The 72,089-nt window shown below is 38.6% G+C and overlaps 1 protein-coding gene across 5 annotated transcripts; it reads right to left on the reverse strand.

Moving 5' to 3' along the window:
- Positions 1-5,158: 5,158 nt before the first annotated feature.
- Positions 5,159-34,317, reverse strand: b3galt2 (UDP-Gal:betaGlcNAc beta 1,3-galactosyltransferase, polypeptide 2). Of its 5 annotated transcripts, none has more exons than XM_028444992.1 (3): positions 33,924-34,317; positions 8,975-9,086; positions 5,159-7,414 (listed from the first exon to the last, which is right to left on the reverse strand). In XM_028444992.1, exon 3 carries the CDS (start codon positions 7,072-7,074, stop codon positions 5,770-5,772), a length of 1,305 nt encoding a protein of 434 aa, XP_028300793.1. In that variant the 5' UTR covers positions 7,075-7,414; positions 8,975-9,086; positions 33,924-34,317; the 3' UTR covers positions 5,159-5,769. The 5 variants fall into 5 exon arrangements, with proteins under 5 accessions (XP_028300793.1, XP_028300790.1, XP_028300791.1 ...); XM_028444989.1 differs by having other exon boundaries at positions 33,723-34,317; XM_028444990.1 differs by lacking the exon at positions 8,975-9,086 and adding an exon at positions 29,183-29,225 and having other exon boundaries at positions 33,723-34,317.
- Between the last annotated feature and the right edge of the window lie 37,772 nt (positions 34,318-72,089).

Here is a 72,089-nt window from a genome sequence, read left to right on the forward strand (position 1 = left end):
AGTGGTTAAAAGCAAAATGATTTGAAATGTTTAATGTTTGGCTGCTGGTTTTAGCTGTGAGTTAGCAATCAGCACCACTTTGACAGTGGTCGGGTCACCAGCAAAACTACGGAAGAGGATTAGGGACAGTTTTGATGGAGAAAATAATTTAGGGCAAATCAGGAATAAAGTTGAAAAACAAGATTAAAGTCGAAAAGACAAGATTAAAGTGGGAATTTCAAAAATTAAGTCAAAATACAATATCATGATGAAAGTCAAAGGCTAATAAAGTAAAATCTACGGAGGCTGACGAAGGACAATTCACCATATGACAACAAACAACAGATTGTGGCCGTCTACATACTGAACGCGTATCGATTAAAGCGTTAAACTACTTCAAAGTTGGGTTTAATAACAAAGAGATTCTTTCTCTTTTAGCTCACACACAAACTGTTGTAACCTCTTTAAGGAATCTCTGAGGTCAGATTGACCCCAAGGGTAAAATGTATCAGTCATTTTTGAGGATAACAAGAGGGTCAAGTTAAATATTTTTAATGATGCTGTGTGGGATGCAAATCGCACCAGTCATTAATGCTAGTTATGGAACATTCCTACTTGAACTTCCTACGCTTCCTGCATGAAGCGTGTTTGACGTGTTTATGTTTATTCGCCAAATAAGTAATACAACATGTATGCTTAATTCCTGTTATTTATTTATTCTATTTAGTGCACAGCAATCTCTAATATACCCACAGAAATTTAAAATGCATTAGAAAAAACATTAATAATTGAAAATTACAGTCTATGCCATCCCTTCCAAATACACATATTCAATTAAACTTTACAATATTTGCAGGGATCAGGGCTTATTTCACATGATGGCAATCATTTTAAATCTGAAATTGTTGAAAGAACAAAATCCTGAAATTATCCTCCAAATATTTCACAACTTATCCCCAAATTAAAAAAGAATTGATCACAAAATCAAGAAAAAGTACAGATCATTATATCTGTCATTATTGCGTAAACTTTTATATATTATTTAACTACAGTGTGCTTCATTTAACCTAATTTAACTATAAATCATTTAACTGTGGTGTGCCTCAGGGGTCAATCCTAGGACCAATTCAATTTTTTTTATATAAGCTTCACCAGAGACATGGTGTTTTTTTAATGATTATTCTGATGATATGCATTTGTATCTGCATTTAAGCCTCGTCAACCTGGTATGTTGAGTTCACTAATCGACTGTATCACTGACGTTAAAAACTGGATGTCCCTCCCAATACATTGTTTAGCCAGATTTAAAAAAAAAAAAAAAAAAAAATCAGAATTTCTTATCACACCACTAAACAGTACCAAACACTCCCTTACATTGGCCGGTTCACTTTTCAACCACATCAAACCTTTGGTTAAGAACCTTGGTGTCTGGTTCGACAGTAATCTGAGTTTGGAACATTACGCCACAAAGTTAGCACAGTCTGGTTTTTACAACCTGAAGAATATTTCTAGAATACGCTCTGTTTTAACTTTTAAAGACACAGAAACAATTGTACATGCTTTTATCTCTTCTCGTTTAGATTACTGTAACTGCCTTTTTACCTGCATGAACCAAAATTCCATAAACTGATTGCAAGTTGTCCAAAACTCAGCTGCCAGGTTTTTAACAAGAAACAAGAAAAGTGACCAAAATACCCATAAAACAATGTTTTAAGATGTTATTGATTGTTTTTAAGGCCTTAAATGGCCTTTCCCCAACTTACCTCATTTTAATATCTGGCCAAGACTCTACATATTTTATTTTCTAATGTATAGCTACCTTTGGAAAACACTTTTTTTTTAACGTGTTTTGATAAGTTCTCTATAAATAAAGTTTATTATTGTTATTATTATTTATACGTGGCAGTGCTGAAATGTTTAAATTGCCATTTTCACATGTTTCCCAATTTTCTCCTCAACCATAACATATCCTTTTTTATTCACTGCCTATTATACAATATCTCACCCACCACCAGAGGCCACGATGTGGAGGAAGTAACAGTTGCTGTCAGTGGGTCTAATCATCATAATGGTCACTGTCACTAATTGGAGAAATTATGTATTGTACAGTCTATATAAATCCACTGCTGTCAAAACCAGTTGAGTCATCATCTACCCAGTTATAGCGTCAAATAACTCCTAGTAATGGAACTAATGAATATTATCAGCAGCCAATCTTTTAAGCCCAGAGTGTAGAAAATCTAATGATGAATTAATTCCCTGTGCCAGTTTTAATAATATGTAAGCAGACATCGGTGAGATCACGTGGTGCGCTGAGCTGTGATTGTGCAGCAGTAATAAACGAGTAATAAATGCAGCTGTTGTCTCGTTGCCTGTGGCCCCAACATCCAATAATTCTTTACTGCGGTGCTGCTTTTATCTGAGATGAACATCTTGATATTCAATCCCTTTATTGTCCTTCACTGTTTCAGATTCATTCTCCCCGGAGACACTTCTGCTCCGTGATAACTGGCTTCAAATATACAACTGTGTCATCTCTACTTATTAACATCGCCCTCAACAGGATCACGCTTACAAATCGGTGAGTAAAGTGACAGCAAACTCACGGGAATGCTGTGGAGTCTGTATTAGTTTAATCAGACTAACTGAAACATATATGGGCTGTGTTGGAAATATCATACTAACATACAACAAACTCATTGAGTATATACTGTCTACTATATACTGTAAGTATGATTAGGATGTTGAGCGTTCCATCTGAAGTATACTTCCAATTTTCCCAAGATGCATTTGAAACCTACAACGACAAAAACCTGAATCACACTGAGACTAAACATCTCTGTTGATTCTCCACCTTTGAAAAATCTGAAAACATTTTAAGTGAGAAAGTGACCAAGTAGAATATCAACATGTGCTCATTTGATCCATAAAACTCACATATACAAGTTTCATTCTGACCCTCCATTGTGCTACTGACAAAACTTATGGTTAGCTTAAAAAAAGAGCCCTATTTACAAAAGCTTTAAAAAAAACTAACAGATAGATAGATAGCTTTATTTCAGACTTGGGGTCCATAAAGACCATACAAACAAACCAACAAACAACAATACAAACACGTTGTGTTTCTAAAGCAGCATTCATGGTGCATTTACAGCGGTTTAGTCCCAAATTGGTTCCGAATGGGTGGAGGACAGCTGATAATTTTATCACTGTGGTTTGGCTCGGTTTGCGTTCAGATCGCAATTTCTGATCTGCTCCAAACAGCCTCTGGTGCAGTTACATGAGATAACCACTTGAGGGGGACGTTCATGTAGAAGAGGCTTTAATCTAAGGCTGTGTTTGAAAAGGCATACTTTCTACTATGCACTACAAACTCAACGAGTGTATATTGTCTACTATATACTAGTATGTTAGGAGGATTAAAATGATGCATTTGAAATCTACAACGACATAAACCTGAATCACACTGAGGCTAAACAACTCTGTTGATTCTCCACCTTTGAAAGTTCTGAAAACATTTTAAGTGAGAAAATGACCAAGTAGAATATCAACATGTGCTCATTTGATCCATAAAACTCACAGAAAAACATTTAATGCCAACATTTCAGAGATTTTCAGAGACCCTCCATTGTGCTACTGAAAAAACTTCTGGTTAGCTTAAAAACAAAAGCCATTCAAAATGCCATACTAACATACTACTAATACTAAGTTTGACTTCAAAATGACTAGATAGTGCATTCACATTAGATAGTATGATAGTGTGCATACTATATAGTATGCACACTAGTCACACTCAACCGCCCCATGATGCATTGCGAGCGGAATGTAAAATGGTCCTGAATTAATAATCAAACACTTTCAAAACAAAAGCATCTCTTCTTGTCTTCTATTATGTGTTTTTGTGTTTGTATGGTCTTTATGGACCCTGAGTGTGAAGTAAAGCTATTGATTTATTAGTTTTTTTAAAGCTTTGGTAAATTTGTATATGTGAGTTTTATGGATCAAATGAGCACATGTTGATGTTCTACTCGGTCACTTTCTCACTTAAAATGTGTTCAGAACATTAGAACAGATATTTAGCCTCAGTGTGCTTCAGGTTTTTGTCGTTGTATCCAAATGCATCTTGGGAAACTTGGAAGTATACTTCAGTGGGAACGCTCATTATGCTAATCATACTCATAGTATATAGTAGACAGTATATACTCAATGATTTTGTAGTGCATAGTACGGAGTGTTACATTTCAAACAGTCTTGGTCTCAGATACTGTGATCTAAAACACAACACACACACACACACACCCCTGTGTAAGCTTAACATTCAGGAGAAAAATCTGCTCTCATTTCTAATCAACATTTATTTTATGCAGCGTCTCCTTCCTTCTCAGTCTCACTCCCAAAATAGCTGGTCTTCATATCACTGTCTATGTAATATTAAACATAGCAGGTACATTTTTTTGTTGTGTTTGTGTGTTAATCATGTTTACAACTTACCAACATGTCAATCTAAAAAAAAAGATAAAATAAATAATTAAGTCTGATGCACAGGAATGTGGATTTTACACCAGTTGAGGCTTGAAATCACAATTTCTGCCACAAGCGATGATGCCCTTTGTCACTGAGCTAATTATCAAGAGAAAATCTGATTCTAGCTCATTATAGGAATTGTTTAGCTGCAATAATTAATTAATAAAATAATAAGTCAAACACATCATTATCCACAACTATTTCATGATGAAATATCCTCTTTGACGCTGAGTTAATTAGGAGATGGAAATGTCACCTGTAGCTTCACTAATTGACTAAGCCAGCAACCTGTGTGCAAGACAGCAGCTGTTAGCATTTCAAGGCAGATAAAAAAAATATATATATCAAAAAATCAATTATTAAGGCAAAAATTCAAAAATACTCAAAGGGACCTTTGTGCAAAATTTGGCGATTGTTCACGTATGAAAAGAAGGATTTCCTTGAGAGAAGAAAAAGGAAAGCAGGATAAGAAAAATACATTATTTAAAACAATAAAAATAAATAAATCACACACGACCACATGTAGAAGGAGTTCATTACATTTAATTGTTATTTGATTCATTGCACATTTTCCCAAGTGCAGTCATACTCACTGTAAAGCTTTAAAAAATACAATCTGAGTCATATTTAATGTGATTCTGGGTGTTTTGTCATGTTTTTTTTTTTTTTTTAAATCCAACACAGCATTAAATGGAAAAACCTCTTATTTATAGTGTCCTTTAATCAATAAAGTAAACACTGAGAAATAGGGCAGCATCACTGGTCATTCATTCATTCAGTAGGTAGTGTAACTCCTTCACATATTACATGTACGGTACATTTCCCTTTGTCTGTGTAAACACATCTGTGTCTTAATATATATATATATATATATATATATATATATATCTTACTTTTGAGTGCAACCAAATCTATGCGTGACCGTGACGTACCACTTTCTAGTTGGCACGTGAAATAATTAAAAATAATAATATTTCCCATTCTAAAGCTGCAGTGTTTGTTGTGCAGGCACATCACATGGATACGTAAGTCCCTCACCCACTCTTTTAGAAATAGATCCATATGTTTACAATACAGAACATTTTTCAAAATTAAAAAAATAGCTTGGATCATTGATTGTACACGATAACAAAACAATGTGCTTTTTCCCCATATAGTGTATAGTGCTGAGTTCAATCTGTCCACCTATTGGCTGTAGTTACAGTGAGCCCATTATGTGTGTGTGTGTGTGTTTTTTCTTAAGGCGGCTTAGAGTCACAGTTGGGATCATGGAGGTCTTTCTCCGTGGAACTTTCTGTGTCTGTATCTGCCGTTCTTCTCCTTGGCCATGTTGATACAGGCATTGTGCTTGTTGCTCTGCAAGTGGTTCCAGTATTTGACCAGCTCGTTTGGGTGAAACTGATGGGATGTAATCAGGTGGCTGTACTTACAACTGGAGTACGACACCCGCCAATGGTTAAAGAGGAACTCGTTGGGTGGAGGAGTGGGGTCGATGCGCAGCTTGGCCAGGCAGATCCCCACGTAGACGTCCTCCAGGTGCAGCCTGCGGATGCTCAGCGAGGCCTGGTATATCAGCTCGGCCACGTCCCCTGAGAACACGTACCCCGTGCCTGAGCAGAAGATTGGGTAGCGCTCGCTCGGATACAGCTCTGGCGGCATGTACCACTTGCTGTCCTTGTTTCGGTTTGGTGAGTAGCCCCTCATCATGTACCCGGTGAAGTACCTCTGCTTCGGGGGGAGATCCGGTTTCAACAGCTTCTGAATGAGATACTCGGTATTCACGAACATGTCACTGTCCGTCTTCATCACGTATGAGACATGGGGGCAATAGGTTGCCACCCAGTTCATACCCATTAACGTCTTGATGGTTAGGTTGTAGTAAGTGTCCTGATAGTCCTGCTGAATGATATCATGATGAACACTGCTTTCCTCCTCTATGCTGCTCTGAAGCAAGGTGTCTGTGCTCTTTCCTGTTCCCAGCAGGAACAGACGGACAAAACTGAGTCCCAATGCCATGCTCTCGTTACCCCACGTCTGGCGGATGGCGTTACGGGCGTCCGCTTGTTTTGGCTCTGCAGCGATGAGAAGGATGAGGAAGGGCGTGCTGTCTCTGCACTTGAAGGGCTCGTTCAGGATGTATCGGTAGGGCAGACCGCTGAGCTTCTCCCCTACGTCCAGTTCCTTTTGTAAACTGTTGTTTGTGCTCAAGAAGTCGCCCGTTACACCCATCCTGGCCCCTACCACCGCTCCCCCCACTCCTCCATCTGCTTGCTGTGAGCTGAGGTTGAGGAGAGGCTTTGGCGCTACATTCGCTGCATCCCTCCACATGCTCCTCAGAGAGCTGCTCTGGTTGGCCTCTCCTTTAGGACTGCGGAAGCCTCTGACGGTGTAGGCCAGTGGGTTTTCGCGAGCCCCGCTGCGTCCTGACAGCCAGTCCTGGTGACTGAAGAACAGGAAAAGAGTGAAGAGTAGAGCCAGCGAGAGCAAGCCGGTAACGTGAGTCCGAAAGAGCGAACGCTTGACGGTCCAGGTCATGTTGATGGGACAGCAATGCCGTCGTCTCCAGTGCATGGTGCAGGCCTTGGTCGCAGGACGCTGCTGCTGCTGCTCGAGGAACGGCGACGGACACACACAGTCACCGCAAACATGTGGTTACCACCAATAAGAAAGGTTATCTGAGCTGGCAGTTGAGCCTCCTGGTGGAGTCAGGGGAACATTTTGGACCCCTAGTGCAGCTTGGAGTGAGGTTAAAAGGCCTCCTGATGGAGCTGGCAAAGCAGCAAATGTCTGGCCAGGGAGAGCCCTCTCTGGCTCTTTTTTAACACTGTAGACAAACAGAAGGTCATGCTCCGTGTCTTGTTTCCTTCAGGATATGATAAGGGTCACGTCCTCTGTGTTTGCTCTCCCAAATCTGAAAAGAAAAAAAAAAGAAAATTGAAAAAAACTTCTTGGAAGCCATGCAGAAAGCATCTCCATCTCCTATATACACTGGCACGGAGCCATGTGTCAATTGTTTGAATTGCAGATGTGTTCGTTATCCTAATTGTGGTGTAAGCAGAGCCTAAATCTTAATCATTTTATCCATGGTTTGTTTTCACAGCAAGTCTGATTTTTTTTTTTTTTTTCGTGCAGATGTAAAAAATACCCAATTAGAGCTTTGTGTGGATCCACTGCCTCAGTGGATAAATTACATTTTTTGAAGGCTGACTTAACATTTTAAAAAGGCAGGAGCTGCATCAGTATGAAAGCATTGTAGCTTATTCGATTGGACAGGAATGAAGAACACAGCAGGTTCTGGATGTTGCATTTATTGAGAGTGAAAAGTACTCTGAGCACATTAGTGGTGGATAAGAAGGCTATACTACAATAACAAGGCAATTAGATGGCTGCTGCAACACAGAATCACAAGCATTCCGAGCAAAAGTAAACATAACGAGATTAAATTCATTTCTCAGAGAAAACAAAAGTAAGGATGCACAAGCTGAATCCCTCGATGTCAGTATAACCCCTCAGAGTATTAAGTATTACAGTAAAAAGTATTAATAATACAGTCAAATGTAACAGTAGGGGGCAATGTTTTGACTTTGACTTAAAGTGAAGATCCTGTTGGGATTGATATCTGTCACTTATTGCTTGGATAACGTTGGTTTCTCACATGTTTTGTATTTTATGGATACGTAGAAGTGCAAACTACTGCACAATAATCTTGTAATTACTTGTTTTACCGCAGAAAATCTGTGGTTCACTTGAGACCAAACTGTTCCTTATTTGGCCCCTGAACTAAAATGAGTTTGACACCCCTGCTTTAGACTATTGCTTCTCCACGTGTCTTCCTTCTTTCGGTTTGCTTTGCTGTGCAAACGCCATGATGTGGACATTTCCTGTTGAAACAACTTTTGTCGAGCAGCCAATAGTAACGCCCAAAACAGCTCATGGAGCACTTTTTAAAAAGATCTCTGACTGGCTGTAAAAGACTGTCAAGCTCCTTATTTTCTAAAGCTTGAGTACAGAGCTAATAGAAGGAGCAGAGGTCCAGTGTCCTCTCAGAGCAGATAAATATTTACCAAATGTTTTATTTGGACATGTACATTCATCCAACCCAGATGTTTTTTGGATGCCTGAGGGGGAAATCATGAGTTGGCTGTACAGAAAAAGAGACTTTTACTTTTGACTGTTTTATTTGTAAAGCGTGGGGGAAAAAAGACAAGTTTTGTATCCAGTCTGAGAGGTTTTGTGCAGGACGTTAGTGGTTGGATACTCTTTGTCACTGTTTTTGTTTGTGAATCCGGCCTGTAGCCATCTGTTTGTTGTTTATTTTAGTTCAGTGTCTTGTAAGCCCATGTCAGCTGGGCACATACTGTATGTGCATGACACTTAAATAAAATAATTCAATCATATTGTGAATTTTTGACTAAATGATGCCAAACAAATCTTTCATACTGCAGCTTTAATCAATAACTGGTAAACTTACAAAAGCAGCAGAAGACAGTAGGAGTGTGCTTAGTATTCTTTACGTTGGGTTACCCTGGTTGGTCCTGTTGTGGCGGTTTGGACGAATGAGACGGGGTTACGTCCTCTTTTGTCTAGGAGCGAAGAAGTAACATAACACCGATGTAAAAGGGTAAGCCAAGACAATTTATTATACAGTTTTAACAAAGGGAGCCAAGACAAACTTAAAGCGTCACCTACAGAGAAGGAGTTTAACAAAGGGAGCAAGGACAAACTTGTACAGCTAACAAACAAAACAGAACCTAATTGAATCCTACAATGCAACAACCTAGTAATTCTAAAACACAACAGAACTGAATCCAACACAGTCTTCTAATCTAATCTAATGGCTAGCGAAAAAGGCAAATCACAAGCAGAGTCGAAGTGGGGCAACCTGCTAGTCAAATTCCCCCTGAGCCAATGTTCAAGCGATCCTTTTAGCTGTGGAGACTGATGAGGAGTGATTGCTGATTAGCTCCCTGTGCAGGTGGAGGAAGAAGAAGACCAATCCTGTTGAAGGAGCAGCACAGGAGGATTTGCATACGAGAAGACGAAGCCACCAATCGCAGACGAGTGCTGTCACAGTCTTTTTGCATTTTCCTCCCACACAGGAGCTGGGCCAACAGCAGGGTCGTAACAGACGGAGTCAAGCTTTAGGGTTGCTGGTCAGATGTGGACACAGGGTTTATTTGGTCAAAGGGTTTTGGGAACAAACTGGTCGGGGATTCGGAGACAAACAGTGAATCTGCTGCAGTTCTCCCAGGGTTATGTATGTTGCTGATAGCGATAGTCATAACATAGCGGAGCCTTGGTGAGTGCTATCAGTGTAAGTTGTCTGAGAGTTCTGTAATTACATAAAAGGTAAAATTGGACTAAATTTGGGGGAAGAGTTATTGCACAAAAATCTGGTTTATAATAATAATCTAAAGTACTCAGAAAACAATAGTAACAAACTAACATTTAAAACAGCATAGGTGTCTCAAACAAGGAGATAACTCTTGCTGGGAAGTTCCCCTTCATACAACTTCCTCTCTATGTGGGCGAGCACCACATTGAGCTGCACGAGCGAACAAGTGTCATCAACCCCCACATGGCGTCACGGGAAAAACAAGCATCTGTCTAAATGAGTTTCAGCGTCTAGCAGGCGGTGGCGCCAGTGCCGGAGCGATAGCTAAACGCGCACCAGCCGTTCACCTTCCACCTCCAGTTTATCAATGTATCCTGACGCGTAGGCGAGACGCGCCGTGCAGCACCAAATGGACACGCAAGAAAAGCACAACCAACAATGTGCACAAACATGTAACAAAGGGGGGGGGGGGGAAGAGAAAATGATTGCATCTGCTGCTCATTAAGGAGTGGAGCAAAGCAAGAAGCACAAAGGCAATCACAAATGCACACAAAGACTCTCTGAGCCACGAGGCAAACACCCATTTTTCACAGGCACAACATTTACAGTGCACTGCACATAATCACATGCACATTGTTGTTTCATTTTCTGTGTGTTTGTTCAGTGAAAATACAACACAGACCTCCCTTAATGATAATGAAAACATACACTAGCTTGTATTCCACACAGACAAAAAAAAGTGCACGCGGACATTACACATAATTATATCCCTGCAAGAAACATATATCATCATTTCTGTCACACGCAGGCAGGCCCGCAGACACCAGAGGAATAAAATGTGCCAGCAGAAACTTGGAGGCTGTACTTGACTCTAGTGAATATTAATGTAGCAGCAGAAGCGCAGCAGTGAAGAATCCATCCTCCCTCCTCGTGTGTTAATGCACCGTCTGCACTGCCCGTTTGGGTTCAGGGTTTGTCTTTGAAATGCTTTGCAGATATTGAACAATGGAGCATCATTTTTGTGCAAATACTGCATTCTGGCTATGGAGTGTGGTGAGAATGATTTTCCCTCTAACTTCCAGTTTTCATTTTTCTGCAATGTTTGCTCATTCATCACGACAACTGACAAGGAACACGATAACCTTTTCAGGAGGCGAGAGCGCTTACCCGGCGCAAGCAATTACAGCCGAATGAGAGGGGCCAGGGCCGGCTCTGTTTTAAAGGTTAACATACTTTACATCGAAGCAAATCCACCGCTCCAGAGATTTCTGCTGTCAATGTCAACCAAATGAACATATAGTTACATGGAGCTTTGATGAAGAGAACACACACACATACACATACAACTTATTTCTGGGGGTGCTGATATAAAGATGCCCACACAAAGGCCTTCATTTATCAACAGTTCATCATAAAATCATATTCCTTCCATGGAATACCGTATAATCCTTAACTTTGCTACTGAGTGCATAGGTTCACCCAGTGATCACCCATGGGACACAGGGCTGCTATGTTCTGTATTGGAGAATGAGGTTCTGTTTCCTCCGTACAGCACAGGGCTGTCAAATTCATTTTAGTTCAGATTTTATGTAAGAAAACAAGTAATTTCAACATTATGGTGCTCTATTTGGCACTGTTACGTATCCATAAAATACAAAATACGTGAGAAACCGACAATATCCAAGCAATAAGTGACAGATATCAGTCCCAACAGGGTCTTTACTTTACATTTTCCAGATTTGTGACCAATTTCTAATTAATTAAGTAACATGTTATGTAATAGTTTGAGGAAAAGTTTAAGATTTTGTAAGAATTTTTATTTGCCCCAGGGGCCAAATCCGGCCCTTTGGAGCATCTAATTCGGCCTGCGGGAAAAAGTATAAAAATTACATGAAAACATAAATTGTTATATAAATTAAATTCAACATTATTTGCAGGGGCTCACAGTTTTCCTGGTGCTTATAATCATATCACTGCAGTCATTTTTTATGTTAAACTGTTGAAAAAACACAAAATTCTTACAAAATCTTTTAATTTTCCTCAAATTATTACATAATATTTCCCTTAATTGAATATAACTTAGTCATAAAATCCTGTTGGGACTGATATCTGTCATTTATTGCTTGGATAATGTTGGTTTCTCACATGTTTTGTATTTTATGGACACTTAGAAGTGCAAACTACTGCACAATAATGTTGTAGTGACTTGTTTTCCCACATTAAATCTGTGGCCTTCTTGAGATCAAACTGCTCCATATTTAACCCCTGAACTAAAATCAGTTTGACGCCTCTGGTCTAGAGGATCTCTGTTGGGAAGTTGTTCACAGCGCACACAGGGGGGCGGATGTCATCTGCTTGGTAACTGATCCTCTTCCACAGAAATTAGCTTCTTTAATTCCAGTTTTCACACTGTCAAAAAGCACATCTTTGTTTTGCTCCACCTCAGATGTGAAGATGCCGATTTTCATCTTGGAAAATTTCTCTTCTTGTCTGACCTCAGTGGGCGGGGCCTCCGAAACAGGAGGGCATAACATGTTAATGATGATCAAATTCAGCCGCTGCATTTATCAACACCTGACCATTTGTATGCTGTGATTGGTCAGATATGAATATCTCATAAAACACACGTGAGTTGAATGTGACGGTATCAAATAATGAGCCGTTGCGCCAAAAAAACACGTTTTGGGTTGGCTGTACCAGACCTTCTTACAGTAAACTACAAGTACCATGATGCTTTGGGGCGTCATCATTTGCTACAGGCGGTTGAGCCAATGGCGTGCAATAGTGCAAGGTCAAATGGGAAATGAAACATGGTGGATGGTGACTGCCAGCAGAGCGACGTAGAAACGGAGGAGTTTGTAGAACGAGTGCATGATGCAGCGGCTACAAGTCAGAGGTGCGGAAACGTTTTGGTGCCACCGCATCAAGAAATCGTAAGTGAGAAAAGGTAGACAATACGCAAACACTGCAAGTGCACCGTGCTCTACTCTTCTGCAAATACGAGCACCATGAGAAGCCACTAAAACAACTCAGCATTCTGAAAAGTTCAAGGATTGTGTCAAACAAAGAGTCTGGTTAAAAAAACTCTAAAGGAAGCATTTACAACCAAGCTCCCTCAGAGCAGCACAAGAGGGCTTTAAAAGATTAGTGGATACTTTAAATGCCCAGAGATTACTCCTAACCATAAATGTTGACTTGTTTAATCTTCTCTGGAAAAAAAACTAAAATGATTCTAAACACAGAATGAGGCAGTTTGCACTACTTTGAATTTCTTGGCGTTTTTTTTAAATTATTAGTTATTGTATTGTTACTCGAGTGTTTCTATACCTGTGTGGAGTTTAGGAGTGTCCCTGACTCAATTAGAATTATTACACTTTAGCTAAAGAATCTGTATCTGTTGGTAGGCAGTATTCACTTTCTGTCATAAATCTAAAAGTATGACAATAAATACTGCTGTCAAAACAGTGAACAGACAATTTCTCACAGGTCATCTTTCTTGTTATTGTTAGCATTGTTAGCATTGCTGCAAACTGTCTGACTTCCTGTAAAAACGTGAGCTTTTCCCACAATATTGCAATAATTATCATACCATGAGGTTACTACCGTGATTATAGCAAACCGAGAGATTTAGATATCGTTACTAGTAACGTACGACCCAATGTGAACTCAGATGTGCACCTGGTTTTACGCAAGGTTGCTAAATGAGGGCCAAAGACTGCACTGCGTGACTGTGAGTGACGTTGTTTGTTGGATTTTTGACCAGCATTGATTTCCCAGTGTGATTTCATCTTCCAAAGCTCGCAGCCATGAATACATATTCTATCCCCCATCAATGTCACTTCTATGAAAGCCAGTTAGTTACACCATCACTAATTAGAGCCCCAGCGATTCTGCAGCAGTCAATAATCAGTATGAAGGCTCATTGAGGGAGCGGTGCAGTGTTGACTTACTGAGCATTTTAAGGATCCGTCTCTGTCACTGTGTCAGCCTGGAAGCTGAAGGAAAAGAGAACTACCAAACCCTTATCTAACCACCATAGTTTCATGGTGTTACAGTACAGTACGTTGATCTTGATGCAGCAAAAGAAAAGATTAGTCGATGTTGTTGATAAGCATGTGATAAACATGTGACCTCCATTGCATAAAGAAACCAACAACAAGGTTTGTATTTCTGAAACACAGCACACATTTATTATCTGCTCACGGTTGCCGCTCGCTAACATCACCCGAGGTTAAATCTGCTTTATTCAATTATATATGAATTATGATGTGACTCACGTTTTATCTCCCCTGAAGCAAACCTCAATCATTGGGATTTATCTCAATGTTAGGCCATAATAGATTTAAGGCTCGAGGTCCTCTTTTTATTTTTATTTTTGAAGGGGGTAGAAAGGATTCTGCAAGGTAATTATTTCTGTCAAGAAGGTCATATTTTCACCAGTGTTTACTCATTTCTTTGTTTAAAAAAAGAGTTAAATATACATACTGTATTTACTAAATATGAAACAAATAGATATAGGGTGCAGAATGTAAAAACTGTCCCTTTTACATAGCCGACATAATTTGAACACATAAATTACAAAATAAATCTCCAGTAAATGTGAATATTAAATGTAAATCTAAATGTTAAATCTAAATCGAAATGGCAAATGTACAGAGGCGCTGACCAGCCCACTTTGTATAATTTTGAAACATTTAGCTTTACACTTGGAGACCGATTTAGATTTAACATTTAGATTTAATGTTTACATTTAGATTTAACATTTACATTAAGATTTAACATTTACATTTAGATTTAACATTTACATTTAGATTTAACATTTACATTTAGATGTATGTTTCATGTTAACACATTTTTAACAATGATATCCTGTATAACATGCTGTTTTACATGAATTTGTCTCAAATAAAAGAACAATGAGATAATTGCTCAAAATATGTCGGCTATGAACATTGACCAAGTTTACATTAAGCACCTCATAAATATAGGCTACTGAGGTCGAGGGTAATATAGCTCAGACTTCACTGAATTCAATTATTCTTTTGTGTTAAATGTGAAAGAAACACTGGATGATTACAAACTAAATACTGTAATAACTCCCAAGAGCAGTGGAGTTAACAAGGAGCCTGGCAGGAAGGACAGATAATAAAGTATTTTGTAGTCACAGATGAACATAACCCATATTCTGTCCTTGGTTTTAACACGAAAAATCAAAGAAAAATATTACTAAAACACCTAAAAGTCAACAATTTGGTGATACATCAACCTTGGTTATTAAAAAAGATCAGATCGGGATCAGCGATACTGGCCCCGTGTCACGGACTGAGTTTACCTCTCAGTACGTGACTGCTACGTGCTGAGATGTACCCATGCTGGAATTGCCATGCATAATGTCGTAAAGAAATCAACATCAATAAAAAAATCCACCAATGAAAAAATAACATGACTGTCATGATCAGATTGCTAATTTATATGAATACAATGGCTTATTATTGTAAAGTTACATTAGGGTAACTGTTATTCATTGCAATGTATATTATAATGATGTTTTTTTGGAGAATAAACTATTTCTATTTGTATTGAGATTGCTGCATGAGACACTATGACTTACTCAAGTTGTTGACTGAGATTGTCACACACTCAACATGGCGGAAGTAGCAAAAATCACAGCAGAACTAGCAAAAATTAATTTTCCGGTAGTGCGCATGCTGGTATTTACTTGGTATCGGATCGATACCAAATCTTGAGGTATCGCCCACTTCTAGCCAGGAGGTATTTACGGATTTTGACAAATTTTTTAACCAAAAATAATCTTACACGATGGAATATTCCATTGCATTTTGTCCGGATCCATACATGGATTCTGGATCAGTTTGAAAAATAGAAAAATCCCTATCATTGGTGGAAAAAAAAAGTCAAATCTTGGCTTGTAATTGGCGGATCATTATGAAATTAGGCTTAGTTATGTCAGGTTGGATTCTCAATTACCCCACCAAGTATTTGCAAATTTCATCACATTTTTTTCTTATTTCTATGGGGGTGCCCATACATTTGAACCTACTGTATGGTTATTAAAGGGGATAGAAATGTCTTTAGGTCTTTAAAGTTTGAAGGATCATGGTACTATGATCAGGATCACTGATCCAGAAAACTGACAAAATCTGGAAAAGATGAGATTTGAAGCTTGGAGGAGGTTTACGCTCTCTGAAATATATCAAACATGTCTGAAAAACCTCTTCATGAAAGTGTAAAAACTTTTTAGCATTTTACCAAGATCCAGGTGTTTCTGTTTTCTGTTTTTTGCAATATTTGGAAGTTTTAGGCCTACATAACTATAAATTTAATGCCAAACAAAGCAGGAGGAAAGTGGGAATTAATACTATAATCACTGAGTCACACATCAGTTCTTAACATTTATAGATCGAACAACCTGAAGACGAGTTTTGCTCTTCTTTTTTCCACTGTTGAGAAAAAAAAAGGAATAAAACAGTTTTTGTTGCCACTGTTGTGGTTTCAGAATCAGCTTTTGTTCTCAGACGTGACCAGTCAAGCAGATCCTACAGGGAACACGCTTGGAAATTCAATGGTGGCGCTCTGCTCAGAGAGGCAGTCCATCGTTTTCCTTTCAACAACACAGACGCCTCATCTTAATCTCTCCGTGATGGGCCACACTCTTTGATTGCAGAGACTATATGGTGAGAGCAGGACTTTCTCTCTTTACTCTTTACTTGAGCAGCTGGTGCTGTCAGTCTAAGTCAATGTTTACCTACGTGAGCGACTGAATATAAAATCAAATGTTACGTCGAAATAATACAATTAGTTAAAGACTAAAGCAATTAAGTGATGACTCAGCTTTTAAAAAACAAAAAAAGCACGTTGTGTTGGGATTTTGATGAATTATTCAACTGTCAATCATTTAATTAACTTTGACTCAACTACTTCAATGTGTTTGTTTTGGTTTTTTTTTCTGCTGTGATGTGTAGCACGAAGTCACTCTTTAAATAACAAGCCTTAAAGCAGTGGTTCCCAACCCTTTTTTTTGGGTCGTGACCCCATTTTGATATCATTCATTTCTGGTGACATTTTTTTTTTTTTTTAGAAATATTTTTTGAAAATGAGCAGCTCAGATATTTTTATACTGTATTTTTTTTTAACTACAATTATATTTGAGAAAGTTAAAGAATAGAATACGGCTACATAATGTCCCAGAGCCTCCATGTCTGACCTAGAGGTGATAAGATATTTTTGATCAGACATTTCAGGCGACATGAAAGCCACCAGAAGAGTTTCAACACATAGAGGGAAGTTTTTTTACAATTTTACCACAAAACACACCATACTGGCATGAAATGTCAATAGTTGGACTAGAATCAATCAACAACATTACTTTATATCCAAATAAAAATTTTTTCAGCAGAATATTTTTCTGGGGGGGTTTAGTTAGTCTTTAGTTACCTTAGTCTTTAGTTACCGTAGTCCTTTTTTTTATTAAGTTTGTTTAATATTATATTCATTTGTAATTGTTTTTAATCATTGTAAAGCACAAACTTTTTCGTGTAAACTTTCAAGACGTGACCGTGCACATCGACAACGTCAATGGAAAAAATATTCTCAAAAACAGGAGGAAAAAAACGTGTTCTTAAGTGATCTTTTTTTAATGAGTTCTTATTAGTTCTTCCTGCGCTTGAACTCATAAAGACACATGAAAGCGATCAGTAGATGCTTTGATGCTTTCCTTAGAAGGACATCAAAGCAATCCCTAGATGCCTCTGAGGAAGACTCACAGGAGATGAAATTTCCTGAAAACAGTCGTCCGAATAAATGAAACCTTAACGTCCGTGTAAAATGTGCAAAAATCAATCTGTGTTGTGAGTTTGTCACACCACAGAAACATGTCATTGACCAGTGCTCTGAAATGCTGGGGGCGTGTTAGTTAGAGGCGCTAGAACCATGCCCACGAGCGGGAAGGGCCCCGCCTCCATGTAATGTGTCTATGGGAGAGAGCAGTGTGAAAGTGGCTCCAGTGTTGATAGTGCTTCTCCCATTGATTTTCCAAAAGTGCTCGGATCGGGCCAAACGAGGTGTTAGCGGAAAGGTCTGCTCCGCCCGAGTCCAAATATGTGCTCAATAGAGGCGAAACACACAATTGCAGTGCAAAAAAGGGCTAATTTCATGGAAAATGTGGCACCAGCGAACACATTTTATTCCCCCGAGTCCGAATATGTGGTTTGTTTTTGGCTAGGGGCCGAATTGTGCCGGCTGGAGGCCGCGGATATTTGGTGTGCGTCAGCAGCAGGGTCGGGTTTATGCTAATGATGGCATCGTTACGTAACGCGGCTATGATTTCTGACCCGCCCATTGAATCCTGAACATGGAAATTTGAAACACACTTTGTGAAGCCGAGCTCCACAATTACATTCTAAATGGTTGAATGTTTTATGGAATACATTTATGACCTATTTAATGTGTTTAAAAGAAAATGGCTGAATTTGCTTTACACAGACTTGAGTAACTTGCTGGAATTACTACGCAAGGGTGCAATAATTTCCCAAACCTACAGACCATTCACATCAAATTCCATTTCAGTCGATACTAGTGCTTCAGTTTAATTTGCGGAAATGTCAGAAATCATTAATGAATGGTTCACAGCAACAAAAAAAGAAAAAAAAATAATTTTGTAATTATGACCTGACCTATACAAACTATTTCATGAACTTTGAAATAGTTTGTGTAGAAAACTTTCCCAACACTGGCCACACCCATCCCAAGCTTTCACTCTTTCCATCTCCCAAAACTCAGACAAACTTCAATTCATTGTCTACTCTAAGGCTGTAAACAAAGGGACTTTCTAGAAAGTTTTTTAGTGTTTTTCTGACTCAACTAGGATAAGACCGCAGGGACGACGGTACGCGTTTCCCACCAAGCGTAGTGTGAGTGACGTTACAGAGCCAGCTGTGTATCTTTTATATGCCGCATCATTAGAAGCCGGTCAGATCTGGGCCAGGCCACTCGGGGCCACTCGGGGGCCCCAACATCATACACAATGCACTCTCTGATTCAACATCACAAAAGCATCGAGCCAGAAAAAAAACATCCGTCTCTGACACCCGTTTATCCAGTTCAGCATGAAAGGATGCTACAATGTATCACAGCAGAGTATGGATAGGATAGTATGGATAGGTCGCACACTACCACTCACATGGCCTTTAAACAGAGCTAACTTCCCTAACTTCTGGCGTCTATTGTTACTATTGACTCTAATTCCTTGAGAGTTTTGACTTTTACATTTTTAAAAATCCAAATCCAATAATAATGTGATACAAAACACAGATACTTTTCTATTTTCTTTACCCGTTATCTTATATTGTATTGTGGTGGCTTTTGGGCAAAAACAAAAAACTGACACTGATTGATAACAAGCAAAGGGAAATATTCACTATATTACATTTATTTCATAAAAAGATGAAGATCATAAACAATTAACAAAAGTAAATGAAGTAAATAAATACAATCAGATTCAATAATAATAAAAAACAAACAAACAAACATATATGGGGTGCCGATTGTACAGTTATTTGTTTAAAAAACATTTTTTAAATGTTACTTTTGACCAGATTTACAGCAATATTTGTGATATTTTTATTCTCATAAAAATATAATGTCAACGTTAAATCTAAATCTTAATCTAAATCAAAATGTTAAATATTAAATCTAAATGTTAAATCTAAATGCTGATTGTTAAATCTAAATCTAAACAGATAATTTGCATATTAGCTACATATTATGTTTCACCCGTGACATTTAGATTTAAAATGTAACATTTAGATTTCACATTAAAACAAATAAAAAAAATCCCCTTCAAAAAAAAAGCACAGTATATTGTTTCTCATTTTGATTTGATCCACACATTGAGATGTAGCACAATATTTTCACCCGTACAAAGGCAACATAAGACAACAGCAGCAGTCTTTGAAATCCAGGCTGAAAAACACAAGAGACCCCTGGGAAATAAAGCTTTGGCAGCTGTGAGTCACTGTATCTACAGTTTACATTATATGGCAATGTCCACCCCCCACACACACATACACACACACACACACACACACCCCAGTAGAGCGAGACTGACTCCTTCCTGATGTCCTGAATTCAAACCTGCAAACCCGCACGTTTTCTGGATACATCTTGGCAGAATTCTGCAGGAAGTCGTTTCCGACGCCGCGCTAATAAATTATGAGGTGCTTTGAAAATTAGGCCTTATTAAAGTTTCATAGTCTGGTGGTCAGAATGAACACCCAGATGGTGAGGTCAGCTACTTTTTTACATTTCTTTTTAAATGTTCATCTCAGCGTTTAGCAGACATCTCTTAAAGCACAGCCAGTTTCCACAGCTTCAGCAACAGCTCGATGACATGAAGGAGATAAAAAGCCACGTTAAGTGAATCCGATCAATGCATTCTCCTCTGTCCTCCCTTTCCTCCCCCCGCATGTCTACAGAGGACTTTCCTAAACTTGATTTTATGCAAGCCGATACCATTTGTATTACTGACCTCAATTTGATGACACGTTGGAAGCCGACATCATAAAGGAAACAAGCGCTGTGAGCAGCGAAGAATGATAGCTTTTATCTAAACTGTACCATATTAAACATACAAAAACACAACTTTAACCATCTTAAAGGGATCCTCCACTGATTTTACAAATGTGGCCTAAAACCTATGAAATGTCCTTATTAGAAGATCTATGCCTAACGAAACGCATCAATTTGCACCATATTTGTTTTATTAACTTTTAAAAATGGGACAACTTTACTGTTTTAGAGCCTGTGTTCCTCCATCTTGAAATCACATAATTGATGATGTCACACGGCCCCATTTGCCTGTAAACATCCCATTGTTTTCTAATGGACTGAAGCGTTCAGCCTGCTTTTTAGATCATTTAGAAGCTTTTTCGGTCAAAATCCCAATTTGCGCTGTTTTTGGTTGTTCTAAATAATCAGGAAAAGTTAAAGATGACAATGTAACCCTCTTTTGTTTACCTAAAGAGGATAAAAACAGTTGTGACCCGGTAAATAATCTATGGCAGCAGGGGGCGACAGTTCCAACTCTGTAATCTTGACAATTACAGCAGCTGGTGGAGTATTTGTACTTTCAAAAAAGACTCCCACAAACTATTTCAGAAGAGCTCAAAAAAACTAAAACTCTAACAGACTTTTTGACGGAGCTTGAACCAAAAGAAACAACATGTACCCTTTGCCCAGGATCAGTACGGCTTGGAAATTCCTCCAAAATCACCAAAAAGGCAAAGATTATCACAATGATTGGGACAATTGACAGTAAGTCATTGATTTGTCTCACTTTTGACAGAAATTGTGTTTATATATTACAGTTTTATTTACTTTCCCCCTCCAGATGTCTCAACATACTTTGAGGCACTCACTGGCCATGATTATTCGTTCTTGTGTCTGTTGTCGCTACAACCCTTCAGTAGTTGTGGTGGATCTCCACAAGAAAGGAGTATTCAATTTACCAGGTGAGCTTGGCATTTATTGTTGTTTGAAAATATTATTGTGCACTATGAAAATACTATCACATTTTTTTTTTTTTTAATAGTGACTGAACTTCAAAAACCTCCAGAGGACTACTGTGGCGAAGTTGATGTAGAAAAAATTTGGGACATTGTTCAGCAGGAGATGATTGCACAAAGATTTTTCCCAAGTATTACATTTTTCTTCATATTGTTAATCTACAGTTTTTGTATATATAACACAAGTTACATTAAAAAAAAAATGTGAACTGTTTTTTTTATCTTGTTTTGTTCTGTTCTTTTCCCCCAGGTCTTGCAAAAAATGTCCTTTCTGTAAAACCCAGGTTTGATCTCTGGGCCCCATGGATTGGGAAAGAAACCCGCAAGTCCGTGCTTGTGTTAAACACAGAGTTTGAGAAAGTTTCGCTGGCTAAGTCACCCGCTGAAGCAGAACTTAGCATGTTTTCAGAAGATCGGCTGGTCGATGAGCTCGCAAAGCAGAAGGTAGAGTTGGATATCTTTAAATGTAATATTTCAGGTTACAGATTTCAATTTTTTTCAAAAGTGCACGTGTTTCTGTATCATAGGTTGAATGTTTGTCACTTTTTTTTGTCTTTTTTTAAAAAATGTTCTATGCACGTGTCAAAAACAAATCTATTCCACTATTTATTTTCTGAAAATCTTTTTAGCTCAACATAAAGTTTTTTTTTCTGGAAAAAAAGATACATGTAGACATACCCTTTATGATTTTATCCTTTCTTTAACAGGTGTCCACTGTGCGCAAGCTCTGTAAGGCCTGCAACATTGACTCAAAGGGATCCAGAATGGATCTTGTTATAAGGTTGAGGGAAGAAATGAAAACGAGACACTCATATGACAAGATATTCCAGAATTTTTAGTGAAAGACTCTGGAGTGCCGCCTTGCGAAAGGGTGATGCAACCACAGCTCGTTCCTGCGGTGCCCCTCTGCTGCAACAAATGCTTCCCACAGACCCTACTTCGAACAATGGTGGGTAGTAGGCCCAGACCAACAAATGTCAATGGATTAATTCCTTATTTCCTACTTTCACTTTTTTTTTCTTCTCTTAATAGAATACAATCCATGTGGACCACATTGTGACTCCATCACAAATGTTGACCAAGTTGGGGCATCTTGGGCACTCTCAACTCATCCTGCTCAGGAACGGCTGGTAATTATTCTGTTTTACCCTAATAGAGAGCCCCATTCATGTCCTCTTAATGCAGCAAACAATGATTGACCAGGGGATATTTTTTGGACCTTTTCAGTTGGATTATATTCTGGATACTGAGGGGCCTGAAACGGAGTTAACTGTGAGAACACAAAAGGCCTGCCTGACTCGCGATGACTTTTGGACCCTTGGCCAGAATAAAGAAATGGAATCTAACGTGAGTTAAACACTTGGTATATAAAAAATTGTTATGACTTAAATTGTGAATTTGAATTTGTGCAATTCTTATCGGTTTTTCAGATAGGAAATGCTTGTTTCGAGCTCATTGAGCAGATAGCTCAGTCCAAGGTAAAATGGGGGGTGGGAGGATCAGATGTCACTTATTTTCTGTCATTTTTGGTATATTGGAAATGTATTATTGAAATTGTTTTTCAGAAAAAGAACATCTATATTGCTGTGCTCTATGTTGTTTCAACTTGGAGACGTCCAACATTGTGTGACCCCCTCTCAAGTTTACCTGTAAGTATCTGACCCCAATGGTCACAACATACAGGAACTGAATATAATTTCAAAAATAGTAAGAAATACATTTGTTATGCTTTTTTTATTGTTATATTTTAACATTTTGATTTTGACCTTTGAATTATTTATTTTAGGTTCTGTTGTTATTCCGATTTGGAAACCGGGCCATTATCTGCTGACTGTGAGTTTTATATCTAAATGTATTTACTGACATTAATTTGGCCCCAAGTCCCACTGAAACCAGCGATCTCCTTTCCAGGGAGAGCTGACCAAGGATATTAAATGCTATGTTGCTTGACAATCATAATTATCTTTACTTGCTTACTGAAGGGCTCAAAATTTAACTTTTTGATGCATGTTGTAACTGAAACTTTGTAGCTTGTAGCCTCACGTCATTAAAAAAAATTAGTAGTTTTTTTAATTGAAATTGGTGTTTATTGTTTTGGTGTTGTGGAGTCTTGTTGTGTTTTCTTGTCATTTTACATAATAAATATTTAATTAACTGCAATTGTAGGTTGTGATGCCACCCCAGAGAGAAATTTTCTTTCTGGACTCCAAATGTGGACATTTTGGATTTGGTGATCAGGAAATGAGAAAACTGTTGAGGTCACTTTTGTAATGGTTGTTTATGGTGCTGCATGGTGTGCTATTGTTGGTGATGGTAGGTCTGGAAATTTAATCCTAAGACCATAGAAAGTTTATCAAACAGTTATACAATGATACTATAAAATGCATGCTAAAATGCAGAAATGCTCTGTGTGCCTGTGTTGAGTTTGTTGAAAAAAACTCTTGTTATGGTGTGCTGTGACTTCTGCATGGTGTTCTTTTTCACTGCAATCTACTTAGCTCTGAAACTAGCTTTTTGTTTCTTAAACTCTAGAAACCTCTGTCAGTCTGTGGACCCAGGAACTTGGAGAGAAACGACTGGTTTGGACATAAAGGTAATTATATACAGCTATTTCATAATATGCCAATGCAAACTACAGTAGAACCACGAATGAATTTGCTTTTTTTATACTCAATGACTTTCCCAGACAACCATATGGGGTTGATTGTGGAATCTTAATTCTGATGGTGGGTTGCATTTAATTTATGTAGCCCATTCACTGTGTAATTGTTGACTATAAAATATATTTTCATATACAGTACACCCTGTACACGGTACTGGAAGCCCCATATGACTTCACAGTGGTAAGTTCATTTGCTCTTTCAAAGTTTTCAATAGATGAAAAGTTAAACAATTGACTACAGTTAAACTTAATTTTATATATATATATATATATATATATATATATATATAGGCTGATATGCCGGCTTTGAGAAAATGGTGGTGTGTGATGTTGATTGAGAATTTTGACCTTGGAAGGTAAGGTTAAAGAAAACCTCATTTATTTGACAACAAAATTGATTTACTTGAGCGTCATAGTGTCATTATTTCTGTCCCTTTTTTTTTTTTCCTCTGGCCTGTCACATTAGCCATGGAAAAAGGTTTGCTCACTGGATGGAGCAATCAAAAGCACTCCTTTCGGGTCAGCTGAAACCAGTTTTCAGACTGAAAAAGAGGAGAAGCCAGCGCTGAGGTTTGTCATTTACATGTATATATTTTGTACATCTCTGTAAATATGTGTATCTATTACCTACATCTATGTGTGTTTGTATTAGATACATCTGTTTTTGTGAGAAATATACTGTGTTCAAGAAATTGTTCTGTTGCTCTGAAATAAATGGGAAAGAATACGAAAAATTTAAATTGATTATGGATCTGAAGCATTGACCAAGATTTCCAACATTGACCAAGTGTTCCAACATTATTTGGAACAGAAAGAACAACAAGACGCTCTTCAACATCATGCTGAGGAACCGGTTACCGAGGAGGTAGAATTAAAACTCTGTTAAGCTCCTTGGAGTGCTAAGATGAATTGAAGTGTGTATTTTTGTTCAATTAAAGGCTTATTCCCTTTGTTAACATAGATGACTTCACAGCAAAGGTATGTGGCAGACGGCAGAAACGTTGCACAGTAGGTTGTGGATAATAAACACTTGTTTGCAGCACAGGTGGAGGTACCAGCGGCCCTAAAGAATGAGGAAGAGGAGCTGGCATATACTCTCCAGCAGTTTGGCCGACTTATAAATGACTACTGATGAGGAAATGGACGACGACGAAAAAGAGTTGATTTTGGAGCCATTCGAATTTCTTTTTTATAACACGGAGGACATGGAGCAATTTCTTGAAGAAATTGTGGACAAGAGGCAAAACCTGGTATTTTGTGAAAGAATAGATGGTTGACAATAAAAGTTTGTATTAAAAAAGTTAGATTTTTTTTTCTTCTTCTCCCCACTGTAACTGATGCTTGTTTATGCGGAATTGTTTTCTTCTTAATTTTATATTTCGTTGTGAGCACTATGATTCTTTTAGTTGGCTTTTTATTCTCCATGTTACTTGATTATTACTTCAATAATACTGATGTGATACTTTGGAACAAAATTGTCCTCAAGGATCTTTGTAACATTTACTGTTAGTGCTCATCAAGGTAAGTTTTAGTGGCTCAAATGTATTTGCATCTGGCATTGTATAATTAATAGCTTAGTAACAGTGCGCCTAAGCACAATTGTAACACAATGTAAATTTCATATTTTACTGATATCCTCAATATTAGGTTTATGATATATGTCACGGTAACTATATTCCTTGAGGTCTACTTGTATGCGATCTGTGCTTTTACTTAAAAACAATATTTGATAATCAAGCCATGTGATTCTGCATATGGGAAATCATTTCGTGCGTAGTTTAAAAGCAGATGTTTAAAAATTATGAGCACATGAGACACCATCCCAGTAAAACCTTAAAATTGCAATTAAAAAAAAAAAAAAAACATTAACACAAATCATCTCATGTAAAACCACGTCTTGAACGTTTTGATATTATTTCATAAAACAATTAAATATATGACAGTTATCATACCTAATGAAATATTTTACCTTCATGCGTTGTACTTAAAGTTTTAAGGTAATAACAATGCTGTGAATCTTTAAACATTGAATTTATCCTACATTTATCCTGTTTTAAGGTTAAAACAAAAAGGTTGTGATAGGACTGCAGCACAAATAAAACGATTTTGTCTATAGAGGAAATCCAAACAATCGACATCATTCACGGAAATGCTGATCAAGTTATATGTTGTTGATGAGGTGCATTATACTTTGTTTTTTCAATGTAACACTGCTGAGAAATCCGGTTAACAAAGTTATTAAAGTGCAGATAAACCTTCCGTAAATGCCTAGCCAACATGGCTATGCTATCGGTTTTATTTTGTATTTTTTTTTCTTAATTTCCTGATGTCACTTCCGGAGCTGAGCGCGTCATTTCATGATGTCACTTCTGGGCCGGGGCATGGAGGACCGGAGCATGGATGTCTGCAGCTGGACCCTCTTGCTGTACTTTGCTAGTAAACAATGAAGCAGAGAAGAAGAGCTCTCCTAAGGGAGCTTTACTCTACCTTAAACAGTGCATGGCGAGTAAATCACGGACTGTTGAAGGACTTCCACCCAAAAGGACTTCTATCCTCAGGGTTTGTGTGTCTTCAACAGTCTGGATATGTTATTATGCGTCTGTGCACTACTTCCTGTCCCGCACAAGCTTATCTTTGCTGAATTTATGTAGCACAGCTCCTTGCATCCGGCAAAAATAGAAGGTCTGCTAATCTGCTGCAGAGGGCTTCGGCATGACGGAGCAGTGACGAAGCGCATACGTATTTGCTCCGTTACTGTTATGCAGCATTCCAGGGGAAATTGGGGGTTAGTGTCCATTTAAACTTGTGTTGACAGTGAGGACTCAAAACTATATACCATTTTTTAAATGACCTTGATGATAGTTTTGATGGGTTAAAAACGATACACTTTGTTTTTTGTTGTGTTCGGTGCAAAAAGAAACAGTAAAGACGGACCGTTCTGCCTTCTCTAGCAAAACAAAAGTATTTGCAAGTGAAAAAATACACCTCCTTCCTATTCGTGGAAAAACATCAATCAGAAATTAAATGGCAACTCATGACATGTGGTTGATTTTTAGGCTTTGTTAAATGTTTTCTGTTGCCTTAATCTATGATGTCACTGATCATAAATGTGAAAAAACAAGGCTGACTATTCACTCTGAGTATGACACTGTATACACAGCCTAAATTAGCATCGCTGTAGCTTTCAAAGCAACACCAACCAATCATAAGAATGCACTGAAGCTGAATAATAAAACTTTGTTACTAATTCATGTAAGAAAAAGTCCTTTAGATCAATTTTTAGCCTCAAACACACTTAATAACCCTTTACAAGTGGGCGTCGCCATTTTGGATATTTCAGCCAATCAGCTTCATAGTTGCTATACTGTCATCCTGGGATGGATTTTGATGCTGCACTTACCAGGAAAGGAGTAATTATTGGAATCTTACTCCACATAAACATATTCCTTCACACTGAACAAGGAAGACACTCTAAAACGAGAAGGTCTCAGCTACCATGGCAACCATTGAACGCTTTTTAACCTTTTCAAAGCAGTGTGAGTTACGCGAATGGAACACTTCTTTGAGTATACGTCACAGTTTGTCAAACACGACGACCTCCACAAGCGTGAGTTTAAAGTGCTTTTTTATTTGCATCTGCAGCTTCTATAAATGGCCTCTGATTCCAACTAGTAAAGGTTGAACATAAGACTTTTAGTTGAGCTGTCTGTCATTTGGATCAAGGATCCTTTTAAGGTCAATACATTGAGATGGTTTCTTATAAGAGTGCATGAAGTAAGCTTGTTGTAACTGCACTTTAAAGCAACGGTTCTCTAACTTTTCTGATTCAAGGCAGAGGAGAACATTTTCAAGAAAAGCTCTAAGTCTAAAATACCAGAAAACTCTCCAATAACACAACAAAAAGTCTCTAAGAGCTCCACAGTTGTGCGTGTTCACAAGGATGCTGATAAGAGACAAAACAGGGAGGGGAGGGGGGAGCGTGGTTGATTCCATACATGTCTCAAAATTCTACAAACTGCAGCTTTAAACGCAATTCACTGCCATCTGTAGCCCTCACTGCCATAGGAATGATCTGATCTTTGAATGTTTCAACTTAACTCTCCTATTATCCCCAAATATTACAAACACATTTTACTTGACAGCAAAAACAGCTTGGGGTCAAATTGACCCAAGAGGAACACTACTGCGTGTTCAGCACATAAAAAAAAAAAAAAAAATCATCATAATAATTTTATGTTTAATCAAATCAGGAAAAGTCGTGAAATAAAAAGTAAAAAAAAGTAAACTTTTTTTTTTTTTTAATGATAAACATTGAATAAGGGTCAAAATGCCCCCACGGATAATAGGAGGGTTAAACATTTAAAATATTTGCAATAGAAATGAACTTAGAGTACCTGTACTAGTCTTGTGCATAAATTAATAATAAAAAAAATGTTTAATCCATCACCCATAAACAAAATATCTACACAGTCAGTATCCGTCTCCTCATTGTTTTAATGGTTTAAAAAATATTCATAATAATTCACAGACTTCCAAACTACGGCTCGTCCTCAGACCAAAGTTTGAAAACAACACAATTTGTACATTCAGATATGAGCGTACGACGTGCGTTCAACCATTTTCACAAAAGCTTTGGTACAGCGCATCACTGCGGGCTGTACGAAGGAAATAGGACCTGATTCATGCTTTTAAAGTTAAATATTTCCTTAAACCTTTACACATGCAGTGCAGTAATCGGTAATATGATCAATTATACAGTAGGTGAAAGTTATTGCCTAAAGTGGGCAGATTGAGGTGATAAAAATGTCATATTCATGTGTGTCTAGAACACGTGTCAAAGTCATGGCCTGGAGACCAAATCTGTCCCTTTGGTGCATCCAATGTGGCCCGCGGGAGAAAGTACGAATGACAGCGAAAACATGAATTATTACAAAAAACTTTACTTTTCCTCAAATAATTATGTAATATTTTCATTTTATGGATACGTAGAAGTGCATACGTAATGTTGAAATTACTCGTTTTACCTGCATAAAATCTGTGGCCCTGGTGAGATCAAACTGCTCTGTATTTGGCCCCTGAAATAAAAACAGTTTGACGCACCTGGTCTAGAGCTGTGTTTTTCAAATGGGGGTACACGATGGAACTACAGGGGGAAAGAGAGAAAGGGAGAGACAGAGAGAGAGAGAGAGAGAGAGAGAGAGAGAGAGAGAGAGAGAGAGGACAATAAAAATAAATTGTCAGTCCCACCCCAGACATGAGATGAATGAAAATTATGAAAACTATAGAAATAAATCTATTCAGGAGCCACTAAATCAGTGCCTTTCAACCTTGGGGTCGGGACCTCATGTGGGGTCACCTTGAGTTTAAATGGGGTCGCCTGAAAATGTGAGTAGATTTTTGACATTTTTGAAATCATAAACAACTGTATTTCTATACTTTCACTTTGTGAAATATAAATCTATTTCAACTAAAATACAGTACAAAAAAAGTATCTGAGCTCAAATAGGATCAAAAACTTGTCTTTGGGGTCTCCAGAAATTCTTGATATGAAAATGGGATCACGATCCAAAAAAGGTTGGGAACCACTGCAGACTTATTTCCAAAATGAGATTCTTTAAAATGTGTGTTATCACTCGCTCATTCCATCATTATGCTCTATAGTTTTAAAAAGTTTTCTAAGCAGAATGTTGGACAAAGGGGGTACGTGGATTTAAATTTAAGAGGAAGTAGGTATTTGAGAGCAAAGAAAAAGTTTGAGAACCACTGCTCTAGAAGATCTCTGTTGTGAAGTTGTTCTCAGTGCACACAGGGGGGCAGACGTCACCTGCTTAGTAGCTGATCCTCTTCCACACAGCGTTCAAATTAGCTTCTTTAATTCTCGTTCAAAAAGCACATCTTTGCTTTGCTCCACAGACCCCACAGAGCCTTTACATAATGGACATCAGCCTGATGCTGCACTGACATTGCACCTTTCTCTGACCTCATCATGGGTTCACACACACGTGCTTCACTTTTAATGGACGCTGACCCCAAAACCTGCAGGTTTGGAGGTGCTCCCATAGCCAAATGTCTATAGTCTTGATATTAGTGCTGTCAAAAGATGGTGTAAATAATTAATTATGCTCTGTAATTAATCAATCTAATTAATCTATTATTTTAATCGTAGCTAAAAATGGCAGAGAAATGCCCTCAACTTGAGGTATTTTCATTTAAATCACATTATTGTGGCTTTTTAACAGACTTGAACAGATGCAAGCGTAACATTTACATTCCGCTGTATTTACTAGTCTCAAGGGCTACGTGTCATATTGATGTATACTTTAGTCAATCTCCAAATAATAGAAAATACAAATGAAATAAAACATCAGGACTTAATCAGTTTGGCTCTGAACCCTGTCATCTTATCTAGTTTTGGCAACACGGCGTGCTCGGAGCATGTAGCAGTTAGCACTGTACGAGTGTCTGTGCTAGCTGTCCGTGCTAGCTGCTACATGTTTAGCGTTGAGGTGGTAGCGGAGGCGGCAAAGATCCGGTGTTCGGCAAACTCTTTCTTGCCCGATTTGCAAACAACTGGATTTTCAATTCGGTGTTTCTATAAGACAAAATTAACGCAAATGAAGTTGAGAAGCTCGGTAGTCTGAGGGAAGTTTCCTGTTTTGTATTGTAGTCTGTGCTTCAGTATTATGGGTTTACTGGGAACTCTTGAAATAAGAAAAGTTCCGAACCGTTTGGAGTGTTAAAAAAAAAAAATTGATTACCGGCGTTTTATTTTTTTTAGCGGATTATTTTTTCCTCTAATTAATTAATCGCAATTAACTAGTTATAGACCAATACTTCAGTTGGCCAATATTGTCGGCCAATTTTTGCGTTTTTTTACGTGTATCGGCATCAACCGATGCGGGCTGCTGCATTCGCCCATCTGTATTACAGAGAGCAGAAATATTTTTTTACTTGTTCTTGTTCTCCATCAGCTGTTTTTAATATTTGTTAAAAATTTTTTTACTTGTCGTTCTACCTCACCTTTGTTAATTTCAATATTTGTTCCTTTTTTAAAAAATTAGACTCGTACCATTTGTTATCATCATTATTGTGTAATTTTTATGAAGTAAATTGAGGGAGCAAAAGTATTATCGGCTCCAAATATCGGCGTAAGAAAAAAATCGGCAGTCCGTATCGGTCATCGGCTAAGGCTGATGGAAAAAAAAACCGGTCTCGATATCGGCCCTAAAAAATCAATTAACGCACTAAAATGACAACCATGTGTGATATATGTATTTTCTAACAGTCTGGTGCTTGTCGATTATTTGGGCTTCTAACCCTGACCTTTAGAGCGTTCCGTCATGTATGTGCATGGGTTAGCCCTCAGTCAGCACAAACAGTCACCCCATTTGTCCAGCGACCGCAGATACATTTATTTTTTTGAGAATTCGTTTTTGATCATGTTTATTAAAGTGTGTTACAAATACCGAGTAGTGCAAAGTACGCCACCTCAGATAATTTTATACTGCATTTTATTTGAACTAGATTTATATTTGAGAAAGTTTTAATATTGGATACAGTTTGTTAGCCCCGACGAAGACCATGCTAGCTGGCTTGTTAATGATTTGACCATTGTAATAAAGACTTTTTAGATCTATTCCTCATTTTGATTTGAGAGCATGGTTGCCCCATTTTTTAACACATAGGATACAGTTATTTGATATTTATTGTGTGTGATGTATATTTGAAATATAATAATAACTAAAAAAAAATATAATTTAAATATAATTGTTAATCTGTTTTTACCATCTTTTTTTTAAAAAAAACATCAACAATGCAATCTTAATACAAGCGTGCACGTTAGGAAACAAGCAATAAGTGATACATATTAGTATTCACTTTACATTTCCTAGATTTGTGACCAATTTCTGTTTAATTATGGAAAACATTATATAATGATTTGAGGAAAATTTAAAGATGTTGTCAGAATTTTGAGGGGGGGGGGGGGGGGGGGGGGGGTTCAACAGTTTAATATTAAAAAGAAGTGCCGTCATGCAATATAAGCATAAAAACCTCTGCAAATATGGTTGAGTTTTGTTTACTCAGATATTCAGATATCAACAAATGGAATAATTGGTAATTTACACAATAATTCATGTTTTCTGTCATTTTTTTTTTCCTGCGGGCCAAATTGGATGCTCCAAATGGCCAGATTTGCCCCCTGGGCCTTAAGTTTGACATGTGGTATAAAACGCATCATTCAATCAATCAGTAAAAGTTGCAGTCTTAACTAAGGCTGGGCGATATATCGAGATTCAAGATATATCAAGTTTTCTATTTTGCCGGTATAAAAAATTACATTACAATATCACCGATATTATTATATATCTTCTATAGCTTATTTTGTATTACAATACTTGTTTAAGGAGTCACTACTTTCACTACTTCTCTGAACAGCATAAAAAGCACAGTTTGATGGATTTCTGAGTGCGTTCTAACCCAGACTTTCCCCTAAACGAGCCACACTACAGAACTCACTTACAGTAGCAAGAGCCAAAAGTGGCTCATATTGTGCAGCTGATTTTCAATAAATGTGCGTGTGTGGCTATTTTCATCAGCAAATTTTACTGAGAATTGTCTTTCTGGTAAGACTTTATTGAGTTAAAAATGTCGAGATTTATATTGTATATCGCTATTTTGAGAAAAATATTGAGATATGTTTTGGGCCATATCACACAGCTCAAGAGGGCACGCTGCACGTCAACTAAGAACCAGAAATGTCACAATGCAGCCATGCATATTTTCTAGATAAACACTTGGCAAAGTGGTTTTTAGTTCTGTTCTCAATAAGGGAAATATAAACATTGACTGCACCTGACAGGAGGAGAACCTGCATGTCTCACACAGCAGGAACCTGTGGACCAGGGGTGTCCAACTCATTTCAGTTCAGGGGCCAAAAATGGAGTAATTTCAACATGATTGTGCCATAGTTTGCACTTCTACGTATTATACAGAAAACACGAAATATGTAAGAAACCAACCATATCCACGCAATAAGTGATTGATATATCAGTCCCAACAGGATCTTCACTTTAAATTTCCTAGATTTTGTGACCAATTTCTTTTAAATTAAGGACAATTTTACGTCATAATTTGATGAAAATTGAAGGAAAGCTTTTTTTTTTCTTCTTTTACATTTTAACTGACTGCAATCATGCAATATAAGCACCAGGAGTGTTGAATTTTATTTACACAATGATTCATTTTTACTTTCTCCTACGGGCCAAATTGGATGCTCCAAAGGGCCATGAATTGGACACAAGTGGTGTAAAATGTAACATCCAAACAGTGTGAAGTATTTAACATTGACTGCACCTGACAGGAGGAGAACCTGCATGTCACACACACACACACACACACACACACACACACACACACACACACACACACACACACACACACCACCCACACACACACACACACACAGCACAGCAGGAGGCTGTGGATGAAGTAATGGAGAGGACAGGGTCTGTGGACTGATTGATAGACACATAGATCCGAGTCAAGGCGGCTGGTGAAAGGTGGAAGTAATGGAGGGGAAGAAAAGGGCGGGGATGGCTAAATGAATAATGAGGATGTGGATGTGGAGGAGCCTACCCACCCAGGTGGTGTATGCAAGAAGCTGCGGCTGCAAGAAGAAGAACCGGCGGCGGCGGCGGCGCCTTCTTCAATCCCCATCCCGGCCTCTAGTCTCCGGACTGGAAACCCAGCATCCCCCCTCCCCTATCTCTGTCCGGCTCCCAGTGTCACACTTATTTCTTATCCACGCTGTTGTTATCTCACTTATCTTATCCAAGTTTACCTGGTGGTCCTGTTTATTGTAGCCTCAGCATCTGTTAAACCTCCGCTCCAAAGATGCGAGAGCAGCGGCCACACAGTCACAGGAGTCCGGCTAGAGACTCACAGATCCGGGCAGCGCTGACGTCCAAGACCCGCAGTCAAATGATTTTAAAAAACTGTCAAAAAAATGATGACTCTCGTCCCGAATCACTGCAATAACATTGTCCGAGGGAGAAATAACGCACACTCCTCCCTTCCATCAATATTCAGCTTTGGTTTTCTTTGCTGCCTCCGGAACTTCTTCCACACAGAGACCGATCCGTGCCGGATGCGGTGCCGGCCAAAGGATGCCCTGCTCCGGGTACTCTCCCGGTACTCTCTGCCTGTCAGACCTCGGTACTGACGGAGCTCGCTCACGTCACGGCATTCTTTAGTGGAGCGACCCACGTGACACAGATGCTTGCATGCGGTGCGTTCACGGGGCGTAGGATATAATATTTTATTACTATATTATCATAAATTATAAACAGAGTCAAATCCTTTCTGCAAACATTGAAAGCTTAAGCGTGAGAAGGTTTAAACATTGAGTTATAAAATTGTGTTCAGTGAAACGTACAAAACAAAAACATTATTACACTTTTTGTTGGTTGCGTTTCTTTTTTTTGTACAAATGTTTTTTGTTTGTTTGACTCAATTAAAAAATGATCATCTAATTATTTACACACTTCGTAATTAATTAGTCTCAAACAATCTAAATTAATCTCATCACAATATTTGACACGAGAAGTAACATTTTAAATGGATGTTGGTATATGACTGCATCAATGAAAACAATAAATTAGCTTAAACCACAAAAATTGTTTATTATTTTCATCAGTGAGTGCTAACATTTTTTAATTATTTTTTTTTGAAACTAAAATGAAGTCGCACGAGAGCACAACGACTACTGCTCAGGTTATACTGTAGCCGGTGCATCAATATTGAAGAATACCCAATACGTTTCAGTGTGTTATTTTTCTGTAATGAATTAATCACAATTATTGCGTTAAAATCCCAGCCCTAGGAAAAACACAAGTAGAGTTGCCAAGCAAGTGTAGGCTACTCTTGTTTTGAAGTGAAATCAATGCATTAAATCAACAGCTATCAACCAGACAGTGCACATGTACTACATAAATGGACAGTTAATTCACATAAGTACGTACCTGAAATAGCATTTAATTGCAAATGCCGTGTTTTAGATTGCATGTGTTTAGCATTATGGCGGAACTAATTAATAGTTGGAGTTGTTTACTGTTGCAGGAAAACATGCAAATGCATGTTAGAAATATAGGGTCTATGTTACGAAGCGAGAATACCTCTTATCGCGCTAACTTCCAGGATTGAATCAGTGTGTGCTGGACTACGAAGCTCGCTAACATCTTATGGCGCTAAATCACCATGGTAACTTAGGCTGAACGACTAGCCTGGTCGGGAGCAGGTTTTGCTCTGGCTAAGATCTGAGTGAGTGCTAAAGTCCCGCCTCCTGACCAATCAGTTCTCTTAGAAAGCGAGCTGTCCAATAAAAGGTGACGCGTGAACACGTCACTGTGTGGATCTGATCTGACGCCGACAGGAGAGAGAATATTTTGACATCAATGCAATCCTTTCATTTACTGATGACATCCTGTAGGAAAGATATAGATTTATATCTGATGGACTGATCTATAGTCAGCTGATGAAGGCTGTGTCTTTGTATGCGTAAACGGGTAAAGTCATTAATTAATTCATTCATTCATTCATACGCTATAGTGAGACTGACAGCATCAGCAGGAACATACAAACCGTGAAACAATGTGCTCTCATCCCAGTGTGTGTGATACATAGATCTACTCGAATAGAAAATTGTGTGTGAAGCGAAATTGAGCGCTGTCCCTTTATCATCCAATGAATTAATACCATAAATATTCTCAGTGTCAGCAGATTCCTGCCTGTGTTCTCTTATTCCTGCCTTTTCTGTAACAACAGTGTTGTTTTTGGTCTGAATTATGGATTTTAATTATTCACCATTTTAAACTTAAGCAACACTTAACCTGGTTGGGACCAAGTTATGAAGTGGATCAGATCTGAGCGAGTATAAAAGCTCCGCCTCCTAGTGTGCTTTGCACTAACAGCGTTGCTCCTTGCTGTCATCATGGACTTAAATTCATTATATTTGTTTCAACATCATAAGCTGTTCCTCCTTGTAAGACGCTCGCTCTGTTAGATTCTACAGTGATTGTATGGTATATTAACTGTGTTATAGTATAATCATTTAATGCTATATACTCTTTTTAACTAAACCTGATTGTTGGTTTATTCCCATACATGCACAATGCTTTTACACTTAAGAACAAGTAATCTCTGTCGTAAGTGTGATATACTGTCTGGAAACGTCAAGGGTGTTGTTGTCCCAGACATGTTCTTCCTCCAGAAACAGCTGCTTGCTATAAAAATGTACGTTTTGCCACCTACAGTCCACATGAAACAGTTGTTTCTTCTTTTTTTTTTGGGTGAAAAGCTGAAGCTTAATTTAGACGCCATATGTTGGTTTCAGGTTTCTCTTCAGATCATATATGCGTTCCTTTTTCCTGTTTCAGGCAGAGTAAGCATTGGCCATGTATCTCTTCAGACGAGCCATGGTTGTCTGTATACTGACCCTGTTTTTACATGGTAATAAATGTTATATTTATATCATATCAGCGGAGAATCTTGCAACATCAACATCATCACAGCTACAATTAGATAAAGGGAAATCCAAAACAAATGGTCAGACGCTGCTGCAATCTCCACCCCTTTTACGTGAACTGCTGAAAACACTTGGCTATAATTAGCGTGTTGTTATCGACCTTCAAAATTGCCTTCTCTCTGACAGGGGAATGTTTGGTTACATATAATTATTTAGATATAGCATAGGTGTCATGGTGTGGTGTAGGTGTGGACCCAAATGCAGGGGGAGATGGAGGAAGTAGGCAGGTGTAGCGCTGGTAGTAGTCCATTGTTTTAATAATGGAACCAAAAATCTAAAAGACACAAGAAGGTACAGGGAGCAGGGAACAAAACGCAGCAGAACACGATGAGCGTAGACAATACACAAAGATCCAGCAGCCATACTGTGTCAAAGCAACAAAATAAACAATGACACAGATTAACTGAAAGGCCACAAAAGCTAAACCTGACAATAGGCCCATAGTGACAAGACATTTACTAAGTTTTAACAAATTTGCTTCAGATCAATCCATATACTTTCATTATTAGCAGTGATTTAAGCTAATTACAATAATTCATTATTAGTCTGAATATAGACAGTGTATTACTTTATTTATAACCTTTACTTATACAGGTGAGTCCCATTGAGACAACAACCCGAAAAAGGTTGGGAACCTCTGCCCTAAAGTTTACACTTTTTACCCAAAGCTGACTTTGGTTTCCTTACAGGAGCTCTTTTGTCCAATTCTCTCACGACTTCCTGAACGCACCATTTCTCTTTCTCTCCTCCACATCCAGATCCAACTTCACTCCCCCAGTGGGTGGAAAAAAGAGGATTTTAGTCAGAAAGAGTGTGGTGGTGGCGAGAGGTTGTCTGGATGTGCCTCCATTGTACTCTTTGTTTAAAAGGCTCTCTCAGAAATCTACTGCGCTCTAAAAAAAAAAAAACCATGAGGTTTTATTTGCCTTGTTTGCTACAGTTTGAATGCATCATTATGCACACATGATTACCAACTATATTTAGCCTCATTTCATGTCAAGAATGATGAACCATAGATAACAGTGTAAGCAATGTTTGGTTTTCTGTGTGAGCGCTGACTCAATGAAACCCTACCTATCTCATTAAAGACAATAGAGTCCATTGGCCATGTTAACACATGAGGGATAAGGAATGGTGGTAGAAGTGGAGCAGATAGAACTCTGAAGCCATGGACAGTAGGAGTTGTAAATATTGTAAGGTGGCACCGCAGTGTTAGAGAACAGGTGAGTGAATAATTAATAGAAGCTGAGTCTTGACAGAAATACTTTGGAGGCCATTAGCTCAGCTACCTGGCCAGCGAGAGCATATTTGTCAAAAGGAAAGGGAGGTGATGCTACGGTGGGGTGATTGATTCTCCAAGGCTAGCAGGTTAGCGGCAGCGCGCCTTTGTGCATTAATATCATGTCGCATCTATTAGATAGGTGCCGCCGATGACTTGTTGGGGCTCAGCAAAGGGCGGCATCACAAAATGCTAATTTTTCCATCATGTCTCCGTGATGTTGTTGGAGCTCTGCAGTAGCTTTTCATCCACACACACACACATGCACACACACACACATGCACACACACACACATGCACACACACACACTGTACTTCACCACAGTGTTTTATTGCAATTTAGTTTTATTTCCATTGCACAGCCACAGTTTTTACAAAACAACATCAAATATATTCCTTTGTTTCCTCAAGCTATTAATAAGGTGAATGGAAGCGTGTGTGTGTGTGTATGTGTGTGTGTGTGTGTGTGTGTGTTTGCACAAACTGAGATGTTTTTATTTTTTATACACACCAAAAAGGAGCACAGTGTTCTTTTCTAAAAGCTGAAAGTACTGCTGTGATTCATTTTCAATTATTATTACTTTTTTACAAGGGGTGTGCCATCTGAGGGAGGGGTTCTCAACCTTGGGGTCACAAGACACTGATAAGGGGGTCACTAGATGCCTCCAAGAACTAAGACTATATGTATTTTTCACAATTTGATCCCATTTTTGTGTATGTTTCCCCTTTTTCTGCAACTACACCAAACTTGCCATATTTTAAACCTATTTTCATCACTTTTTCATGCCAGATTTTTTCTCCTTTTAATACATTTTTGCATTTTCATTTCTGCCAATTCATCATCAAATTTGAATGACTTTTCTCACATTTTTTCCACTCTCAAGATATTTTTCCACAATTATAAACCCCTTTTTCACCACTTTTCTAACCTAATGTCACATATGTTGACCTATTGTTGTCACTTTTACCCTCCTTTTCACCATATTTCATGACATTGTCATTGAGTTATTATGAATAACAATCATATTTGGACATTTCTGAATTGTTATTGAATCGGTCAACATGTCAAATCTTGATTAATCTAACAATTGATGTATTAGCACGCTTCTACTTTTCACTGTCCATTTACTTACTTGAGTACATTGTTTTCTCCTTCTTGTTGTTGTTTTGAAAGTGTAATTTATTCCAGTTGTTTATTGTTTGTCCTCTCTCCAATGTTGTTAGGGGAAGAACGGGTCGGTTATATCCATGCTGCGCCTTTTAAAAATCCACTCTCAGATGAAATGTGAGCCATTATTGCTTCTCCTAAAGAGAGCAACTGTAATATCCTGTGGCAGATCTTCCACGGATGTCTTCGTTATTATCTTTGCTTCCAGTCCTCTTAAAAACACTGATACTGTGAGGATTTTTCAGGGATCTCAATAGGAACATTTCAACTAGTAAACATGTTTTTCTCATTTACAACAAACCGGCGGAGTCAAACTTATCTTCATACAAGGGCCACATACAAACCAGTTTGATCAGGCTGTGAAGGAAAAAAAAATACAAATTGACCAATCGTTTGATTAAAAATCTTTGCATTTGCAACTAATTTTCTGTGCAATTTGCCAGAATTCTGTAGGGATTATTTCCAATAATTTTCCTTCCCATTTAGTTGAAATGAATTTGTCAATTTGGAGGGAGTGACATATCTACAACGTATATGGTGATTTACAGAGAGTCGTGTTTTTTTGGTTATTTTTTTAACTTTTGGACAAAATCTTCCTATGGGCCAGACTGGATGCTCTGGTGGGCCAAACTTGGCCCTTGGCCTTGAATTTTACACGTTTTAGACCTTTTAGCACTTGGTTAAAATCAAAACAGTGACCTTAAAGCTGATATGCAGAGTTTCTGAGAAATCTGTTTATGTATTTCAATTCAATTCAACTTTATTTGTATAGAGCAAATTTACAAGCATGAAAAAACAAGCATGTATGATTTTTTTGAAATTCAAAAAAATACCTAACTAGTCTTTTACTATGGTCTACTGCCGGTGGTCATTCATATATATTAATGTATATAAGTCCCTCCTTAGTACTATAGACCCCTATACAAATGGAAACGATCGCCAAAGTGAATGTGTAATTGTACACGGAAACAAGGCTGCACGCAACAGCAAACAGGTAAATATGATTTTGGCTCTTGTCTGACCCACAGACATATATCGATGCAACCTTGTTATGTTCTGTGATGTGCGTGCAGAAAAGTTGAGGCGTGGCTTCTGGTAGATTACAGAAGCAGTAGGAGAAAGTGAGGCTGTTGTGGGCGGGGCATCAAGACCTTTCTCAGAAACTCCGGATATCAATCAGATGTGTAGATTTGCTTGTTTTGTAACATGTACTTTACTGTATACAATACTTATTAAAACAAGCATTTAAAACAACTCTGACTAGCATTTAATGACATTTTCCCTTCTGTTCGTTTCTTGCACTTTGTTGGTCGATAAAAGTTTCCCTTTTGGATGATTCTTCATGTCTGTATTCCCATCCTTAGGTTATGATGGATTTTGCATGAATCACACACACACGTAGCACCATCGACGTGTGACGAATGCATTTGACCACATTAAAGCCAGTATGAAAATGCAAAAGTGTGTCAGATCCATGTGCAAATGCATTTTCCCAGCAGATCCAATCAAAGAATTCTTACCATTCAAACATTTGGCAGTCAGGCTGGAAAGCTGCATGCCTGTCAATGCACATCATCTGGGAGTCTCGCAGAAAGGTCATAAAAATAGAAGCAGCAACCATCGACACATGGAGCCACAACAACATAAGCTTTTATAGAAGCAGGAGGAAGAAAAGACCTGAATCAGGTTTTGTATTTTCATTTTAACCAGCTTAGCGTGGTGATCTCCACAGAATTCAGAAAGCATGTGAACATCAAATGCTTTTCTCTCTCTGAAACACATGTCGACACCCTATTCAACTTAGTCACACAACTTAATCTCTACACTAGGACAGTCAAACTCATTTTTAGCTCAGTAGCCAAATACAAAGCAGTTTATTAAAAGTGGACTGGAAATTTTAAGCAGGAAAATTAGGAATTTAATCATTATTTGGTTGTAGTTTGCACTTCCATGCATAAATAAATGATCAAATATGTATGGCACAAATAGTACCAAAGCAATGAGTGATATTATCAATTATTTGTCAGTCCAATTTGAGAAATGACACCAAAAACATGCAAAACAACAACAAAAGACACAAAATGAGAGAAAACGCAAACACCAAAAATACACAAAAACATAACAAAAATGCACAAAACGAGAAAAAAAACACACACAAAAGAAAACCAAAAACATACAAAATGAGAGAAAATATACTAAATGATCCCATAAACATGCAAAACTACAACAAAAAACAGACAAAATGAAAAAAAAAAATGAACAAAAGGACAACAGAAAACACACAAAATGAGACAAAGACACACAATATAAAAAGTAAAAACACACAAACGAGAACAAAAACACACAATGAGCAATAAATATTCCAAATTACACCAAAATCATGCAAAACGACAACAAAAAACACTCAAAATGAGATAAAATATACAAAATGATGCCAAGAACCCACAAACAACACTAAAAATACACAAAAACACACAAAACGAGAGAAAAAGAAAAAAAAAACACACACAAAAGGACACCAAAAACAAACAAATTTAAACAAAGACGCACAGTATGAAAGTAAAAACACACAAACGAGAACAAAAACACACAATGAGAGATAAATATACTAAATGACACCATAAACATGCAAAACTACAAACTAAAAACACACAAAATGACAGAAAAATATACTAATGGTCACTAAGAACACACAAACAACACCAAAAACACTGAAATGAAAGGGATGACACACAAAATGAAATAAAAAACGCACAAAGCGATAACAGAAATATAAGGTCCCCACTGTGATCAAAGTGGTCCACGTCTGCAACAGAAGAATTAGCTTCAAATTGGTGAGGAGTTAGGAATGTGCAGGCAGTCATGAAAACTTTTCCACATAACGGCCTGAATAAATGAAAGATAGGGTAGATCATTTTCTCCAGATACACTTTTTAAGATGATTCATTTTTTTTTTAAACAATCACGTCTCCCTGCTCGTTCTCGAGCCCACACAAAAAGCGCGTCACTGGTGACAGAGTTAAAACAGAGTTTTTGGTCATGTTTATGTATATACTGTATATATGATGAAATAGTTTAGTGTTTACTTTAAGCTAGTTTCTACACAATACAAGCGATGAGCTTAAGTCTGCTATTGGAGCACCGGTCCTAGTGCATGTGAGTTAGGGGCGTGGCTTGAGAGGGAGCACTGCTTTTAATGTTTATTTTGAAAATGACAAAAAGAATGATTTAAATGATTCATTAGGGGACGGATCTGGATAAGCATAATGCTTTTTTTCCGTCGCCCTTTCCGGCATGCAAAAGCTCTGAATGTCAAATGAATTTCTATGAATGCAACCATGTCGGAAATGAACTGAATAAAAATAAATAAATAAAAAAATTATATGCACAGTCTGCAGGTAAACACCATTCTGAATGCCAACAAAAAAAGAGATTTAAAAACCTCAAGTCCTGTTTTTAAACTGTGTCATACCTGCAATTATGTCAACAATTTTTTTCCTTAGTTTACAGTGAATTAATGTTGAGAAAATAACATTTCTAGTAACATTACAGCAGTAGTTTACCATCCAAAGCTGATTTGCTGCTCGACAAACTAAAGAATATCCCGTACTTGTAAAGATGCTTGACTGGCTCATAGACGCCACTAATTATCCCATCCATCTCATAATGAATGGCTCAGATTTTGATATGGGCTCTACCATTATCAAATTAGTTGTACATTAATAAGCTGTAAAGAGACGAGGAGCGTAGGAGGAAAGCAAAGAAGCAAAGTGGTTGCAGAGGTGAGGCTAAAGAGGTTGTACATCATTCATTGTCAAGGTTCTGTGTGGGCTGGCACTCGTGCATGAGATAGAGAGACTGCAGACTAGAGACTGGCTGCTTCTGAAATGTCATACCTTCCTTTAATAAGTGCCTTGATATTCATAGGTCACTTTTAAACAGGACAGCAAAGGAAAAAGCTAAGCTCGTGGCAAGGTAGCAACTTAGCGTCTGAATAGTCCCTCCTATCTCCTTTCCTATCCACCTTTCCTTAACCCCGTCACAGGGATAAGGAAAGGTGTTAGGAGACTTCCTAAAGGAGTTAGGGAAAGGCCATCACGTTTTTGGGTTCAATTAAATTTTTCAGCTACAATTACGTTTTCAATTACCCATGTTCATTTACATCCATCCGTCCATCCATCCATTTTCTTCCGCTTTATCCGGGGCCGGGTCACGGAGGCAGCAATCAATTCAATTACAATGAAAAACAATTACAGAGCCTGAAATAAATAACCTAATATTAGTTAACCTTCCTCTTGTGTTAGTGTTCTGTTAGCATCAGGTCCTAAATCAGCTGTAAAATACACAACAAACACTTATCTAATTCCTTTCCTATTGGTTACCTTGGCTTCAATGAAAATACAGGTTTTAATATTTTTTCAATTTAAATTCTTTTTAAATGGTAAAATGTAGTATGAAACATATTTTAACAATTGTTAACTACATATGTGTAGAACTGTACATAGAACTGTAACATGGTTCTCGAGTTTTGCATTAAATCATAAATGACCATTATCTGAACTCAGTTACAATTTAATTTCAATTATGACAGGAACACATTTTTTAAATTACAATTATAATTTCATCATAATTGTAATTAATTATCGATTACGCAATTGGCTACGTGCACAATATGGCGTCCAATAACTTCCTGTCACAGTTTGTGAGGGCGCTGACCTCCGGTCCATTATTGTTGTTCCGAAGGCAGCGAGCGGAGGGAAAAATGAGCGTGTTCAGTGTCCAAAAAAGGCGATTGGTCTATCAAAGGGTCAGAGGCTCAACATTACACTGTTGTGTACTTAGATCTACCTTTTCTTCACGGTATAATGCCTGTATAAACCTTTTCACACTCTGGAAGTGTGCCTGCATGACCTGCGGGGGTCATAGGTCAAGAGGTTTAGAAATGTAAACACACCGCTGTTTGTGCTATGCGCTGGGATTTTCACTGTTTAGGGTCGACTTATTAAAACAAGTAAAAACAGAATTACAGTAGTCAATACGTGATGACATAAATGCGTGTATGACCAGTTCGAGATCTGATTTTGATAATAGATGCCTCACTTTAGAGATATTTCTCAGGTGGTAAAAACAGTTTTTAGTCAATTGTCCCTCCAAAGACATGGACTGATCAAAAACAACCCCAAGGTTTATGAACTTCTGAAATCCTGAAGCGGCTTTGCAGAAAGTCTGCAAACGAGCCTCTCAGCTGTGTTTGAGCTGGGACACATGGTGGACCACCGTCCCTCGATGACCGTGTTTGGACACCCCTGTATTATTGTCTTTGTCAAACCTTTTACAGGATGCATTATATGTCACATATTACATGAAGCAGGTTTGTCCCTTGAGATTAACTGTCTTATTTGCAAGAAAGACCTGTTTTCCTATCAATTATAAACAGTACAAATACAAAAGTTTCACTAATACAACATGAAATAGCCAATTACATCACACTTAAGACTCTCTCATTGTTATTTGTGCAATTTCAGGAAGGAGGACCTCATGCAAAAACTGTGAACATTTGCTAACAAGTTCCTGTACAAAATGGTCTTTGTATTGAATGGTTTGCACATGGATCCCTTTGTTTGTAAAAAACCACAAAGTCACAAAAACTCTGCCACTGAATTTGTGTATGGTGTCTGTGGTTGTCCTTTAATGCTAGGGATCCCTGACTCAGATAAAAGTTAGTGTCAAATTGAGCTGCTTCTTCACAACTTTGATCTGTGTGAGCACTTGACCTCCAGTAAGCCTTCACCATGACACGAACAGAACCTCACACCATCAGGTGAGGCAGCAAATATTGGACATGTGTCATCCACAAACATCCAACAGTCCCTTAACACAAAGTTTTTGTGGATTCCACACATCAGCTTATTGTATTCATGTTTTGCTTTTTTTGATTGGACACACCATACTGTATTGAAGCCAGCCCTGAAATGTTATTTTCCACATCTTTAAATGTGACAGTTAGCTGGGCTGGTTTTTTTTCCTTAGAGTTTTGATGTCGATGTCATGGGCCACTGTGGAGGTCATTCGGCCAACCCGATGTTGCCTCCACAAAGCGCAGTCAGCCTGCCCTTTTGTTGAAGCCTCCAAGTTGGCGACCTGTTCAACAGTGACATCTTTTAGGACAAGCTGACATTGGGCATCTGCTCTGCCTCCGTGACAAGAGGCTTTGGCATGTGGTCCTTCCTCATAATCACCTGCAAAATAATTGTATTTGAAATGAGAAATGCTTTGCTTTGTAAGATGTTTTATAATATGACAATAACATGATGTCTAATAGAAGCTAAAATAGAGGAAATTTTAACTATACATACCGGAGACATATAGTCATCTTCTGAAGCCGTGTCGGTGTCAGTATCCTCCTTGGCCATGATGCCTACATCAGGACAGATGCGCTTCATCTCCCTGAGAGCAGCAACTTCTTTATCAGGATCTCGTTGGACAGTAGGTGTTGTCTTTCTAGGTCCTGCCTTTATCGCTTTGCCTTTTTTTGACTTTCTGAAGTTCATGTCTGACACACGTATGGGTGCAACCTGTGAAAGTATTGAGACTTTATAACAACTCTGGTTTATTTAACACATTTGTTATCTTGGTATTCCAAATAGCATGTTGCAAATATGTCACACAAGTGAAATTATGTTTTTTACCTTATCTTTGTAGCAGCGGTTCCAAAGACATGCTGCGCTTGTTTTGGACTGATGGATGAGTCCTAGCTTTACTGCTGCCTCAACTCTGAACATCACCGCAGCAATGTGGCTCCAAGCCTCCCTGAGCCTGCATTTAGATACAGTAGTCAATGCATTGCATGACAAAGACTGTAATTCATCTGTCACAACTAGTAAAGTTACAAATAAAACAGAAGACTAAAATAAGAATACAACATAGCCATGTAATTTATCCAGGAAGATCCACATCTGATGCCTCCCTTTTATTGTTGTTATCTTCTGTGATGGCATCACGGCGCACTTCAGTAAACACAGTCTTCATTGTTTCATTACTGTGGTACTTGATCTGCCCCACATGCTCAGACAGAAAAAAGTTATAGCCACCAAGTGGCTTGTATGCCTTCATTGTTTCTGCTGTGTAAAGACCTGGTGTGTTAATCAAATAGTTGTAAATGTCTCCATACTGAATGAGGGGCCATTTGTGAGGACTGTCTATCCACAGATTATCAGGTGTTTTCGAGCTGTACGGTCCTCTGCGCAAAGATGCTGTAAATTTGACAAATTTTTTGGCTTCATTTTATTAGATTATCTGTCCCAGATGACAGCTCAATCCTCCCAAAAAACGTAGGATGTTTTCAAAATGACAAGAAGAATATTAGCTAGGTTTTGTTGACTGAATGCGCGTCGTTTCGATATCATACGAACACTTGCCCTTGCGCGGGATCGTCCGACGTAAACAACAACACTAAACGTGTGTATAGCCGACAATAAAAAGGTTTATTGTGCATTTTTCCCGATAGACGTGTTAAGTTTTGTTCTCCCACTGTCCAATCAGAGCCCTTCCCAACCCCCAGACCTAAAGCGGAATTAAATAAAGCAGAATAAATCGTTTTCCATGTAAACCTCAATTCAGGAATTACTATTTCCATGTAAACACGAGGCAGAATACTTATTTCCGAATTACTAATTCCGAATGAAAACACATCATGTAACTGTGGCCACTGTCTCGTCATTGGACCAGCAGTGTGGTGCCTCACACCGTCGAATACGGAAGTACAATTTTGTACAATTATAATTCACCTGAACCCTGTTAGCGAGGTGAAAAACTACAAATTTCCAAAAATGGACAATGAAAAACACTTTCCCCTGTGCCTCTAATCACTAATACAATACAATCTCAAATAACACAAGGTTTGAATTTAAATCAAAGGAAAAGAGGCTACCAGGCCGTGAGGAACAAAAGTGAAACTAAAAGAATGTCACATTGAGAACACCAACCAGCATTTTTGAGCTATTTCTTTTATCAGTTTTTTTTTTTTTTTTAGCAGGGACAAGAAAACAAAAAAAACTAAAGAAACAAAAAAAAAACATTTCTTTGTGCACAAGGAAACTCCAACAGAGAAAAAAACATCAGAAATGTTCAAAATAATATATATGATCCATGAACACTTTTAATTGTAATAAAATGTCTGCTCAAAGGCCTATTTAATCCCACCCACTTTCTTAATCATACAAGTTTCATCATATTGCTTCTGTCTGTTTCGACTTCTAGAAATACACAATAAGTACGAAACAGAATAGGAAAAAAAAACATGAATTCAAATTAAGTATTTTTTTATGAAATTGTTACATTTATGCAAGATATACGTAGTCCTACATAACATTGTAAGCATACACATGTACAAACACACAAAGCATTCCTAGGTGAATGAAATATGTTGAATAGACATAATGTGGCTCAAAATGTCTCTGATCCTTGTTTTATGTCAGTTTTAGTCTAATAATATGGCTGTATATCATAAAATATGGGTTTTTAGATTATTTAAAGTTGTTCAAGCCATATCATTGCATTGGTAACTTACATAATCTGCGTCCCTTTTCAGTTTTTGTGAGTTTCCGTGAACTCTTGGATGAGCACGTCCCTTTAAATGTTGTCACCACAAGGAATAGCGGGTCAGCATTATCTTGTCTTTTTGGTAAAGGATGCATCAGTGTTTCCTAGGCTAAAGGAGGTTATAAAGAAAGCATTGAGCCTCCTTTCCTTAGCTTTTAGAGTAATGGAACGTTCCTTATCATGGCCGCCACTTAAACACAGACTGTTACAGTAATCTAATGGTGAGGAAACAAACGCATGGACAATCATCTCAAGCTCATGACGAGAGACTATGTGTCTCAGCTTAGAGATGTTTCTCAAATGGAAAAATAAACAGTTCCTAATAAGCTGTTCAAGCTTCAGTATGAAAAAAAAGGGAGATTAAAGTTCTCTTGATCAAGTCTTTGGCAGCAGTAGTAGTTATTTGTATCATAGCAAAGCCAGTTATCAAGGGTTCAGTGAATGGCTGCTTCTCAGTGTGATCGGTAAGTGGAGTGGAGACTTCTCCGTCTGATGATCAATGGGTGATTTTAATGCTTCAGGAGGATGACAGAGAGCGCTTGGACTGGTCAAGGCGAGATCGGTAAACTATCCGCGCTGACCGAGTGTAGTTAGGAGGAATAAAAGCAAGCTAAGTGATCCACTACATCAATCATTGATCAAAGAGGTCCAACTGTCGAGATACGACAAACAGCTTTTAGGAGATAAGATGAAAGTGCCGTGATAGGGAACAGAGAGAAAGAAATAGGATGATCCAAAATAAAGTGGTACATGTTCTCTTAAAAACCATGCAGGGCTAATGCAGAAGTAACTGAATGATTTGGTATGACTTTAAGATATTTCGTTTTGGAATTCATTATACATTCTATAGCGTAAAATTCCCTGTCAACCCTCAAACTGCAACGTGCCTCTCAACGTCTGAGGCTGCTTCGACACTGGTTTAGTCAGGGACTTGGTCCGAATGGGTGGAGAACAGCTGATAATTTGTTCACCTTGGTTTGGCATGGTTTGCGTTCAGAGAAAAACCTTCTGATCTGCTCCAAACAGCCTCTGGTGCAGCTACATGAGCTAACCACTAAGGCCACCATCACTGGAGTAGAGACTTCCCAAGGCAGAGAAACAGAAACCTGAAGAAGAGGTCAAAGCCAGCGCTTAAGAGTGATCAGAAACTTCTTACTTCTCTATTTGTTCTTTCACAACATTCAACAATGGAGCAGCAACACGTTGTCATGCTTTTGGTGGTTTTAATGCCCTGTAATGCACCGTTGCCGGCTCTCTTGATCACCCACAGTACAGTGAGCTATACGTCATCGCCGATACTTCCTGTGTTTGATTCGCTCCGAGAGCGGTTGTGTTTACGGCGCTCCTAATCACTCTAGGCTTTGATTAACAACTAAAATTCTCCTGTTTGATCCGCTCTAGACTTTGTTTGTGTGTTCACACTGGCCAAACAAGGCGAACTATCCGAACAAACAAATACTCTTGCATTTTAAATGCTCTAGGATCCATTTGCTAGGACAGTTTTAAACTTTATTTAAACATTTAAGCACTCTAGGATCTATGGGTGTGAATTCAGCCTTAACCTCTGGTGAACAAAAATGCTCAGAAACGAGTACATTATAGAAATAAATACACACTAATATCATTGTTAATGCACAACTCTGAGTTATTTTTAGTAATATATTGGACCTCATGAAAGAAGAAGAATAATATGAATAAATAAATACCGAAGCTTGAGTGAATGTGATCATACGCCCGTCATACACACAGATCTGAAGGTACGAATGGTTGATAAATGAGGTCCCCTGAGAGCTCTGTTTTTCTTTTCTTTTATTGTTTCTTACAGAAGTCCATCAAAGTGCTTTTTGTCTCTTTTAAAATCATCTATTCAGTATTTTAGTGATATCTAAAGGACAGAAATGTACCTTGCATTACAGATATTGTTTAACGACGCAGGCCTTTCATGATAAAAGTGCTGAAGGCAAGAAATGACTATAATTAAATTATTGTTGGTTCTGCAGGTACAGGACTTTCTTTTGGTGTCATTGTTAATCGACGTTCTCTGTAACAGTTGGCATCAGTTCAACTTGCAATAGCCCTCTAAATGAATCCAGTGTTTTCTTCTATTTGTTTTAGTCCCGGTGCCCATGCAGGAGCGAATTGGCGCTCGTGTGTGTAAGTGAGCATGTGTCTTTGAAAAACAGCGGCAACTGTGGGTGTGTTAGTAGTCGGATGGGTAAAACGCAGAGGTCAGCTATCACTTTGAAATATGTTGGTCCTTATCTCTGTCACAGGGCCTAATAGAGTAATGAATCAACATAAAGGCCGGGACACTCGTGAATGGACCGCTGCTTCCTGCAGCTACACTTGTGCTTTCCTCCGACTACGCTCAGTAAGCATCTTCTGGCCTCCGTCGTTGTTTATGGCTGGTTTTCAGAAGTGCCTGAATTGTGGCTCCTTCTGGATGTGTATTCACACATGAGCGGCCCCGCGGCCCTATCCTACACCCAGCTGCTGCGAAATGCCACAGTCTCAAATAAAACAGTGTGATGGCTCTTCCTACGGCGTGGAATGTTCAGCACAGAAATAAAGAACAGAATGACTGAAAAACTTTAAGTTGTTACATCATATGGCCATTGAATAAACTCTGTGCGAGCCGAGCTATTAAAGCAAAGGATGCAACGTTTGAGCTCTGTCTTTAAACTACTAAACTTTGCTCTGTATCACATGAAACACAGACATGAACATTGAAGAACTGTCATGTGGAGACAGGGCCATCTATAAGGGAGAGCTTTTTGGGGCTCATCCAGTAAAATTATGTTCCATTGTTCTATGAATCAGCAATAACCACATTTGTTTATTGATCTGAATAATATCCACTGTCATCTAAGAACTTTATTATTTGCGAAATAGCATATGGTCATCATAAAAGATGTAAATCGTAATGTAAAAGTGACCAAAAATGGTGGAAAAAGTGGTGAAATGGGATTTGAAAAACTACAGAAATGGGTTAAAAGTTGTAAATTAGAGTAGACAGAAAAAGTGGTCAAAAAGGTTCAAAGTATCAATATTGGAACAATTAGGAGAAACAGTTTAAACTGGCAAATATTGGGCATTAGTGCTTAATTTGTAAATCATCAGGTCCCAGAGCAAATACCGGTAGTTGTTCCAGCACTAAGAAAGAGACAAAAATGTCACAGAATACATTTTTTAAATGCTTTTTGCTAACTGAATGGGCCAATAATATCACATGAACACAAACAACCAATCAGAGTTAAAGAAGCACGGACAATCACTCGTTACAGAGCATCCGTCGCCCACTGTCTGAGTGACAGCTGTCAAAATCTGCCATGTTTCAGCAACAAGGACAGCACAACATCACCGCTAATTTAGTCACAAAAGTCACTAAACTTTCAGAACACAAAAACCCACAAATACAAAATATTTGCAAACTTTTACACCTATAACATAAGACCACAACTCATCTAATGAATCGGCAGCAGCGTAGAAAATGAAAATAAAATGTGTGCTTACCTTTTATTTGTCAAAATAGCCAAAAAAAAAAAAAAAACTGCCAAACAACCTCTACCTCTATGGAAGCCCAAAAGATTCATGATTAAATAAAAACAACATTTTGAAATAAATAACATTTTGATAAATAACATACAAATATATAATATGGCCTTTAAATTGTAAAATAAGGTAATATTATCATGAAATGTGTTTTTTTACTCTTTAATATCTATTTATTATTATTATTATTATTATTATTATTATTATTATTATTATTATTATTATTATTATTATTATTATTATTATTATTTTAACAACGTCATACTATTTAAAATATTGACCTTTTATGTATTTTCCAAGATTTTATAAAATAAAAAAAGGTTTTTTTACAAAGTCAATTTTTTTTTAATAATGTCCTTTTCCACAATGGCTTTTTTATTTCATAGAGTCGTTTTTCAGCAAAATGACTTGGTCTGTCAATCAAAGCTAGTGGGTTGGAACTCTGCTTGATCCTTTAAGATCGATTAGTTTCCTGGACAACGGTCATGTCCGTTCTTTGACCGACACAGTAGTAGAAACGAGGTGTATGAACACATTAAAATGGGAAGGACTATAAATAAAAGTATTCACTCTCTGGAGAGAAAGGATCTCCTCTGATGAAAGTTTGATGAAAGATGCAGTTCTCATTGAGGAGTCAGCAGTCACGTGACCTGACATCAGCCCGTTGAAAAGACTGGGCGGAACATGGACCCACAAGATTGAAAATGAACGCCAAAAGTGTGCTTCAAACACTGACACTAAGGGGTCCTGACCGATCGTCAATATGTGACAAGTTGGGGATGAGACTGTGTTGCTCAAACGTGTGATGCACTCGTGGCGCTCAAGCTTCTCAGCATTAGTGAGTTGTACTGTTCACATATCAGATACATGTCACGTGTGGGGGAAAAAAACAGAATTGACCTGTAGTGTGAACATAGCTAAAGTGGCTGTGACTGATATTAGCAAAGACTGGATGTGTTAACATGAATGCAAGTCATTTAAACACAAAAACAAACGTCTGCCGTAGAAATGAGTTGAACAGGAAAGACAACTAGACCAGTGTTTTTCAAACTTGGGATCGTGACCCCATGGAGGGTTGCATGAAATGTCTAGTAATTGATTTAAAAAAAATTACTGATTAAAAATATATCCAATTATTCAATTATTATTAAATCTATATATTCTTATCTATCATCTATATATGTTTAATTCCTAAATAATTTTTTTGAGAGCTACAAAATGACTTTGTTGTAATTAGCACTTTACAAAAAAAGTTGAATTGAATAATTATAAAATTATTTTTAGAATTAAAACACAATTTTAAACAACTGTATTCTGAACAATTACTTTCTCAAATATTAATCTAGTTAAAATAATATGCAGTATAAAAGTGTCTGGAGCAATTTGTCAATAATCTTGGTTGCTTTTCGTCAGAAATTTGTGATATTGAACTGGGGTCATGAACTACAAAAAGGTTGGGAACCACTGATTCTATATCTAGAACAATAAATATCACATCCAACCTGATCTGACAGACAAAATCCTAGAGATCGACATTTCTGAAGCTTTGATGTGTGTTTATTTCCAAATCTTCTCCATATGGGTCGTATGTCTGTCTATCCTTTCTGTTGAGGAAGTGGAAGACATCAACATGATTAGAATTATGATAGCAGGTATGCTGCTGATTGGAGTTGGCAGCTTTCTGACCTAAATCCAGATGACGTGGGCAGCTGTTTTGGGAAGGGTGCCAGTCATTTCTGATGGATTGGGCAGGGCTCTCAACACTCAGACTCATGCGATAAACAAACTCAAAGTAAGCAGATGCTACTTTGGAACGTCTGTGCGGGTTGGAATCTAACTTGGAGAAGTTAACAGTTCAGCTTTCGAGATAAGGTCACCATATTGGATTACTGCTTGAGTGATGGACCCCAAGAATGAAGAGAAAATTGTGCTCAGCCGGCCGACAACAAATCCTTATCTTCATTCGGCTTCCCACAGCCAGTCGTTCAAGGCCAGTTTATCAGTTCTCCAGGATGTTTGTGTCAAATGACGCTCAGTCCCCTCTTCCTCTTCCCCACCGCCACCACCTGGGAACTTTGTTTCACGTCATCTGCGATGGGCTGAACTGTACAGTATGAAGCACTCGGGATCATGTTTCAATGCCTTCTTTGACCCCCCCATCCCCCCTCCCTCACACGCATTGGCAGCAGGAGGGGCGCTGCACATGGTTTGCGACCCACAGTCGTTCTGCCCCTGTACTCCCACGTTATAATGTGATTGTCTTTTTCGTGTTTTCTTGAACGGGATGTAACTGAAACCAAATTTCCCCTCGGGGATGAATAAAATATTCTGAGCCTGAATCTGAACATCTGAGCATCTTTCTCTAGTGTAATTCCTCCAAGTACCTCCTTATATCGAGCACTTCACTGGCACTTGTTGCTTCCCAGTCATCTGCACTCGTTCTCAGTCTCAGGCTCTCAGGATGTCCTCATGTCGATGCATGTGCTGAGTGAGTCTTTGCTCATTGACTTTGCACGATGATGATGATGCTTTCATGATGCAGCCTCAGGTCTGAAAGTAAACCATCGGCACAAATTGTGCATGTTACCAACCTTCAAAGAGAATACATTAATCTATTTCCATTGGCTTTGAAATGCAGGCTCACTGTTTGATTTCAGCTAAAAGAAAAAAGGAGTGAAGAGAAATTCTTTCCTTTTTCCTCCTTTAATACCAAAAGAAAATTGCTCTTGCCAAAGAGACTGCATTCTCTGATCCTCTCTCATATTTCTTTCTCATTTTTTTTTTTTTTTTTACTGCACTTTGACAGTCAGCGTTTCTACAGAGTGCAGCATATAAATTTACTTCATAAAGAGTTTTTTCTTCTTGGCGTATACTGCATTTTTAACATGTAGATATTGTTTGTATATGATCACAGCAGGCACCCAGAGAGGATGTTTCCATATTCACAGTGTGTCTTAAGCAAATGAGTTGATTCAACCCATACTGATTTCACAAAAAAAGCCCTTCAATACATTAGCTGGAAGGCAAACCAATAGTATTAACCAACAAGATACTTTTCTTTGCTTTAGAAACTCAACATATTTGATTTAATCTTTATGAGTTTCTTGTTATTGCATTCAGAGCTTTATGAGCAGGTGGTAATAGATTCAAACCAGTGACCTGTCAGTTATAATCACGCCACCACTACCTTTACATTTATCATAAATCAGCTTTTTCACAACTTTTCCAAACCACCATACCTAAACTGTCCGTTATCTTTCCCAAAAGGCAAAAGGAAAATCTTTGGATGCATCTTCTCTGTCTCTTGATTAGATTGTCTATGATTCATCAACTAATGAATCGAAATGTTATTTTTATATTTATCAAAATCTCCCAGGGTGATTACAACAGTGAACAGAACTGAAAAATGTAAAATTGTGAGTAGAAACTCCAACTAAAGAACTCACAGTAACACCTTTATGATGTTGAGTGTTACATGATATTACATTAAATAGAACATAAATGAAGATTTCTTGTACTCGCTCCAAAAGGAAAACATATTATTTTTATTGCTTCATTAATCTTTTCTCAGGCAGTACGAGTGAGTCCCAGAGATAAAACAGCATGAATTGTTAAATGTGAAGGACCAAGTAGAATATGAGAATGAGTAATAGATTACTGTTGGGGAAGGTTTTTACCCCACCCACACTCCTTTGAATGTATGGACTGAAGTTATTAATGTAGTGATGTTTCTTTTATGAGTTTGAAGTTAACTTAGAAATGAAGTGCCTTAATCGAAGAAAAGTGCCAGAGACCGGGGACCCCCACTGCAGGCCGTTGCACACAGACATGAACATTCAAGAAGTAATTTAAAAAGTAGGAACAATTGTGAATGTGGTTAAATTGGCAAAAAAAAAAAATCAACTTTTATTTATTTATGTAGCACAAAATACAACAAAGTCATCTCAAAGCGCTGAGCAAAATATAAAGTCCATAGTAAAAAAGAACAAACCAACAAGATCCACATGAACAAGCATTTAGCGACAGTGGGAAGAAAAAACTCCCTCTTTTTTATAGGAAGAAATCTCTAGCGGAACCAAAAATAAGCATGGAATATAGTGAAAAGAAGTTAAACATGACAATAATGGGTCAACGTATGTGACACTAGGTGGAATAATAGACCAGGAGTGTTTTCCAAACCACCCAGAGGAATTTTGTAGAATTGTTTGTGAGAATTTGCAAGATTTATAGAAAGATTGAGAGTTCTTTCCACAATTTTTTATTAAAAATGGCTGTATTTATGTGATATAAACAAAATAAAAACTCAAGCTCCTATAAATACTGTGGAGATTAATTCAATTGGTGAATTTCAAATGGAATATTTGGTAATTTACACAATAATTCTTGTTTTCTCTGTCATTTTTACTTTTTCCCGAGGGCAGAAATGAATGCTCTAAAGGGTTATTTAGACTATGGGCTCTCAACCTTGAGGTCAGGCCCCCACTTTGGGATCACGAGACACTGGGAGGGGATTACCAGATGACTTTAAGAAACATAATATTTTTTGAACAATTTGAGCCCATTTTTGCCAACTTACCATATTCTAACCAATTTCATCACCTATTCTTTCCAAATGTTTGTTCCTTTATTGCATTTTTGTTACATTACTCCTATTTCTGCCACTTATTCATTAAATTTCAATGCCTTTTTGGCACATTTTTCCACTTTCAACTATTTCCACCACTTTTCCCACCTAATGTCGCATATGTTGACCCATTATTGTCACTTTGAACCGCTTTTCACCATATTTCATGGTTATTTTATTTGTCATGCCCATTATTTGCCATTTTAAAGTAATTGTTTCTACTTTTTTTCTGCCACTTTTGAGCCAATATTTACACTTTGAATGCTTTTTTTTTTTTGACCACTCTAATATCCCATTTCACCACCATTTACACAATTTTTGGTCACTTTTAACCCAAAAAGCTCTCCAGTTTATATACAGTCCTGTCTCCACATGACTGTTCTTCAATGTTCATGTCTGTCTTCAACCACCTTCAGGTACAGTGGTGGTCCCCGGTATCTGAAATCTTTATTTTGGGGGTCGCGGGCTGAAAAGGTAGGGAACCACTGGTTTAGACTTTAGTTTCTTTCCTGTGTAGATTGTTCTTTTAATCACCTCTTCAACATCTTTTTTTTTAACTGAATGACCAAAGGATGACTCCATGCTTGTTGTTCCTTGTAGATAGTTGGATGGTTTGTGTTTTAAGGCTGTGAGCCTCTAAAGAAGAATAATGGAAACTACGTAACACGAGGTTGATGCGTACAGCAGCAGCAGCAGCAGCAGCACTTAACCCTTATCAAACAAGACAATGTCTTTGAGCTGAGAGTGTAATGCTTTCCGTTTGCTTTGTTGGAGCTCTAACCGAGAGGAGGCTTGCCGTTTGGCTTTCACATGTGTCGGCCTCAAACATATATAAATCCTTTTTTACACAGTCCTGCCAACCACCCCTGCAGGCAGGCTTTGCATTTGAAATGTACAATTAGTTATGCCTGTTTGCTTTGAATGCAACATTGCTGAAACATCCAGCCAGTGGGTGTTGGAGGGAGAATGGCAGCAGAGACCCCAGACACTGTTCATCCTTGGTGTCAATTCTTCATCATGTCTCATTCCTCCCTTCCTTTTCACTATTGTCTCTCCATTTTCTCTCCATTGTGTGTATCCTGAGATGAACTGAGAAGAAAAATGAGGTTATTGTGAATACACAAGCATCATTTACTCCTGTATGTGTTTGGTGGGCTTTCCGGTCAGGGTTGAGGGAATATATGGGATAAACTAAGCTATTTCATCTAACCGGGAGCACAGTGTACAGCCAGCTGTTAGCCAGTCAGGGTCGGGGCAACAATCTGCTTGTACTTCCTGTTTCCATTACTGACCTCGAGGCTGCCTCGCTTGCTGGGCCTAATCTACAAAGACACTAATAGAGGCAGATTAGGTTAGTATACGATTAAAAAGCCATGTTGTGAGCTAAGTGATCTTTTGGCAAACAGAGAGCGTTTCTGTGTGCCGCATAAGGTTCAGAGTCCAGTTCAAAATGATTTGTGCTGATGCAATTGGAATTACATTTTAGCATGAGTTCTTGATATTCTCATTCTTTAAAATCAAGTGTAGGTTTACATTTTTGGTAACATTTTACTTGAAGTTTTATACATAAGGTTGACATTAGGGTGTCATTATCTGTCATTAGTATAAATAAGGTGTTATGACACTTTTGGAGTTATTTTTTGGGTTATGTGGAGGGATCTAGTGGGGTTAGGTAGGGTTAGGATTCAGGTTACCCATGGGATAGGGTAACTTAGAGTTAGGGTTAGGGGTTTGGGTAATGAATGACACTTAATGACAGCCTTCATGACAGCTTTTTCATGCTAATGACAGGTGTCATGTCATAATGATAACAGCATAATGTCAGCCTTATGTATAAAACATAAAATAGAGTGTTGTTCATGTTTTTACCAGAAACTCTAAACTTGAGAAAAACATTTGTACTTTGCTGTGCTCGAAGTCATGGTTGTGGGAAAAAAAATGGAGAACATATAGGGCGCATTTATCCTGGTTTAGTCTCAGACTTGGTGCAATTGGGTGGAGGACGGCTGGTAATTATATAACCTTGGTTTGGCTCTGTTTGCATTCAGAGAACAACTTCTGATTCGCTCCAAATAGCCTCTGGTGCAGTTACATGAGCTAACCACTAGATGGGTTCTCATCTATGCTGCCCTCTTTTCACGATTTCCACAGAAACAACGTTGGACTTATTTACCTCGGGCTTAGCTTGACTTATTGGCTTTAAAAAGCTCTTTAAATCCAACTTGCTTTTTTTGGCCATTTTCTACCGTCTGCCAAGCTGACACAGAGAAACAATTTTTGTGGAAAATCACACTTTAAATGTAGCGTGGGCGTGGTCTGACTTTCCTCTCTCTTCCTCACTGGGGCTCAGTTTTTACGTTCAATTTTGTGTGTATAATGAAATGTCCAGTGATTTCAACTCAATGAAAGACACAGCTGTCCAAATACAATATTTCAAAATTTAATCAGTGCTGGATTCAATCAAATAAGTGCCGGTTAAAATCTGGGAGATGCCAGATCTTGCTCCGGCCCAAATTAAGCTCTGAGACCCACCCAAGTAGAAACACCCCCTTGGTCCTGATAAACCTCCTGGGGTGAAATTCACACCTTTGGTTCCAGGAACAAAGGAGGGTTCTGGGTGAAGATGAGGTCAGTCGGTCAGTACTTTGTGCTTCTCTGAATGTTTGGGTTATTTGAGCTTTGATGAAGTGCAAAGAGTCGGCTCAGTCCAAACTGAAAGTATCTCCAGTGAGTGTGACATTCGTGTCACTTATTGTGTCACTGTTCATTTATATGAGTCTTGTTATTCTACTATACACTGTTAGGCACCTAATGAAGCGCTTTTCAGTCATATTGGAAGTTGTCTCAATTCATTCATCAAATTAACGTTGGTTCTCTCATCTGTTTGCTCCTGATCCATGACCCTTAGTAGACACAGAGTTGTCTTCACGGATCGCCTTGAGTCGACTCAACAAAGAACCTTAAGTGTCGTTGTTCTGTGGTTTTTTATATCCGAGACCACTCGCATACAGAAGGAAAAAAAGCTAAAGTAACCACTCAGGCTTAACTGGATCGACTCACTTTCTGCTCACATTTCCACAAGGACACTTAGAGTATTCATAGCTGCTTATCCCCAAGGAAAAACACATCGGGAAGAAAATGAAGCCGACTGAAGCGGCGAGGAGAAGTATTTACCTTATGTCTTATCAACAGGTGTCCATGGACAGTCAATGATCAAGCCCTAAACTGTTTCACTTTGAGGAGTAATGCTCAGCTCTGATGCCTGACTCTTTGGCTGACTTAGCAGCAGATATTAAACATAATTGAATTTTCCCAAAGACCTGGACTGCAGGGTTTTGAAATTTGATACAGTTGATGAAAGTCGCTCTGAAAATTGAAAGAGGGGGTGGGGTGTGGGGGGATGGAGGGGAGCTCAAATGTTTCAAATCTCCAGGCTAAAATGAATCTGGCTTTATCAGGTCAGCCAAGCATTTCAACGGCAATTACAGAAAACAGCCTTGAACTGAATGTAAAGCTTCAAAGAAGATCTGCAAACCTCAGAGCAAAACTGTAGACTTTTAATACCCTTGATGCATGTTTTTGAACTTTATGACAAAAAAAAAAATAGCCTATGTACTGTGTATATACCTTCTTTGGTGTAGCTGTTGTACAGGGAACATTGATGGGTTAAAACGGCTCATCCAGAACCAGAGGCGAGTACTAGTTTTCTTTACTCAAGTAAAAGAATAGATACTTGAATAATACATGACTCTGGTAAAAGTAAAAGTATTTAGGTTGCTAACTTACTTGAGTAAAAGTAAAAAAAAAGTATGTGCTACTAAATGTACTTGCGTAAAAAGTAAAATAAATGCCCCTTGAATAATAAAACAAGGTTTTTAATATCTTGTTTTTTAAGAACACTATAAACCCGAACATTCAAAGTAATAAAAGATGAGTTAGTTTATATTCAAAGTTATAGAAAAAGTTCTACTAACTTAATCATGTCAAGTTGGCGTAACTAATATTTTTTGAGTAAATGGAACTATATTTGTTTATGAGTAAGCATAACTTAAAAACACAACGTAAGTACAACTTAATAGAATTAAGTAATTACATCCTACGAATGATAAAGTCCTGTTATTTCTGTTGTTTTTAATAGGGATTCTTTGAAAATAAAACTGAATTCTTATAGCACTTTGATTCAACTGTACAAAAGTAGTCAGTCATCCAACCTTTTAAGTTCTGGGCAACTTTGACTAAAAATGAGGCAATTGGTAACTTATTTGGGTTTACAGTGAACTTGTAGAAAACGTTAATGAAAACAAGTTAAATCTGTTATCTTTATACATCTGGAGAATTTAGCACTCATTATAGATACATTTTGTAAAAAAAATGTTTTTTAAAAAAATGCAAATGCTCAAAAAATCCCAGAGCATTTTTAAAAACATGAAAATGTTAACTATAAAACTACGGGACCTGCTGAACAGAAAAAAGCTTAAACTAACAACATTTTCTGTTTTTTTATGTCTTGACGTCCTCTTTGAATGTCTTAAAAGCAGAGGTGGAAAGTAACAAATTACATTTACTGACTTACGTTACTGTAATTGAGTAGCTTTTTTGTGTACTTCTACTTTTTTGAGTACTTTTTAAAATCTGTAATTTTACTGTTACTTCAGTAAATTTTGATTCAAGTAACAGTACTTTGTTAAATTTGAAATTGATTCCGTTACAGAGTAAAAAAAACGGGAGTTTGCTACATTTGTGCTATTGAACGTACCCTAAAGCTGCTGTTAGGATCAGTGTGTATATGTCTATGGCCTGCTCTGTTGATTCACATGACGTCACTCACATCGCGACAAAGCGAGAGCGCTAAATTCTGATGGAGAGCAGGAAAATTGAGAATCTGCCATCTGAAATAATCAAAATGTCCATGTTTTGTGGAGTTTAACAGGCTGCCTTCAGTGACCACAACATCCAGTATCAGTTCCGCACAGAGGGCGGGCAGGTACGTACTACTAGGCGATCGTGGTCTGGTGGTAGTGTGTCGTCTTCTGATCGAGAGGTTGGGGGTTCGATCCCAGTACCTGACTATGTGTCGAAGTGTCCTTGAGCAAGACACTGAACCCTAAGTTGCTCCCAGTGGTCGACTCGCGCCTTGCATGGCAGTCCTGTCCCACTGGTGTGTGAATGTGAGAGTGATTGGGTGAATGAGCTGATATGTAAAGCGCTTTGAGACTGCTTCAGTGTGGTGATAAAGCGCTATATAAAATCAAGTCCATTTACCATTTACATCCCAGTACTGTGTGTTCTATGTGTTTACCAGGTACACCAGTGGTTCTCAAACTTTTTTGGTGTGGTAAATCACCCGACTTGCACACAGAGGACCCCGGTTTGATTCCCCGCTGGGGAAATGGGCTGCCAGTGTGGGTCCTTAGGCAAGACCCTTCATGCTACTGCCTACCTCATACAATGATGAGAGACAATGAAATGAATCACATGCCTGCTCAGACGTCGCCTGGCCAAACAAGGTCTGCATCAGGTGTTGGGGAACCAGAGCACCTCGATGTAAAATGAGCTACTGGAACAAGGAAGAAATGGGCGAGATGCGAGAACAGGGCTCTGATGGAATGCTACTACTCCAGTAACCCTAGCCCGAGGGGCTACATGCAGAGGATGTGGGAGAAATGGTTACTTCAAAACCCACAGTCCAAACTCACGGCGAAACAACTAGTTGCTCAGTGTTCCAACATCCACAAACGGCAACTGCTATCACAACTTGAGATTGACGAGGTACAACACCAAGGCTCCGGCAACGGGGAGCCAGGACACGAGGTCAGAGGGAAGTTAACACCAGCCCCCCCAATGGAGATTGGGTATGAAGCCCAAATAAGTGCAATCACTCTGAACAAGGCAGCGACTGACCTGAAAAATAAGATCATGTCAAAAATGTCCAGCAGGCAACCCCGAAACCAATTACAGAGGCTATATATATATATATATATATATATATATATATATATATATAGGGAAGGTAGTCCACACAGAAGGGGTCTCACTCCCAGAAGGAACAATTGCAGACATTGAGGACAGTTACAAGTACCTCGGAATCCCACAAGCAAATGGCAACCTCAAAGAGGTGACAAGGAAAGCGGCTACGGCCAAATACCTCCAACGAGTAAGACAGGTCGTAAGAAGCCAGCTCAATGGCAAGAACAAGACCCGGGCAATAAACAGCTACGCCCTGCCAGTAATCAGATACCCTGCAGGAATAATAAGCTGGCCAAAGGATGAGATACAGACCACAGATGTTAAGACGCGAAAGCTCCTAACCATGCACGGAGGGTTCCACCCCAAATCCAGCACTCTGAGACTGTACGCTAGCCGGAAGGAAGGAGGACAAAGACTAGTGAGTGTGAAAGCCACTATCCAGGATGAAACATCCAAGATCCATAAGTACATCAAGGACAAGGCTCCAACAGATGACATGCTCAGTGAATGTCTCAGACAATGGGGAACAGAAGATGAGGTGCTGGAGGTTCCGTCATGGGAGGACAAGCCCCTACACGGGATGTACCACCGAAACATAACTGAAGTGGCGGATATCAAGAAATTCTACCAATGGCTAGACAGAGCCGGACTAAAGGACAGCACAGAGGCACTCATCATGGCTGCACAGGAGCAGGCCTTGAGCACCAGAGCAATAGAGGCCCAGATCTACCACACCAGACAAGACCCCAGATGTAGACTGTGCAAAGAGGCTAATGAGACAATCTAGCACATAACTGCAGGGTGAAAGATGCTGGCAGGGAAAGCTTACATGGAGCGCCATAACCAAGTGGCTGGTATAGTGTACAGGAACATCTGTGCAGAGTATGGGCTGGAAACCCCAAGGTCAAAGTGGGAAACACCTCCAAAGGTGGTAGAGAATGACCGAGCCAAGATCCTGTGGGACTTCCAGATACAGACGGACAGAAAGGTAGTGGCGAACCAACCAGAGGTGGTGGTGAACAAAGAGCAGAGACTTTACGGCCACATCAACAATGGAGGAGGAGAACATGGTCCACTCGAACTCCATGTCTTCCACCTCCTTCGGGATCTGGGAGGAGCTCATCCGGAGGTGGGAGTTGAAGACTCCACTGACAGAGGGATCCACCAAACGTTCCCAACAGACCCTCACCACATGTTTGGGCCTGCCAGGTCTGACCGGTTTCTTCCCCTGCCAGCGGATCCAGCTCACCACTAGGTGGTGATCGGTTGACAGCTCAGCCCCTCTCTTCACCCGAGTGTCCGAGACACGCGGCCGGAGATCAGGTGATACACCACGTGTATCCTGGTACCACGTGCACTTATGGACACCCTTGTGCTCCAACATGGTGTTCGTTATGGACAAACTGTAACTAGCACAGAAGTCCAATAACAAAACACCACTCGGGTTCAGATCGGGGAGGCCGTTCTTCCCAATCACCCCTGTCCAGGTCTCATTGTGACAGCCCACGTGGGCGTTGAAGTCCCCCAGTAGAACAATGGAGTCCCCAGTTGGGACACCGTCTAGAACCCTTCCCAGGGACTCCAAGAAGGCCGGGTACTCTGCGCCGATGTTGGGCCCTTAGGCCGAAACAACGGTGAGAGACCTGTCCCCAACCCGAAGGCGTAGGGACGCGACCCTCTCGTTCACTGGGGTAAACAACACGTGGCGGCTGAGCTGGGGGGCAATAAGCAAGCCCACCCCAGCCCGCCGCCTCTCCCCGAGAGCAACGCCAGAGAAGTGGAGCGTCCAGCCTCTCTCCAGGAGTTGGGATCCAGAGCCCAAGCTGTGCGTGGAGGTGAGCCCGACTATATCTAGCCGGTACCTCTCAACCTCCCGCACAAGCTCAGGCTCCTTCCCACCCAGCGAGGTGACGTTCCATGTCCCAACAGCCAGAAGCTGTGGATGCGGACCGGGCGGCCGAGGCAACCCCCCTCGACAGCCACCCATATATTAATACTCAATAATCCTGTTAATAAAATATATCTTCAGTCAGGCCAATTTACCCCCCTCCCTCTCCCCTCTGTGCTCCATCTCAGTCACATGCATGCTCACAGCTGCTGCAGAAGAGGAGCTCAGCTCATCACTATTGTGTAGAAACGTTGTTGTCTCATGTGTCACTCAGCAGTAAATAAACAATAAACTTTACCATTATATATGTTAAAAAACGTGACCAAAAACTCTGTTTTAACTCTGTCAGCGGTGACGCGCTTTCAGTGTGAGCTCGTGCATGCAAGGAATTGAGAACGAGCAGGGAGACAGAGAGACGTGATTGGTTAAAAAAAAAAAAAACGGTTTGTTTTTTTTCCATTAGTCAAAGTTATTACAGATTTACAGCTGCCACAGTTTGTCTTTGTTCCTTTTTCAGAGAACATAAGATCTTAATTTCTGTTAGGATGTAAAGACAATATCAACCAAAAACTTAAAAAGTGTATTTGGAGAAAATCACCTACCCTAGCTTTAAAAATAAATTGTTGACAGTCGTATCAGTAGACCTTGAAAAAGACATTTATATTTGCATGAAAAATTTAAAAAGTGTATTTTTGGTTTAAAATAATTATATCATAACAATGGTAATGAATGAAGTATTGATTAGAACATGAACTTAAACTACAAGGGTCAGTCTCAGTTCTTCATACATAGAAATCATGGTTGGATTGTGAGATTAGATTGAATTAATAAATTACTAGGATGTGGTTTAATGTTTAGGATGTGAGGGTTTTAAATTTGAATGGAAGACCATTTATTTATTATTACAGTAGTATTAGGCAATATAAATATGCATATTATGTATGGCTTTTAATGAACAAATCATTCTGATATGTTGAAACTAGCCTGCAGACACAAATAAATAATGTATAACATGAGCTAAGGGGTACATAGCGCAATAACATTTGGGAAACACTGTTCTGTGTCAAAATGTTTCTATTTTTGATGATTGTGTTCACCAGAGGTAGGCAACTCTCGATATAGTTGTAAATACTTTATCCTGGTTAAACCAAATTGACTCGGAAATACTGACATCACTTTTTTGTTATTTTTTTTACTGTGGTCGGAGTGTAAAAGACAGGAAGTTGTTTATGGAACTCACCATGGAGATGGAGAGTTCTTTTTTTATTCCAGTGGGCGGAGCCTCTTGGCCAGTGCCTTTCATGTCAGACTTAGAATTTAGCTATATCAAAGTCAGCTGCAGATCACTTTGGCACAGAGACAAAAACCAGTGGGACAAACCTATCAGATATTTCACAATGAGTAAATCACAGCCACCTACATCTCCTGATATGCTGACACACAAAGTCGAGCCAGAGGAGAACGATAATGTTGGCTTCGACGAAGCTTTGGAAGGGGTCAAGTTTTTGATTGAAGAAAACTGCAACCTGAAGTCTCAGATCGCTGACCTCATTAATAATCAGGTGTTACTGGAGGAGGAGGCTTGTAAATTAAAAAAGTATACGGAAAACAAAGAACATCTGGAGCGGAAGGCGACCAAGCTCAAGAACTTCCAAAGAAAGCTACTAGGCTGTCGACGCCAACTGATGGCCCAGCATGAGAACAACGAGAAGGAGATGCTTCAAAAAGAGCAGGAGCTTCAAAAACAGAAGGCAGATTTAAATCTGAACTTTGAGCAGAAGTTTCAGGAGTATCTGAGTTCGAAACATCAGAAGCATCAGCAGCTGCAGCTGGAGGAGCAGATGTTGGGGCTTAAGATTAAGGAGTATCTGGGCTCTAAAAAGCAGAAGAATTTCCAGAAGCTACAGCTTGCGGAGCAGAAGTTGGAGAAGGAAATTCAGAAGTATCTGAGCATCAAAGAGCAGAAGCGACTCCAGCAGAAACAGCTGCTAGAGTCGCTTGAGGAGAAGGTTCAGGAGCGTCTGAATATCAAAGAGCTGATCGTGGAGCAGAAGGTGCAGGAGAATACCAGCTTCCAAGAGCAGGAGGAGAAAAAGACGGGCTCTCCATGGCAACGGTTGATCAAGTGGTTTAAGCGTCTTTTAAATTAATGGTTCAAATCGGTTTGGTTCGATTTTGAAAGTCAAAGGCGGAGAAAAAATACCAATTTTTTCTCAATTTTATCGGCCATGCTGATTATTGGTGTGATGTGCTGACATTGGAAAGCCTTTGGGAATTAAAGCATGTTGTAAACCAAGTTTATTTACAACCGGCCGGACACATGTGTCTCTTTCTCCGTTCAATTGGATTATACTGTATTTTATTTCACACTCAAATAAACCTTTTTCTGCATTTATGAATTATTCCTATTATTTCTCTCTGCATTGAAGCACTATTATAATCACAGTTGTTATCATTTACACAAAATGTCCATTTTACATATTTCCACAAAAATATACTTATTAAAATTCAGTATAAAACCAAAATAAAACATTCCTTCACAATCATGTCATCTAACTCTGTATCACCAGTCATGTATATATTCTTGTTTAAACACCTTGTTTTTAACCTCTTATTTAAGAGTGTACATTTTGTCACAACTAAACATATTTCAAGTATTTAGTTAACAGAATAACCTTACATGCAGTTATTGATTTACTCACGCACTATTGACTTAAAACTTATTAACAATCAGAAATATGACTAACTCCTGGCTTGTCACCAAACCCATGAACTCTAACCCACACCACCAGTCTCAGTTTAAGAACAGGCCTTAAACCAAGGCTGCAGATGTAGCACATTTGTATCCAAACAATAGCATTAGCTTAAACGACCAAACAATGTATTGCACTCACACATCAGAATTCACACATAAAGATAAACCCACAAATACAATATTGTACAAACGCAACAACACACAAATGACCAGGAGCCAAAAGAAATAGACTTATAAAGTATACAATTACTACGATGTTGACCGCCATTTTGTTTACTCTCCTCATCACGTAGCATGAAACTTACATTTCTACACACATTTACACATTTTAGCTAACAGGCTACATATCACTGGAGTACCATATTGTGTTATAAACACCTGTAATCACCTAAAAGGTGAGAAACTAACCTGTAAATGTGGAAAAGACACAGCAAAGCTGGACACATGTGACTCTTTCACCGTTCAATTGGATTATGAGGCACGTCCGGTGCGAATTGCTTAGAGACCCAGTGACATTTCAGGTCAGTGTCACCATCTAGAGTCCGTTTCACAGCATGACATGGTAAAGTAAAATTTAAAATTACAACTACAATAAACTTAATTCTCTTTATGCATACTGTAAGGACATCTCTGTAAATCCTCATATATAAAGTTTCAAAATTTCCACAATTCCGTTTCAGGATTTACTATTTCCCTGTTCAGATGACTTCAAAAAATCGTACCAACCATGCAAAATAGAATAGGGTTAATAGAGTCAACTACTGTTATTCATTTTATAAGTTTTATACTGAAGAAGACTTAAGAAAACAGGGGAGTTATGCTGAAGTGCTGCAAGATTATATACCATGAAAGTGTGTGACATGGCCCCAAAACTTTATTTATACATCCTTGAGTTACTTCCATCCACATTGCTTCTGCCATGTCGTGTCACCAGTTGACCTAAAACACCAACAGATAAACCTGTCTTTGTTTGAATTTGATTTGATTTGAATGAAGTCATAAAAATCTGAAGCACTTGTTCGTCACAACACATTAATAACACACTTATGAAGCTCTGCATTTATTAGACTAGATGAACGAGATATTGTCGAGTGAGTTTTTGAACAGGATTATGGGCAGAATTTGACACATTCATCGGTTTGTCATCTTTTGTACGGAAAAGGAAAAGAGATTTTATTGAGTACCAAAGATTGTCGTTCACAAAGGTGAGAAATGTAAAAAGCTCCCAGAACGACATCATAAAAGTGGATTTTAAACCAACTTTTTACTTTTACTATAGTAGATTTTTACACCAGTAATTTTATTTTTATTTTAAAGGTATTCTAGATGATGTTTAGCTTCCGGGTGGATCATCAAGACTATTGGTCCTCCTAATTGTCAATCATGTTTACGAAAGGCCGTCGTACGTGCTCGTGCTCGTGCCCGGTGCGCACCGGGTCCTTTGAAAATGGATTTTCACTTCCCGGTGGCGAGTCGGACATAGTGGTAAAAGTGCAAATCTTCTATTGTAAGGTAAGCTTGTATGACCGATGTCCACACCAACTTGTAAACAGAGCTGTGCAAGAGGAAAACGGTGCTCGTGCACGCTCTCCCGCACACGTAGGCGAGTTGCGCATGCGCGATTTTTTTCAAAATGTGGAGAGAGCGTTTCTTTTTCAAACATCGTCCACAATACCTTTAAGTAAAATTTAATCAAAGTAAAGTACTTTTCTTTAAGTAGATTTTTCTGTACTCTTTCCACCCCTGCTTAAAAGTAACAAGCTCATTTTTAAAATGAAAGGAGTCGATATAGAACAGATATTTGTTTAAAAAAGTAAGGAGTAAAATGTAAAAAGTCGCCAAAAAAAAATCAATACTCAAATAAAGTACAGATACCAGAAAAAAAAAAAACTACTTAAGTAACGTAACAAAGTATTTGTACTTAGTCCCCTCTGTCCAGAACTGAGGCCAGGTTCAGTGTTGGTGTGAGGGATCCTGTGTAATTGGTCTGAGGCTTGAAAGCAGCCCAATCCAGACACATGCAGTGTTTTAATGAATGAGATGTGATGAAAGGCACTCGCATATTTTCAAGCATACATATTTTAATTGGGCTTTTCAAAGGCAGCTTTCATCTTTGCTCTTCAAACTCCACTTGTTTTTCTTCTTTTATTGGGGAAGCTACAGGAAACTCCACAGTGTGTCTAATGTTGACAGTGGCCCTGTAACCACCCAGTGCTTTTTTATGGAACAAATGATCTGTTATGGACATGCATGACAGGTGAAGTCAGCCATTGAGATGGCAGAAATGAACATAAATGATGCCAAATTTGTGCTATAAAGCAGTAATAAAGTCTCTGTGCTTTATTCTAAGAACCTTTAATCCCTTGTAAATGTTTCACTATAAATAATAAAGCCTGTGATTGCCTTACGCATTAGCATAGCAATAATAAACGCCCAAGTAATGAAGGTGTAAGCTGAAAGGAAAACAGTACAGCAGCCATGTTATATAGTGTTTCTGGAAATGTGACATCATGTTATTTTCCTTCAATTACTGTCGGCTTAGACATCCATTCACCACGGCAGCCACTCATTCATCAATCATTCAAACCACAGCGGAGGAAAGTGCAAAGCAGGGCCAGAAAATGTCCTTTTCACACTAACCAAGAGGTCTGCTTTTTAATCCTGCCATCAAGTCATGAAAGTGTCTAAGGTTTTTTTTTTTTCTAGGGTCAATAAAATATGAATTAACTGACATCAACGCCTGTCAATCACTCATTAGACTAGGGATGGGAATTGATAAGAATTTAGTGATTCCGATTCCATCATCAATACTGCTTATCGATTCGATTCCTTGGCGATTCTCTCATTGATTCTCATTGGATGAGGGAATTAAATAATACAAATGGATTTGTTTGCTTTAACTCTTTATTATCTTATCTTTGTCTCTTTAATTTCCTGCAGGAATATCAACTCTCTTTTAATCCACCAGGTATAGATTGTTTTCACTGGATAATAACATATACAAAAGCACTATATAAAATTGATGATTTATTATTATTATTATTACAACATATGACACAATTTGGCTAAAAACATTTGAGAATATTTACAATGCTCCTTTTGAACTTGAACAACTTGATTTAAAACTAATTCAAAGACACAAAACAATTAATTCTTCTGTGAAAAATAACATATTAACCAAAAGTACAGCTGCACTTATTGTTATGTATTTAAACGGTAAAGCTTTAGTTTAGCTTTTGTTTGCATTTCTATAAATGGACCTTCAGAGACGCCGTCCCCTGGTTGTTACATGTGACGTCATCAGCCGTGTGTGTGTGTGTGTGTGTGTGTGTGTGTGTGTGTGTGTGTGCGTGTGTAGTATGAAGAACAAAATACTGTCATAGTAGTAAATCAACTTTTTACTCTTGTAATAATGACACAGCTCTACTTAAATAACTAAATGCTTTTCAAAGCAAGCACTTTAGTAAGGCAGCCATATTTACTTCAAAAGCAGTGGTTCTACACTTCGTCCACCTCTGTTCACACATTGTGCCCAGGCAAACGAACTCCACTGTTGTCGATTTCAAGCAATTTCTTCGTTGCTAAAGGCGCAACAGCAGCAAAGCAAAAGTACTGCAGCAGGAAGTTGGGCATTATCTAAGTAGGAGTATCTCAGTGGAAATAGAGACACTTAAGAAACGTGAGTGCGCGTGTGTGTGTGTGTGTGTGTGTGTGTGTGTGTGTGTGTGTGTGTGTAGCCTCTTTGGCAGGTGCCGACCATTTTATAACACATCAAAGGAGCGGATAATTGGGATTTGAGGAGGAAAGTAAAAGTACAGGCAAAAAAAAAAGCTAATCCTAAATCCAAATCCATCAGAGAATGGATTCATACCCCTGTGAGTGTTAATGGAAAGTCATTACTTTGTGTGTATACGTAGTTTTTAATCAATATTTCCTAAATTCTCTCTTAAAAAATACTCAATACAGAAAACGTGTAGCACCAGACATACCTTGCGTGACTCTGGTGAACATTGATGCCTCTCAGTGCAGAGACGGTTGGCTTAAGTCCCGCTGGTGACTCCAAACTATGGTCTCTGTCAAGCTATCAAGCAACCCGGGGGGGGTTTACGCTGCCTTACGCCCAATGTCTGCTGGGATACGCTCAAGCATCCCCTGCAACCCTATTCAGGATAAGCAGATATACATGATGAGATGAATCTTGACACCCTATGAGGGTAGTTGTTCACTGCAGCTTATCTTTGTCCATCATGACCAAAATGTAGGGAGTTATACTGATGCTTGTGTATAACCTATGTAAACACAACCCTCTGAACTTTGTGAACCTGCGTTTCTATGTGGGTTCACCATAGGCTGAGTTGGAGATTCTCGCCAGGGGGTGCAAAAGAACAAATAGAATTAAGTATGTAAGTATGTCTCAGTTGCTTCACTATTTACATTGTGAAAAAGAATTGCACAGCAGAAGAATAACCAACCTAAAGTCTCAAAAGTTTGGGACCATTTCACTCAAAAGTTATACTACACACCTGAGGCAGAACTAACATCTGTGACATGAATATGTTAGAATCAAAGCAGCCGAAAACTATTTTATATATATATATTTATTAATTTTTTTCAATCTCAATAACGTATCCTTGAAAGGGACGTGACTCAGCGCCAAAGAGCCCTGCCCCCACAAAGTCCACATGTGGGATTTAGGCGACTCATGTTTCCTTCCTTGAAACCACCAGAAATGCTTTGGCAGCAAACACAAGTAATCACGGTAAGGATACGATACAAACACTTCTACGCATCAATTTACAGGACTCCACATCCCACAATGCAATGCACCAAACTTTTCCAACAATGTCAATAAACGGAGTGTTTACAGTGGAGATCAAAACAAACTTTTGAGTAGCAATTTCATCCTTTTACATCTTTTTTTAAATGAGCTCCAGTTGATTGATCTATCAGGCCTACAGTATATGCTATGGATTTGTCTAATAAGAAAAAATGGTCTGAAGCAGCTTTAAATGTATTACCTGTCAGGTTAGTTTTGACATAATTGTGGAGTCATTGCTTTCAGTCTCTGCAGACACCACTCGAAGGATTCATAATGCAACAGTTGACATTCAGCGTTTTTTAGTTTAAATGCCTATGTCTCCCAGGGAGCGCTCCATTATGCTGTTAAAGAAAAGTTAAACATGTGCTGGTTTTGTTGCAGACTTTTGACTTGATTGATTTGCAGACACAGAGAACGTCTGATTATTATTATCAAAGTTCCTGTGATACTTCACAAAATAATGTCAATGAAATTTAACCATACAAAGTCGCCGGTCGTCAGATATCTGCCCTTAAATGTTAATACCTCACTAGCAAAGAAGAGACACAGAGGCTGAGTTCACCTCCCTAACTCACTCCATTGACAAAAGGCTGTGTATGTGTGTCACGCTGAGGCAGGAGGCTGAGGTGGAGGTGTTGATCAGTGAAACTGCAGCTTTGTGACTCATCCATGGACGCGACTATAGCTGTGTTGCAACACTCGCTGCTGACTCTGCCCTAGCATCCAGACATTGGTATCAGCATGCACACACTCAAAGGCATCAGAAAATAT

Source organism: Gouania willdenowi, chromosome 4 (genome assembly GCF_900634775.1).
Source record: "Gouania willdenowi chromosome 4, fGouWil2.1, whole genome shotgun sequence".
Classification (NCBI taxonomy): Eukaryota; Metazoa; Chordata; class Actinopteri; order Blenniiformes; family Gobiesocidae; genus Gouania; species Gouania willdenowi.

Coding starts and splice junctions, on each gene's coding strand:
- b3galt2 (XM_028444991.1), bottom strand. CDS start 7,074: ATGCACTGGAGACGACGGCATTGCTGTCCCATCAACATGACCTGGACC.